Source organism: Tiliqua scincoides, chromosome 5 (genome assembly GCF_035046505.1).
Source record: "Tiliqua scincoides isolate rTilSci1 chromosome 5, rTilSci1.hap2, whole genome shotgun sequence".
Taxonomy (NCBI): Eukaryota; Metazoa; Chordata; class Lepidosauria; order Squamata; family Scincidae; genus Tiliqua; species Tiliqua scincoides.
Genome location: NC_089825.1, coordinates 127930469 through 127991416, shown reverse-complemented (window position 1 = coordinate 127991416; position 60948 = coordinate 127930469). Strand labels below are relative to the sequence as shown.

The following is a 60948-nucleotide window of genomic DNA, read 5'->3' as shown; positions in this document are numbered from 1 at the left end:
GACTGTTGGCCAAGTGTCTCTTCAAACTGGGAAAGGCCATGCTGCACAGCCTGCCTCCAAGCGGGCCGCTCAGAGGCCAGGGTTTCCCACCTGTTGAGGTCCACTCCTAAGGCCTTCAGATCCCTCTTGCAGATGTCCTTGTATCGTAGCTGTGGTCTACCTTTAGGGCACTTTCCTTGCACGAGTTCTCCATAGAGGAGATCCTTTGGGATCCGGCCATCATCCATTCTCACGACATGACCGAGCCAACGCAGGCCTCTAACAGTCTAGTTAGGACCAACCAAAATGAGGCAAAATCTTGAGCTGCCAGTATTTGAGTTCATCGGAACTTCATCTGGTTGGGTGACAAGAAAAGCAGAAAAGGGAAGGGCGGGGTAGGAGTTGATGCCCTCCCTCATTCTACATGTTAGAGAAAAATCCTAAGAGGGCGTCAGAAGGATTATGCAGACTCATGCTTCCTGATGGGGTACAAGGCATGATCTCAGCCTGCACCCCGGCCCTCTGGAGTGAACAAGCATTGATAATGGCTGGAGGCCCCTTTCTGAATATACAAAACAGTGGTCTGTTACCCTGCACATGCCTGATCTCGTCTGATCTCGGAATCTAAGCAGGGTCAGGCCTGGTTAGTACTTGGATGGGAGACCGCCTGGGAATACCGGGTGCTGTAGGCTTATACCATAGTCTTTTGAGACTGAAGGTTGCCAACCGGTTGACAGAAGAGAGACAGATGAACTTGTACAGTCATTGCCATTTTTGTCATGAATTGATAAAAAAAATCTATCAGTAGCCTCCTCTAATCCGTCTAAGGCTATTTTAATATTGCCGACCTGTTTTAATCAGTTTAATCAAGAGATCCGGCATAAGCCAGCATAATCTATACATCTGCCTGCTTTCATCTCCTCTAATCTCCTTGACTCTCTGGCTTAATGCTTCTGATCCCTTTTAGGCACCTCCAGCCTGGCTTAATCTCATTTGCGCATATGCATATATTTTAATCTGCCTTTTGTAGGATGCCAGTCTCGGCAGCAAACTCTGGTGGAATCAAGCGCCCTTGATCTTTGCTGGGCAGGAAATGGTGGGTCTCGTCCATGCGAGGCAAACCCTCCTGATCCTGCCCGCTAAGAGTTGGAAATAAAGACTTTCCCAGACAACCAACAGAGGCTGCAATACTGACACAATACTATGCAGTCAGATGAATTGATTTCAAACTTGGGATCGATTAAGAAAGTGCTTCCTGATGAGTTGGGCAGTGGCGTAGCCAGGGGGGGTGGCACAGTAAGTATTGCGGCACCGCAATGCGCCATGTAAGCGGTAAGTACTTCGGGCATCACAATGCACCGTGTAAGTGGCCCCCCCATATGCTGTCAGAGCCATTCCAGGCAGCCACAGCAACACCCAGGCAGTTGGACCCCTGCATGTTGCCATTGCTGCCCGTAATGGCTCTGACAGTGGGTGGGTGGGGGCCCTTAAACGGCATGTTGTGGCATCTGCAGCACTTACCACGCCACCCCACTCTAGCTACCCTACTGGAGCCAGGCAGCAGCTTTTTAGAATGAATTATTTCCGTGTTCTTCAACCTTGGGATCGGGCCCCCAATGGGGTGGCAAAGCCTCAGTGGTGGGGTCGTGGCAACTTATGGGAATGAAAAAGATTGAAGACCACTGGACTAGAGCACCACCAGGTAATGTTGTTTTTCCGCTAAATTCAGCAGTATCTGTAATCAGCAGTACTGGGGGAAAAAATGGAACAGAATGTACAGAATGCACAAGCAAATTCAGCCAAGGAGAAGCCTCATAAGAGCCGTCCTGCAGAATCAGGTCCACCTAGTGCAGCATCAGTTTCTCACCAGGGCCTGCTCTAGGAAGGCAGATGTTACTCCACTGTGGCTCCCCTGCGACTCACATGCAGAGAGACATTGCTCCTGAACTTGCTCCTGGTGGTAGTGCATACCCAACAGCGCTAGCATCCTCTCCCCCAACTCCAACCCCAACCTCCCACAAATGCTCAGTCCCACATTCATCTCAGCTTTGTTCTGAACTCATCCTCCAGCGAATCAAAAGATTCTCAAGATCTTGCATTCTCGGGAAAACACCAAGTGCCAGTAAACACTTGGCTTTAAGAAAAATCTCTCTCTTCATTTCAGTCGGTGAGATATGACATTACGTCAGGCCAAAGCCAGAAGATGGCAGGAGCTTTTCAGGAAGGAGTGCAGAAAAGTAGGACACAATGCCAGTTTGGAGTACCTGGTTCTGTTCCCCTGAACACTAACAAAGCCGGAGGGAGGGTGAGGGGAGGGGCCACTTGCACAGTTGTGTTGCAGTGCCTGCGATACTTACCCCCTCCCAGCTACTGCCCCTGAACTTGGTGGTTGGTTCTGAGTGGGAAAACCGGCCGTTCAACCTCCTGATTTTAGAAATGGGCTATATCAGAAGGCCAGATGCAAGGGAGGGCACCAGGATGCATGTCTCTTGTTATCTGGTGTGCTCCCTGGGGCATTTGGTGGGCCGCTGTGAAATACAGGAAGCTGGACTAGATGGGCCTTTGGCCTGATCCAGTGGGGCTGTTCTTATGTTCTTAAACTACAATTCCCAGGAGGCCTTGCAGGTCTCTTGTTATCTGGTGTGCTCCCTGGGGCATTTGTTGGGCTGCTGTGAGATACAGGAAGCTGGACTAGATGGGCCTTTGGCCTGATCCAGTGGGGCTGTTCTTATGTTCTTAAACTACAATTCCCAGGAGGCCTTGCAGGTCTCTTGTTACCTGGTGTGCTCCCTGGGGCATTTGGTGGGCTGCTGTGAGATACAGGAAGCTGGACTAGATGGGCCTGTGGCCTGATCCAGTGGGGCTGTTCTTATGTTCTTATGTTCTCAGCTGGGGTGCGGTCCTATGGGAGGAGAGCTGTACGCAGAGATTGGAAGTGCCCTGGGACAAATGGCTAGCCTCTTCTGCTTTGTCACATGCCATGCGCACTGTGGTGCTAGACTGACCAGCCACACCCACACCTGCCCACACACACACAAAGAACACACACACATACAAACAGCTGTTTGAACATTTTTATTCTACATTTGGGGGGTGGTGCCGATTTACAGAGTGAGGGAAAGTTCCACCAGTGCCCTTTGGGCATGGAGTTGGGAGTGTGCATGAGAAAAGCGAGGATGGGGTGTTTGATCTTGCAAGGAGTTACTCCTCGTTCAGACCTTTCTGCAGGGGAACGGAAAGAAAGAAAGAGAAAGGAGGAAGGAGTCAGTGGACGTAGACAAAGAGAGAGGAAGGAATTGAAAAGGCAGCTTGTCTGGATTTGGAGGGCAGCGCCTCAGTGGGCTCCCACCTTTGCCCCAATATCGCGGCTCTTGGCTCTCAGCTTGTTCACTTGGGACTCAGCAATGTCTGCCCGTTCTTCGGCCTCATCCAGCTCGTGCTGAACCTTCCGGAACTTCGCCAGGTTGCTGTTGGCCTGCTCCTCCTGGGGAAGAGAGAGTGGAAAGCAAACAAGGGGTGTCTCTTTCAGGCTGTAGGTGACTGTGTTTGTGGGCTGGGGTGACGGGTTTAGAGCTCAAGCCTGTGCATGCCTGCTCAGAAGTAAGTCCCATTATAGCCAACGGGGCTTACTCCCAGGTAAGCAGGGATAGGATTACAGCTGTGGAGACGTTCAGCTGCTATAGTTTTCTTGACAGAAGGAGGCCAATAGGAGGGGGTCCCTGTTTTGCTCAGAGAGTCTGAGACAAAGTGGACCACTGTTAATCCATGGAACTGCCTCCCCCTGGATTTCCAAATGGTGAAAATTTTGCTTCAGGTGAAAGGCCTTCAGGTGTTACTTCCCAGCCTGTGTCCATTTTACCTCCAGGAGTGTTGCCTCCCACATTAAGATCTCCAGATCAGGCTTTGTTCCCAGTCCCTTCTGTATCAGAAGCAAGGCCAGGGAGCAGGGACCTTCTGGCAAAAGCAACCCTACTGGCAATTCCAGCTCTGTCCTTGCTTTTAGAAAAGAAAAAGCTTTTTCTGCTTCCACAGGCATTTGAGGCAAGCGAAGGTTGATTGCAAGCCTGGCTGTTTCAAGACTGCTGTGGATGTGTAGGATGTGGGGGAATCCAGGTGGGTGGGATGTTGAGCAAGAAGGATACCCTGAGGATTTCTGCCAGGGAGGATGTGCTCATCCACACAGCCCCTCTCTACAAAGGGAATAGTTGAAGGAGGGTGGGAGACGAGAGAAGCAAGAAGGAGGCCCTGTCCAGGCCACCTGGGTCTCTAAGAGGGTCAAGCCTCAGTAAAGCTCAGACTCCAGGACCCTGTTTTGTGGCCCTAAACAGGCAGGGGTCAAGCTCCAGAGCACAATCAAGAATCAAAAGGGCCAGAGGCAGATTTGTAGCCAAAGCTCGGCTGGTCAATATCCAAGGGCAGCCGTCGGGGAAAGGGGGCTTAGACGGCACTCTTGTACTAGAGTCGAGAAGCTCGGACTTGCTCCCAGCTTGGCTCCCAAGCTCTGGGGCCAAATCATCCTAGGACCTGATGGTCATTTGGGGCCAGCTGATTAGATGCTCAGGCAGGCTGGTCCTGCAGCCTAGATGATGACCTTGAAGCACAGAGCTCAGTCTGCCAGGTTTGCAGTGGAAATAGAGTGCTGAGGGTGCAGGTGCAAAGGTTCTGGAGCCTGGTTTGAGCACCCCCCAGTCTTGCCACCTGCCCTCCTCAGCCCCTTCCAAAGATCCAGGCTATTGCAAGTCCCCGAAGAGACCACAGGGGCGGATGGAAGCTGCCAAGCACAGGAACCACTCACCGCTTCTTCGGCCTGCCTCTTGTAAGCTTTCACCTTCAGCTGGAGTTTATCCACCAGGTCTTGGAGGCGGACCAGGTTCTTCCGATCCTCCTCCGTCTAGGGCAAGAAAGGGAGAGAGAATGGGGAGAAAGGTTAACCAGGATCCACCTGAATGAAGTATAAAATGGGCTCACATAGCGCTGTGCTTCCAGCTCTCTCCACTCCCTGTCATAACTATGATTCTTTTTGAGCCATTCTGGACTGAAGAGATGGCAGAGATATTTTATAACACCTCCATGAGAACCGGGTCTGTGTGCTCTGGACACCTAACAGAGACTTCAATGTTTGTCTCTATCCAGGGTCATGCTGGATTCTTGCCCTCTCATCATTTCTTTCCTGGAGAATCTGCTCCAGACCCCAGTACCTACACCAGCAGTCTTCCATAAAGGCAGATATCAGTTTCCTGAAGCATTTGATGTATATAATAAGATACATTATTTATTACATTTTGGAATACTCTTTGAGGATCAATCAATCAGTTGGCATCTTTCAGTCTTGGAAGACTATAGTATCGTGCACTGAGTGGTGGTTCTGGAACAGAATCTAGTGTGACTGAAAAGGCCGATTCGGGAGTGACAATCCCTTCCACACTGGGAGCAAGTGCAGTCTGTCCCTGGTCTGTCTCCCTGGCTATGGGCCTTCCTTCTTTGCCTCTTAGCCTCAGACCGTTGGCCAAGTGTCTCTTCAAACTGGGAAAGGCCATGCTGCACAGCCTGCCTCCAAGCGGGCCGCTCAGAGGCCAGGGTTTCCCATCTGTTGAGGTCCATTCCCAAGGCCTTCAGATCCCTCTTGCAGATGTCCTTATAGCGCAGCTGTGGTCTACCTGTAGGGCGCTTTCCCTGCATGAGTTCTCCATAGAGGAGATCCTTTGGGATCCGGCCATTGCCCATTCTCACGACATGACCAAGCCAACGCAGGCGTCCTTGTTTCAGCAGTGCAAACATGCTAGGGATTCCAGCTCGTTCCAGGACTGTGTTGTTTGGAACTTTGTTCTGCCAGGTGACGCCAAGGATGCATCGGAGGCAGCGCATGTGGAAAGCGTTCAGTTTCCTCTCCTGTTGTGAGCCAAGAGTCCATGACTCGCTGCAGTACAGAAGTGTACTCAGGACGCAAGCTCTGTAGACCTGGATCTTGGTATGTTCCGTCAGCTTCTTGTTGGACCAGACTCTCTCTATCTCTTTGAGGATAAGAGAAACATATTTTTGCTCCCCATTTTCTGGGACAAACCAGTACCTGGATTCTTGAATGGTTGTAACGCGCCGTTATATTTCCAGATTATAAAGCATCCCTTTGAGTTTGGATCAGGCGATTTTATGATATCAGGTCAATTAAAGAATTATCTGTAATACAAGATCATGATTCTGAGTCTAGGTAATTCTAGATCAGAACTAGCATATCTCGAGCCCTTGTGCAGCAAATTAAGTGTGCACTGTCATCATGTTCTGGGCATGGATACAATTGGTCAAGAATGGAAATGTCTTGTGGTTAAATTGGATCGTGCTCGGACTAAACTGAGTCAGATAGATTCATATGTAATATGTAACATTACATGGCAGCAACTGTTACCCTGCACATGCCCGATCTCATCTGATCTCGGAAGCTAAGCAGGGTCAGGCCTGGTTAGTACTTGGATGGGAGACCACCTGGGAATACTGGGTGCTGTAGGCTTATACCATAGTCTTTCGAGACTGAAGGTTGCCAACCATTAACATTAGAGGCAAACACGATGCCTGTTAAAATGTGAAGTAGACAACAATCACAAGCAATTGTACATCAAGGTCTCAGTCTAGAAGCAGTACTTGTGCTACACAAAATAAGGGTCTCCAAGCCACTGCACCTGGTAGGTGAGCTCCTTGATGCGCCTCTCGCATTTGCGCATGCCCTTGACGTTCTCCGCATTGCGCTTCTGCTCCAGCTCCAGCTCATTCTCCAGCTCCCTCACTCGGGCCTCCAGCTTCTGGAGCTGCTTCTTACCGCCCTTCAGGGCCAGCTGCTCAGCCTCGTCCAGCCTCAGCTGCAGGTCCTTGATAGTCTGCTCCATGTTCTTCTTCATCCGCTCCAGGTGAGCGCTGGTGTCCTGCTCCTTCTTCAGCTCCTCTGCCATCATGGCTGCCTGCCCCATTCAGAGACACAACAGAGACACTCAGGTCAAGGTTTAGAGAGAATTAGTTCAGTCTGGTAAACTCATCAGAATGTAACCAAGGAAGGGCCCTCTTCATATCCCATTACCCCTCAGTCCATCCTATTGAGGCTGGCTACTTCCTCTCAATAAATCAAAGGAAAAGAGCATTCTGGGACACATGAAAGTAAACTTCACCGACTATGGTCCTCCTTGCGGGGGGGAAAAATAGGGGATTGTATTTCTGTAGTACTGCTTTAAGGCCTTTACTCCAAAATAACCCACTCAGGAGTCATGAATGCTTTTTGCCTTTGCTCAGGTGAACACAAAATCAGCCCATTTATCCTACCCCTGGATTAGAGCTGGTGCTTCTCTAATGTATCCCATTCTACTCACATCAGTGATGGCCTTTTTGGCCTTCTCCTCTGCATTCCTGCACTCCTGCACAGCCTCTTCGACCTCTGTCTGCAGCTGGGACAGGTCGGACTCCATCTTCTTTTTCTGGTTGATGAGGCTGGTATTCTGGATGACGCGAGAAAAAAAAAACAGGCAAAGGATTTTTATTCTGTGGTTCTGCGTTGAGTCCCAGGGAGGGCTGCGATTGCTCTGCAAAATCTGCGGCAGGCCTCTGGGATTTATAGCTCACCAAAATCTGACCTCACTGTTAGTTAGCATCCTCGCCCTGTGACAGTCAGTTCTAAATTCATACTCTAGACCACTCTGGGCAAACAGAAGAGTTCTGTTCAGAATAGTGTTCTGTACTACTGTAGAGGTGTGATAAAGGTATAGATCAGTGTTTCTCAAACTGTGGGTCGTCAGCCAATTTCCGGTGGGTCTGCATTCATTTCAATATTTTATTTTTAATACGTTGGACTTAATGCTACCATAGTATGCAACTGCCTTTGGGGAAATGTTACAGATCTGTACTTTTAACAGGCTGCTATGTGTATGCTTTTAACAGTGATAGTAAATGGGACATACTCCTGGGTAAGTGTGGGCAGGATTGCAGCCTAGGGTTGTTAAAACTCTTCCTGCTGATGATGTCACTTCCAGTCATGACATCACTTCCAGTGGGCCCTGACAGATTCTCCTTCTAAAAAATGAGTCCCGGTGCTAAAAGTTTGAGAACCACTGGTAGAGATAATCCCAGAAAAGAAAGCTTGAGGGTGGCATCTAATATTTCCAGGTTTCACACAATGTTCAAGCACGTAAGTGGTCTCACTCCGGAAGTGACTCTTACTTGGGAATGGAGGAGCTGGACCCTTTCGCTGGCCTCAATTAGTTCCTGCTCCGCCAGTTTCCGGGCCCGTTCCGTTTGCTCCACAACTGCCCGCAGCTCCTCCAGCTCTGCTTGCAACAGGTTGTTCCTCCGCTCCACAATGGCAATGTTCTCTTTCAGGTCCTCGTTGGCTCGGACCACATCATCCAGTTGGATCTGCGTGTCCTGGGAAGAAAGGGGAAAGCCAGGATGGAAACGGTAGACAAGATAAATGAAAAGTGGCACCAGAGTGCCATGTTGCAGGAGCAGGGAAGGCAAGAAAGGACCTCCAAACTGAACCCCCTGGAGGTACCTTCAGATAGCCCTGTAAAGTTTTGACTTGCTTCTGAGCCTCGGCTGCCATTCGGTTGGCATGACTCAGCTGGATCTCCATCTCGTTGAGGTCGCCCTCCATCTTCTTCTTGACCCTCAGCGCCTCGTTGCGGCTGCGGGTCTCAGCGTCCAGGGAGGTCTGAAGCGAGTCCACCATCCTCAGATGGTTCCGTTTGGCTTGCTCCATCTCCTCGTCCTTCTCCGCTAGCTTCCGCTCAATCTCAGCCTTGATCTGGTTGAACTCCAGCTGGGCCCGGAGGATCTTGCCTTCCTCATGCTCCAGGGAGGCCTGAAATGTGGCAGTAGCGTTAAGGAGAGGGAGGACAAAATGGAAGAGAAAGTGAACAATTAAATGAAGAAGGCGAGGGCATAATTATAGGCGCACAAGGAATTTTACTTGGGGAGTGTGTATGGGGAAACGTTTGTCCCCATGTTTGTACCCCTACTTCTTGGGAAGCTCTTAGTCACATTAAATTCACTTGGCTTTCTACAGAATAAAGTTACAGCAACTGCTGACAGCTTTTTAAATGGCTATTGGGCATTGGGGAGGTAGTGATGGAGCTTCCCCATATCTGACTTCATTGATTTATGGAAATAGCAAACGGGAGGGTTGGAGCCCACCTGCAAACTCCCCTTCTTGGTGGTGCCATGGCAGGGTCAAGGTTTGCGGCAGCCTGGGCGCTTCGTGCCACAAGGAAAATGGTGGGTGCGAGCTCCGGAGAGCTGTTGCTGGCTGGCTGGCTGCAGACACGTGCCTCTATGCCGCCCAGGTGCTTCATGCCTAGATTAAAATGGCGGCCGGCACGAGCAGGGAGAAACTCGGCCAGGAAGCTTCCTGTGGCCAATACTGCGCTGCCTGAGGAGCAGCTGGGGTCCTGCAGCCTACTGATTGCTTCTTAAAGGGACCCTGTGCAGCGAAGTCAATCTTCGGGCAAAAGCCCCTTGTAGCAAAAAAAGGTGGCTAAAGGAACCACAAGGAAGACTTTGACCTGTCTGCTATCGAGGCAAGGCCAGTCTGGAGGATGCTGGGAGCCCCTCTCTTCAGGAAGACTTGATCAATGTACCTGCCTACTTGAAAGGAGGAGCTACCTTCAGCCTAGAAAAGAGATGCCTGAGGGGGGACATGATTGAGACATACAAAATTATGCAGGGGATGGACAGAGTAGACAGGGAGATGCTCTTTACACTTTCACGTAACACCAGAACCAGGGGACATCTACTAAAACTGAGTGTTGGGAGAGTTAGAACAGACAAGAGAAAATATTTCTTTACTCAGCGTGTGGTTTGTCTGTGGAACTCCTTGCCACAGGATGTGGTGATGGCGCTTGGCCTGGATGCCTTTAAAAGGGGATTGGACAAGTTCCTGGAGGAAAAATCCATGACGGGGTACAAGCCATGATGTGTATGCGCAACCTCCTGATTTTAGAAATGGGCTATGTCAGAATGCCAGATGCAAGGGAGGGCACCAGGATGAGGTCTCTTGCTATCTGGTGTGCTCCCTGGGGCATTTGGTGGGCCGCTGTGAGATACAGGAAGCTGGACTAGATGGGCCTATGGCCTGATCCAGTGGGGCTGTTCTTATGTTCTTATGTACCCATCAACAAGGACTGACCCTGCCATGACACCACCAGAGAACATATTTTTAGAGACATTAACATCTACTTTTTGATTGTTCAGATGATGCCAGTGCTTATGGGGTCACTTGAGGGTAAGATAGTTTCCTATGTTCAAGTGGAGTGAAGATTTTGCTCACATGGGTGGGGTTTATATTGCCCCCCATCACCCTTAACATTTAGCTTAAAGTTGGGAGAGAAGGTGGGGGAATGCAAAGGAAGAAATAAATACATGAGAGGTAACAAAAGGAGAGAGGAAGAATGGAAAGAATGGGCAAATCGTAAATCAGGAGAAGCATTCAGCCAGGAAGCGCAGTGTTGCCCCCACAGCTATGGATTCAGCATCTGCAGACTTGACTCGCCATGGATGCTGTGGATACGGGGGAAAGCCACTTCCGATCTGCTCGCCAAACCAAAAGGTTTTCTGAGCCCTCCAGCAGGACTTCTGAAGCCCACAGAAGCCGCCACAGGCCTCTGTCGCCCTCAGATGGCCTTAAAAAGCCCAGTGTGCTCATCAAACCGGAATTGACCGGAATTTGTTTATCTGCAGATTCACGTATCCATGGGGGGTCCTGGAATGGATCCACTGTAGATAAAAAGGGCCAGCTGTATTGCAGGATCATGACTGAGAACACTTCTCACCTCAGCCTCCTCGAGAGCTGCCTGCAGCTCCATTTTCTCTGCCTCTAGCTGCTTCCGCACCTTCTCCAGCTCGTGGATGCTCTTGCCACTGGCTCCCAGCTGCTCAGTGAGATCTGAGATCTCCTCTAACGGGTGGAACAAAAGGAAAAGTGAGAAAATCAGCTCATATCTGAGCTAGTTGGGGTCTATCCTCAGCCTTTCATGGTGATGGAGGGGGGGGCAGGACTGAGGCCTCGGCCACCAAGGGAGGAAGGCTCACCCTGCAAGTTCTTGTTCTCCCTCTTGAACGTCTCCAGGTGTTCCAGCGACTCCTCGTAGGCGTTCTTAAGCTTGAAGAGTTCGGTGCTGAGTGAACGGGCTTCCTTCTGCGAGGACTCCAGCTCTGTCTGGGACTCCTCAAACTTCTGCTTCCACTCAGACAGAAGCTGGGGTGGTGAAGGAATGGGTTGAGAGAAGGATTGAGAAAGGCCAGTTCTGTGGGGCTCTGTTGTTTTCAAATTGGGCAGTGGGTGGCCCTAGACCAGGGGTGTTAAACATAAGGCCCATGGGCCGGATGTAGCCTGCTGAAGCTCTTTATCCAACCCTCGGGCTCTCCCAGCACCACCGTCAGCCACTCTCAGCTGCTGAGCTGTGCTGAGGTGTCACTGCTGAAAGGGCGGCCCATGTGATAATTGGGCTCTCCCATTGCTTGAAAATATTACACAAGATTTGCGTATTTTCTGTCATTTGCAGCTAATGAGTTCTTAAGTTGCATCTGGTCATGATCTGTTTAATGACATTGCTTCCTACTTAATTATATCACTTCCAGCCTCAGCAGTCGTCATGAATGCTATTCAGCCTGCTGCATGAAATGAGCTTGACGCCCCTGCCCTGGACGGTTGTTACAGGTGAGGCACAACCTGGTTTTCTATGTTCTGCCAGGGCTGGGAAATGGGACCGGTCACCTCCTTCCCTTCTGTAAGCCCATTTTCGACCTTCCCTTTTCCTGTTCCTGTGCGGGAACTAGAATGTGAGGAAAGTACAGACTGCATGGAATCTATTCTGGAGGAGAGACAACCTCTAGGACCTCAGCCTTTGCAGCCCTTCAGAACTGGGGAATGCGGGGACTGAACCAGAGTGGTCCCAAACAAAGCTATTTAGTGGAATTATCCACAATGGATGTGCTATCTCTTCCACTAGGCCACTGGTCTTCAACTAGTGAGTAAGGACCCACAAGAGGGTCACACTCTGGCTATGGTGGGTCAGACTAGTGGCCTCACCACCTGTTTTAAAAAAATGAAAGGAGAAGCAGAAAGACAGGAAATGGTCAGAAGCAAAGCAGGACAGAATTCCTTTGCCTATAATATTTATGTAGATCAGTGGTTCCCAACCTTTAGGAGCCCGCGGCCCACTGCGGCAAAAATTGGAATTGTCATGGACCATATGCAACCCCCTCCATCCCCACCACACACAAAAATACAATGCAGTTTGGTGGCCCCTGGGGGAGTGCTTGGCGAGACAATGGAAATGCCAGCTGTGCGGGGGGGGGAGTCCATTCTCCACTTTCTCTGGTGGTTAATGGGGAAGCATCTCACTGAGTGAACACTCCTCCACAGACTACCAGAAAGGGTGGAGAATGCACCCTCCTACAGCCCGCACCTCAGCAAGCACTGGACAACCAGAGTGGGCAAACGAACTACCTACAGTCACACTTTAGTAGTCTGTGGAGGAGCATTCACTTGGAAAGACACTGCAAGTGATCAAAGGTGATCGTCTTTTTTTTTTTCCTGAGACCTTGCGGACCACTTCTCAGGGTCTCCCTAGACCTCAGGTTGGGAACCACTGATGTAGATGGTAGCTGCAGCTTGTCACACACAGGTGGGAAAAGCAGCACCTGTCAAAATTCCCTCTTTGGCACAACTATTAAAGGTAAAGGAGCTGGTATAGCCTCTTTTGTATCTGGTCACCCTTGGAAAAAAATGGGGAAAGACGTACATCAAGGCAAAAAACTACATGGATCCCAAGTTGCAAGGCAGATCCTAGGTATGGAAAGATCAAAGCCTTCGGTAAGAAGCTACTTTGTCTTTGTTGTACTGGACAGGTCCAATTGTATCTCCCCGGCTTGAGAAAGGGCCACTGTGACTGAGTTTCAGAAATATTCAGTGTGGCCTGATTATCACCACTAGATGGGGCCAAAGTGTTTTCCACACGTGTATGCGATATCCTACTTTGTCAAAGTTCCTCTGTTTCTTGTCCAGGGCTGCCGCGGCCGCGTTTGAGCGCTCCACGTCCACCATGAGGTCCTCGATCTCATTCTGCAGGCGGTGCTTGGTCTTCTCCAGGGAGGAGCACTTGGCGTTCACTGCCTCCACGGCCTCCTCAGCATCCTGCAGCCGCTGTGCCAGCTTCTTCCTGGCACATGAGGGGGGGGAGCAAGAGTGAGTCGGCTGCCAGGGAAGGTGCCCAAGACCCACTGCTAGGACAAGAAAGCCACATTCAGGGGGAAAAAGAGGCTTTGTGGGCGAGCTCAAGCTTAGCCATAATTCCTGTGGCTTGTTGGGAAAAGGAGGTGTGGGAAGGATGTTGAAAGAACCAAGAAGGGGAAGGGGCGTAAAAGAATTGATGGAACGAAGAGGGAAGCATGAAACAGCAAGTGCTTGAGAGAGAAGGTGAGGGAGAAGCATAGCCTACAAAGGGAAAGAGTTGGGTTGGAGCAGAGGTGGCTACCAGTGTGCAGCTGGTCTGATTGTGAGGTGGAATGGCAATGGTGGAGGTCTCAGGCCCCCTCACTTACTTGGCCTCCTCCAGTTCCTCTGTCCGCTGGATGGCGTCAGTCTCATACTTGGTTCTCCACTGTGCCACCTCGGAGTTGGCCTTGGAGAGCAGGCGCTGGAGCTCCGCTTTCGCCTCCGTCTCCTCCTCGTACTGCTCCCTCAGCAGGTCGCAGTCATGGCGGGCGGACTGGAGCGCGTGGGCCAGAGCATTCTTGGCCTGTGGGAAGGGGAGGACACACACTCTCAGTGGCCCTCAATCCCAGCCTGACGGTAGCCAAACTTCCCTCTGAAGTTAAGCCAAGTTGAGTTTCCTTTTCACCACGCCCAGCCCAGAATCTCCAGGCATTCCTGACCTTTGCTTCTTCTTCCAGTTGCCTTTTCAGGTCTTCCAGCTGTTGGGTATACGACAGCTTTCCTCGAGTCAACTGATTTATCAAACCATCCTTCTCATCCAGTTGGCGGGACAGTTCCCCTGGAAAAAAAGAACAGTCAGTTGCTTTGTGGTAGAGCCCCCCGTTATCCCTGGAAGGATCCCATCACCCAGCTTTCCGTGGATCTCCTCCTAAGTTGGGAGTCATCATGAATCAACTCCAAAGGCATTCAGCCAGAACTTGAATGATTCAGTGATGTTGATTAGCAGTGCAATCAGGACCAGTAGTGTTGCTACACAGGGGGGGGGGCATGGAAAGTATTGCAGTAGCTATGCTACTGGTCAGGACTGGAAAAAGAAAGCCCACACAGTAGCAGCTTGCAGGATTTGCTTCCATGAGCTGTGGCGATGGCTCTCAGCTTGGAAGGCTTTAAAAGTGAATTAGACAAATTCACAGAGGAGCAGGAAAGATGCCTGATCAATGCTGTTAGCCAGAACGTCTACACAGAACCTTCACTTTCAAAGGCGGGAGGCCAAGAAGTGACCGCAGCTGAGGAACAACAGCAGGAGTGACCTACAAGCCCTGCATGTGGGCTTCCCTTTGGGGCACCTGGCTAGCCAGACCAGGAAGCAGGAGACTGGACCAGGCAGACCTGTGGTCTGACTCACTAGGACTCTCTTAACCTGTGCATGAGAGTAAGGATGAAAAAAGAATAAACCAAGTTGTGACAAAGGCAAGGACGTGCACAAGTTGGGAAGGGGTATGTTCCCTCATCCTCGTCCTCCAGAACTCACCATTCTCCGCCTGGAGCTTGGCTCGCTGCGTGGTGAGGTCATTGACCATGCGCTGGGTCTCTTCAGACTTGGCCCGGTGCTCGTTCATTTGGTCTTCAAAAGTCCGGCACATCTTCTCCAGGTTAGCCTGGAATCCAGCAAGGAGAGGTTGGGGGAGACGTTGGACGGGGAAGCAAGAGGATTTCAAGAAACGTAAAGGGATGGATGGACGTGTGGGTGGATAGTTAGACATTAGAAGAAAGAAAAGAGGGGAAATGGTGGGGGAAAGTTGAATAAGGAGGAGGTACAAAGTAGGAAGGCAAACTGGTGAGGATAGAGAAGCATTCAAGAGTGTGGAGACAGTGAAAGAGTTTAGGAAGCGTTAATGCTGGAATGAAAGGAGCTAGCTCCAAACTTTGCCCCCTTCCCAAACAGACTGTACCATGCAGGCTACCCCCTTCTCTAAAGGTCAAGCCTGCCCCATTAACAGCCCTGCCCTCAAATTTTGACATCACCATTTCCTCCGTCCATCTCCAGCCCAGCCCACCCTCTTCCCTCCCTTGTGTAGGACCTTGGCTTTAATCAGCTGCTCCATGTTGGAGGTGACGTCGTCCAGCTCCAGCTTGAACTCGCTCTTCTCCTTCTCCAGCTTCTGCTTGACCCGCTGCAGGTTGTCGATCTGCTCCCCCAGCTCCGCCACCGAGTCGGCGTGCTTCTTGCGCAAGGTGGCCGCCGTGGCTTCGTGTTGGAGCGTCGCCTCCTCCAGGTCACGCCGCATCTTCTGGAACTCGGCCTCCCGCTTCTTGTTCAGCTCGATCTGCACCGAGGTGGCTCCGCCCGCCTCCTCCAGGCGCTCGCTGATCTCCTCCAGCTCCCGCGAGAGGTCGGAGCGCTGCTTCTCCACTTTGGCCCGGGCCGTGCGCTCGGCCTCCAGCTCCTCTTCCAGCTCCTCAATCCGTGCCTGCACCAGAAAGTTGGAAGCCAGTAAGATCTACCAAAGCACAGTCTGAGATCATCTGAAAGCTCCTTCAAAAGAGCATTTGTGGATCTGGAACCTACAGCTACCATGGAGAGAGGCAGAAGAACACTAGTCTATCTGCAAGCAATAGGTGGTTTTAGGTAAGGCAGCAGAACCCTGATGGTCTGAAATGCAACGTCTATTACCAGCAGCTAGACTCTCCCCAGGAATGCTGAAATCTTAGACTGCAGTTCGTTCCAGAGTTTAGAAGCAACTTTTTCATTGAAAATCCTCCACCTTTTACCTGTAGTTCTTTGAGTTTCTTCTGTAGCTGGATGCTCAAGGCTTGTTCATCTTCAATTCTAGCATTCAGTGCATTGAGCTCAAAGTCTTTCCTGAGGGGGAAAAAAGAACCAGTTTGGATCCCAAAAGAGAGTGGAATGATATCTCATGCGTAACAGGGGTGGGCAGTTGGGCAGACACAAATAAGCACCCTACTTTTTCAGTTTCTCATCCAGCTGTTGCTTGTCATTCTCCAAATCCATGATGCTGTCTTGGGTCAGCTTCAAGTCCCCTTCGAGCTTCCTCTTTGCCCGTTCCAGGTCCATCCGGATCTTCTTCTCTTGCTCCAGGGAACCCTCCAACTGGTGACCGAAGAGAGTAAAACATCCAATCGAGAAGCTGAGCAAAGACATGGCTAAGACAAACAAGATCCCTTCACCAGCAGGTACAAGATCGATCCACTCCCCCATCTTAAACTAAAAGTCCAACCAACCCAACATTTCTGTGTCAAGACTGACGTACTTACATCATCCACCTGCTGTTCTAGCTTGACCTTGGCTTTAGTTAGGGTATTGACTTTGTCTTCCTCTGCTTGTAGGTCATCCAGGGCTTGCTGGTGGGCCTCCTGGAGGGCTTTCTTTTCCTTGGTCAGCTTGGCAATAATCTCATCCAGGCCAGCCATCTCTTCCGTAAGGTTTTTAACCTGTGATCATGTCATAGGTTATGGTATTAGTCAGATGATAGGCACAAAATTCTAGATGGATGTCTTAGGATGATCGTTTAACCCAGGCAAAACCAGCAATAGTTTTTTCAATGTCTTGGATAGCTGCCCCCACTATCCACTTTCTTTTTCCTATCATCCAAGGGGATGGATGGTAGGTGAGTATATGTCCCCTGGCCAGTTCTGGAACAAACCCTGAGTTTGAGAATCTGGAGAATTGCTTCCTGCCAGAGTGGACAGTACTAGGGTAGATAAACCAGAAGTCTGATTCAGTAGAGGGAAACTTTGCTGGAAAAGACCTTACGCTGGAGACCTTTGGGCACTGTTGCCAGTCAGAACTAGATGGACTGGAGCTTCAGATGTACTGGCTCCTGGTGCAAGGACCAGATGGTGCAACCCATCTAAATGGAAGGACCATCCTAAAGATCAGTTATCCCAACTTGTCTCCGAGTGAGAAGTCATTGAAACCCAACCTGTCTTGAAAACACACAACTTGACACAACCCACCCAATCCCAATGACTATCAATTCCATTCAACACCAAGACCATACAACCCACCCAAACCCAATAACCTGCAGGGACCCCTCATCCTCATCCTTCAAATGGGATTTAGAAAACTGTAACAGCATGAAATTCAACTCAGAAATCCTCAGGACCACATTGGACAGAACAGGCATTCAACCCAATTCCACCATACAACTCCTGAAGAACAGGTCAGGCCATCTTTAAGATCATGCATAGCCAACCTTCAACATCTAACTCAATAATTCAGTGGCCACAGACGACCCCTTGCCAAGTCTACCCCAAATGATGTGGGTTGTGAGATCATGTACACCATATAACTAAACCCAATGAACAATGGAGGTTTTCAAAACAAACTTTTTCACTCACAGTTTGCAACTCTAAGGACAACCCACCCAATCAATCCTCAGGCAACCCAACTGATATCTTCAATTAAGACAACTTCCATCTTGATTCAGATGTTGTCTTCCTTTCCCCATCCTCACCTTGTTCTCTGTTGCATGCTTCTCTTTCTCCACCTTAGCCAGCGTCAGCTCCAGGTCATCAATATCCTTCTTGAGCTCAGAGCATTCATCTTCCAGTTTCCGTTTCTTGGCTGTCAGCTCAGCATTCATTTCCTCTTCATCTTCTAGCCGCTCGGTCTGCTCCTTCACCTTGGCCTCCAGCTGGATCTTGCTCTTGATCAGCTGGTCACAGCGTTCCTCAGCATCAGCAAGATTGTCCTGCTCCTAAGGAGGAAGTAAAAGAAAGGGGGCATCAATACTCACAAGATTCTACCCCTCTATATTTGTTGTGCTTTTCGTTCTTTGTTTCTCACACTTAGAGAAGGTCAAACCATATTTTTCTTGCTTCAGGGAGCTCAACATAACCGGATGTCAACCCTGGTGTATCCTAAAGGATGTGGGGCTGCAAGGACACCCCACAACTTACTGCTTGAACTTGCAGTTGGAGATCGTTCTTTTCCTGCAGCAGGGAGACCATCTTCTCCTCCAGCTCTTTCCGACGAGACTCCGACTTCTCCAGAGCCTCCTTCAGCCTGCCAAACTCCTCCTTCATGGCCAACATCTCTTTCTCAGTCTCCGCACTCTTCAGCAGGGGCTTGATCTTGAAGTAGAGCTTCATCCAAGGCCAGTTCTTCACCCCCATGAAGGCCCGGATGTTGTACTGGATCACCAGCAGTGACTCCCTGCAAAAGAGTGGAGAATGGAAGAGCAGGTGAGTGTACAAAAATCCAGAAATGCCAACTCGAAGAAGTTGAACATCAAACTTCCGTAAGCAGAAGCTCTACCTCTTGAGTCCCTATAAGCAAGAGTGCATTGATTCTGCAGCTCTGCAACTGTGCTGTGCTGCTTGAACAATGGCAGGTGCAAACCAAGGTTTGTGGTTCTGTAAATGTGGGTTAACTTTTCTTTGTTGTCAAGTCCATGAATTCAGATGTGGATGGACTTCATCTCTACTTTCCCCATCTCTGGCTTCCTAGCAGGCACTTTCAAGCAGATAAATAGTTTTTCACGCCTTTCTGATTATTGTGGCCTCCTCAAGTGATGGAAAAGGGGAATGGGAGAAAAAGCTTAACGTATTAGAGGAATGAAATGTCCCTAGTGCCACCCCTCCCCACCAATATTTATCTATTTACAGAATTTTAAATATTTTTTGCAATAACTTCTCTGAGCAGTGTACACAGAACCCAGCAAAATCAATCAACACACATCCTGGCACTTCCACAAACATCAGACACTACACACAAAACCAACAAGATCCATAGGAATGGCCTTCCAAAGACACATCAAGCCAGCAGCGTGTCTACTTGTTTGTGAAATGACATCAATAAGAGGACCACAGGAACAGCCTGCAGAAGGGTGCATCAGAGCTTTGAGGCCACCCCTGAGAAGGCCCTGCTCCTTCTTAATACCAATCGGGCATCTAAATACGATGATAATTTGCAGCAGAGCCTTAGAGGAATTACACCTATAGATACTGGGGAATCCAATAGGGGACAACATACTTCCGTTCCATGATCTTCCTGAATTCTATCCTGGCGAGGACACCACGGGATTGGGCCTGAATGCGGGTGATGATGCGAGACAGGCGCTCGTCTCTCATCTCCTCCAGCAGTCCCAGGAGACCAGCCTTGAAGAACACCTGGCCAGAAAAAAAAGGCTGTTAAAGTAGCAGTGCCTCCCCACCCCCACCCCCACACACACTCCAAGCAGATGCCAGAAGAATCAGGGAAGTGCCGTAACATTGTCCTGTCCCTGTGGGAGAGGCTCATTCTGGCATCACCCTTCTCTCACCTTGGTGTGCCCAAATTTGTACTGGTTGTGGTCAATATCGAGGGAGCTCAACAGCTTCTCTGCCCCCTTCTTGCTGTCAATGAACTGACCCTCTGGGATGGCGGTTGGGTTCAGGATGCGGTACCTGAGGACAAGGAGAGGCAAGCAGGAGACCTCTCAGTTCCTTTCCCTTTCACTGTGCCTTCCCTCACAAAGCAGGCAGCTGCAGGGTTGCATGCATGTCAGGACTGCATTCTGCAAACACAGGACTTGGTATCTGGCACAAAACTCTTGATTTCTCTCTCCCTCTTTTGAAAAAGTCAAGTTTCTTGTCTTTATGGTAGTAATTCCCAAACATTTTCACCTAGCGGCCCCCTTGACCTACCGGGTCATTGGCTAAGGCTCCCCATTAAGGCTACAATCCTATACATTATATAGGGCAGCAGGTTTTTTCGTGAGGATTCTGTGGCTCCCCTGGAGGGTTTCCACAGTTCCCCGAGGAGCCAAAGTTTGGGACCCACTACTTTATGGCAATGAAGATAAGCTTGGAAAAACGTGCTCCATGCCTAATGAAATTCCAGCAGGCAGAAAAGGGCATTTAACAGGAACATCCAGGTGGACACTGAAAGAACTTCAGTGTTTTCTATTGCTCATTGACTATCAGAAGAATAAGCCAAAAAAGGGGGGGGCATGCAAATTTGAGCGCAGAATGCTATTGATTTCTGAGGACCTCTCTATGGTCAAGTGCCACCTCTTTAGCTGAGTCCCCTGAAACATAGCCACATTGCACTGTGGGCTGCCCCACGAGACAGGCCTTCCTCCCCCAAAGATAGCCTGAGTTTCCTCCAAGTGTCATCAGCAACACACGCATGATTCCCACCATTAGAGAGACCAGCCCACCTTTGCTTGAAGTCCCCGTAGAGGATTCGATTGGGGAATCCTTTCCGGCAGATCCGGATCCCCTCTAGGACCCCATTACAGCGCAACTGGTGCATGACCAAAGGGTTGTCCATCACACCTGAAGAGAGAAGCAAGAGAGGGTAGGCTTGAAAGAAAGGCAGTGATCTTCACCATGTAGAAGAATGAGGAAAGGAGCTGTCTAAGCTTCTGGCTTTATGCTGTGGCGAGCAAATAATTTCTGAAGTCTCAATCGGAAGGCTTTTCCAGAGGCCTGACTCCTGCCATCTTTTTGTCTAGAGGTGTTGGGTCCACCAGGCAGAGTTTCCCCTTCTCGCCTGTCCCAGTAGTATAGCTGGTGCAAACTATGGGGCCCCCAAAGCACATCCAGAGGGCAAGAACTGGGGTTTCACCTGGAGACTTGGTCTCATTGGGAATGATGCAGCGCACAAAGTGTGGGTGAGTGGAGCGCAGGTTGGTCATCAGCTTGTTGAGGTTCTCCTGAGAAAGAAAGAAAGAAAGAAAGAAAGAAAGAAAGAAAGAAAGAAAGAAAGAAAGAAAGAAAGAAAGAAAGAAAGAAAGAAAGAAAGAAAGAAAGAAAGAAAGAAAGAAAGAAAGAAAGAAAGAAAGAAAGAAAGAAAGAAAGGTTATGATGAAGGATAGATGGCGGAAGCAGGGAAGGTATTCAGAGATAGTTGGGCAAAACAGGGGCATGTAGACAGGAAACAAACATGATGGATGGGTGGGGTCTTTGACAGCACTGGCACAGCTTGGGGAGGTCGAGGGAGGCAAATGCCCTGGGGTGCCATGCCTGTGGGAGTGGTCGTGCCTTCCTTGCCCCACCTGGAGGCTTTTGGAAGGCTGGAGAGGCCATGTGTGGCCTCCGCAGACCTTCTGAGGCCTCTAGAGGGCCTTTCAAATGCACCCTTGGTTTTGACGTTTTAAGGCCCTTAGAGGGCATTTTGAGGGTGGGAGAGGCCCCTCCCTGGCTTTCAAAAGGCCTTAAGACGTCACTTCTGGTTTTCACCTGAAAACCCAAAGTGCATTTTAGAGGCCCTCCGGCAGGGACATGCAGTGGGTGAGGAGGCAAGTGAGGCAGGGCCTCCCCACCAAAGTCCTTCAAAAAGCACCACTGCCATGTGAGGTGTGCATGCACTAACAACCCAGGCGCACAGTGCATGGGTTGTGTGTGCTTGCACACCTCACAAGGCGGCAGTGATTTTCAAAGGGCTCCAGTGGGGAAACTCTGCCTCACCGGCCACCCCACCCACTGTATGACCCTGCCCTCCAGAGGCCTCAGAAGGCCCCTGGTGAGGGGTTGCATGGCCCCTGGCCCCAGGAGGCACAGGGGGCAGGATCGCCAGTGATGGACAGATGGACAGATAGGGAAGGAAGAAAGGCAGTTCACAGGGAAAAAGAGGAAAGATAATCCAATAGAATGAGAAAGGGATAAGACAAGTGGATGAAGGAGAAAAAGCAATGAAGGCAAGGAAGAGTGGAAGTCGAACAGCGATGTTGAGAACCAAAAGAAAGACAAGTGAGAGAAATAATGCAGCAAGTGAAGATGTTGAACCACTGCCTTCGTGTGGCCATGAAAACTTTCCGTTGCCTTCAGTCTTTACTGAAGTGTAACATGGAAAGTTGGGAGCAGCATCTATGCTTTCAGTGGAAAGCTTAGGTTGCAGCTTGCCCCACTGAAGACCTCTCCAGCTGTCCATTTCCACCCAGTTGGCCTGTGGTCTGGGTTAATGGGATGAGGAAAATGTCACAAAGAAATGAACGGAGGCCCGTCACTCCACACAAAGCCACCACTTCCTGGAGCCACGGCCCGTGCAGTGGTGTGAAACGAAGAGGCAGATCCCTCCGAAGGAAGTGAGGAACGCAGCAAGAGGACGGCCACGTCAACAGTGGTCAAGGGCAGTCACCGCCAAAGGGTTTTGGAGCCTCCCCGCTTGCATCCGGGCCTTAGAACCTCACCCTGTGCAAAGCAGACACGGTCTGGAATGATGACCCTTTCTTCTTCGTCCCTTTGCCCTTGCCGGTCTCAACAGCTGTTGGAGAGAAAGAGAAAAAGAGAGATGTGGAGTCCAGCGCTTGAGAAGTCATTGACTAAACCAAGTTGCTCACGGTGGCGTACATGATTTCCGCTTCCCTATTCGTCCTCACAGCAACCTTTTGAGGTCGGCTAGGCTGAAAAAGAGTGAAACTGTCCCAAGGTCTCCCAGGGAGCTTCATTATTGAAGGGGGATTTCGCCCCTGCTCAAGTCTACACCACACCATAGAATTATTTTTCATATTTTTATCCCTCCCTCCATCCAAGGAGCTCAGGGTGCCATACATGGTTCCATCCCTCCTTTTGTTCTCACAACAACCCTGCCCGGTAGGTAAGGCTGAGAGAGAGTGCCTGGACCAAGGTAACCCCGGAAGCTTCACGGCTGAGCAGGGATTTGAACCTAGATCTTCCAGATCTACATTCAACTCCCAGACCACTGCACCATCCTGGCCAGTGGTATTATAGTTATAAAGCTGCGGCTACTGGGGTTTAGCCCCACTCATGAAATGGAATGGGGTTTGTAGAACAAGAAATTGAAAGAGAAGCAAGATTCCGCCTGCTCCCACCATTCACTGCCTCTCTTACGTGCATCTGCTCCAGCATAATTGGCAAACAGGGTCGCCAGGAGCTTGAGGGCTGATTTCTGGTAGAGGCCCACCACAGTATCATTGAGTGGGTCCTTGTTCTTCTGCAGCCAGCCATTGATGTTGTAGTCGACGGTGCCGGCATAATGCATGAGGGCGAAGTGGGCCTCTGGCTTGCCCTTGATGTTCCGGGGCTTCCCAAAGTTGGCCGACTTGCCCAGGTGGTTGTCATACAGCTTGGCCTTGAAGGTCATATCAGTGGCTTTGGGGAACATGCATTCTTCCTCCAGGATGGACATGATGCCCATGGGCTGTGAAAGAGGAGAAGTCATCACCGACCGGAAGGAAACAGTCCTGAGCGCATCAGTAGTCATGGCGGATGATATTGGCTTGAAAAGGGGCCACTGGGATTGCACCAATTGCTTGGCAACCTTCAGTCTGGAAAGACTATGGTATAAGCCTACAGCACCCAGTATTCCCAGGCGGTCTCCCATCCAAGTACTAACCAGGCCTGACCCTGCTTAGCTTCCAAGATCAGACGAGATTGGGCATGTGCAGGGTAACAGTTCCACCAATTGCAGTTCATAAATCAGCACCTCCACATGGTCCTGGATGGATCATGAATGCACTGGCAGCAGCCCTGCACAGTCCAAGAGGCCATTACCTGAGGGCCACTAGCCCGCAAGCTAGGAATAAAGAAAGGGAATTCATTTTGTGACGCAGGAGCACATGAGTGAGGTGAGGTACCTTCTCAATGAGGTCAATGCAGGCCTGCAGGTCCATCCCAAAGTCGATGAACTCCCACTCGATGCCCTCCTTCTTGTACTCCTCCTGCTCCAGCACGAACATGTGGTGGTTGAAGAACTGCTGCAGCTTCTCGTTGGTGAAGTTGATGCAGAGCTGCTCAAAGCTGTTGAACTGGGGGCAGGTGGGGAAAAAATGAGGTCAAGACCCCGTGTGATGCAGCTTCCACAGCAGGGAGTGTCTCCCTGAGGCTGGCCAGCCCTCTGTGTAGAGAGCTTACAGCCCAAAGTGGCTCACCTCCACAAGGAGTGTTCCCTCCCAACAAGGAGCCCCCCTCGTACAGATCAGCTCCATCAGAAACCAGTACAAGATCTCTTTTGTTTAAATTAATGGATGGATCAATGGACTGATTGACAGGTAGAAGGCAAAAATTGGACAAGGTAGCCCTTTGGTCCATGATACCATTGTTGATTCAAGGAGATTCTAAAAGGAGAATCCCTCACATCAAAGATCTCAAAACCAGCGATGTCCAACACCCCAATGAAATACTGTCGTGGCAGCTTGGTTTCCAGCGTGCTGTTGATCCTGGTGACCATCCAGCTGAACATTTTCTCATACACGGACTTGGCGAGGGCCCCAGTAGCATACGACACCTGTTGGAAGAGGGGAAGTGTATCGGCAGTGTGGGTATGGGGCAGGAGAGATGTCCTTCATTACAAAATTAGATTTGCAAGCATCTAACCATTGCAAGATCTGGAATCAGGGATTATTTTTTAAGGGATCTTTTTATTGATATTTTGCAGAAATTACGTCAAAAAGAATAGAAGAAAATACAAACACATCAAGACAATAAGGAGACAAGTCTGGGGGCAGGTCGACAACAGAACAGAAGCACTTAAATCTGGACCAGAGAAGCACAAGGACTTTGTGAAGTCACTCCAAAAAACCAAAACGACTCGTGACAATGGGCCAGACCCTCATTGAGATATAAAAGGGAATAGCCAGCAGTTGATAAAGATTAGAATGTGCCAGGTTAAGACATAGATTTCCTTCATATTAGCACCTCCACAGCCTCCAGTCTCACTGGTTGATATCTGGGGGCGGTGGATTCTTCAAATGCAAAGAGTTTCCATCTCAGCTGCCTGCATGAAGAAGTCTTTGGAGCTACAGTCCATCCAGTCAAAGACCCCAACATGGGGTCAGGTTTCCCAGAAGTATGGAGCACAGTGTTTCAAGAATTTAGTACTGCGCCACAGAAGGCTTAACCCTGTAGGACTTTTGGGCCTTTTTAAAGTCTCTTTCAAAATCTGAAACACGAAATTTCAGACCTAAATTTAAAAAAATGGGTTCCAGCTCTCACAGTGAGAGCTTGGAAAGAGGAATCCAATTCCATCTCACCTGTCCCCAGGACAGGCTCTCACCTGTTGGACATTTTGCCCCTTGGTGACGTATTCATTCCCCACTTTAACTCTTGGGTGGCAGAGTCCCTTGAGCAGGTCAGCCGAGTTCAGGCCCATCAGATAGGCTGACTTGTCAGCTTCTGTAGATGCAGAGAAACAACGAGATTAAACCAGGTCAATAACGGCAAACAAGTTAGAACTTTCTAGCTTTTAAGGCTACAAAAGGAGGCTGGTAAGTATGTGGTGTCAAGCACAAGGGTGTCAAGCACAAGGCCTGCAGACTGAATGCAACCCCTGGAAGCCATTTATCCAGCCCCCATTATTGGGCTCTACCAGCTTGATAACTGGGCTGTCTCATATCTTGAAAATATGAACAAGATTTGCACGTTTTCTCTTCCGTCGTTTGCTGCTAATGAGTTCCTACACAAGGACAAAGCGCTTATTTCTGGCCATCATCTGCTTTGATGTCACTTCCTGCTGAATGATGTCACTTCCGACCCTCAGCAGGCACCATGAATGCTAACTTTGGCCCCCAGTATGAAACGAGTTTGACATCCCCGATGTAGGCAAAGTATACTGAAATCTCAGGAGTCAGCAGTCACAAGGTGATCTACCAGAAACTGACCAGTGGACCATCATCACTGATACATTATGATATCGTTTACCTGCTCCAGAATCTACCATCCACTGGGAACTTTCCTAACTTGTGATCCTTCATTTCTTCACCCCCCAATTATGTTGAAATAACCCCTCCCTGACTAATTTCACGATGGTATTGCCTACGCCTCCCTCGCACCTTCCGTGCCATCAGGTTCGGCCTGCTCTTCACGTTGCTTCTGCTTGAATTTCATGTTTCCGTAGTGCATGATGGCCCCAGTCAACTTGTATATGGAGTTTTTCTCCTCCTGGGTGAAGCCCAAGACGTCAAAGGCATTCTGCGGATGGAGGAAAGAATGAGGGATTTCCCCATAGTCTGGGCCGCAGCAGGGTTTGGATACTCGTGACTGACAGCCCGAATCTATGCATCGTCTACTTAGAAGTAAGTCCCATTATAGTCAGTGGGGCTTATTCCAAGGTAAGTGTGGATCAGACTGCAGCCTTAGAACATTTTGTCCACAGCACTCACATCAGTTGCTAACAGTTCCTCAGCATCGTCTATCGAAGGCACCGTGGTCTCTCCTTGGGAGATGAAGGCGTAGTCATAAGGGTTGTTGGTGACCAGCATCATGTCTGAAAGGAGGGGAATCAGAATGAGTCATGTGGGTAAATTACAAGAAGTTGCACATGGTTCTTCCATTTTTCAGACAAGAATTATGCTCTGGACGTAGCCCAGCAGATGACAAAATGGTCATCTGAACCAACAGCAACCTAAAAGAGATCTGGAAGGAAGGCTCAGTTCAACCATCCAAGGGGAGGTGATCCAATGTGTACGAATTCAGCTTGAAAGATCAACTCAGCCCAACAAGAGATGAACACAAAATAAGGAAGCCTTCTTAGAATCCCAGTCCCACAAAATGAAATCATCAACAATGCGAAGAAGTTTGAGGACAGCTGCATTTACTGGTATCCCAGTGACCAATGGCCTGTCCATTCTAAACGTCCAGCTACCACATCAGTGCCCAACTAAAAGTTCAGTAATCCCTCTGTTCCGCTAGAGGTGTTCTACTCAACCTGGCTTCTCAAGATGCAGTTCAACCAACTACTATTGCACGCTCATCCTTTTATTTGAGGAGCATCAGGCAACTTGAGAAGATCTTCTGACAAGTCAAGAATGACTTAACTCCTCAAGAAAGACCCACCTAAGAGCTCTGGTTTCTTGTTGGACAGGATCTGGTAGTAAATGTGGTAGTTCCTCTCAGACTTCAGCTGGAAGATGACCCGAGACTTTTCCAGGAGGTCTGAGAAAAGGAAAAGCAAGATGGAGTGGTTGAGGGGGAACTACTGTGGAAGAAAAGTTCAGCCTAATGCAAAAACAAAAAGGTAAATATGCAGCAGTAGCCAGCACTTACAAGTTTCTATGTCAGCAGACGCCAACTTCCCCGTCGCCCCAAAATGGATTCGGATGAATTTACCCTGAGGGGGAGATGAAAGATGAAGCCAGGGAGAAGGCAGCAGGAAGAGGGAGAGAAGTTGTCCAAAAGAGGACCTTGACATTTCAGAATGTGCCCCCCTCCCCCACAACACGGGCTCATATTCTCTTTTGCGTAACACTCACAAATCGGGACGAGTTGTCATTCCGCACAGTTTTGGCATTGCCAAAGGCTTCCAGAGCAGGGTTGGCCTGGATGATTTGATCTTCTAGGGTACCCTGTGGGTGAAGGGAGGGATTAGAACAAAGCTTCCTCTCCATTACAGAGGCCGAAGAGCAGTAGTGTAGCCAGGGGGGTGGCGCGGTAAGTATAGCAGATGCCACAAAGCACAGTGTAAGCGGCCCCTCCCACTCCACTGTTGGAGCCATTGGGGGAAAGAAGAGTGGAGAAGATAGGCCACCATGAAAATGATAGCAAGCAACAGTCAGCACCAGAAGGACACTAGACAGCAGGGTCTCCCCCCCCCCCCAGCACCTCTAGCTTTCTTTGCCTCTCTGTGGGGAGCTTTCAAACAGCCTCGGTCAGGCATGTCTTTCATGGGGTAAGTATAACAGGTAGCCTGGCCTCAGGCCTGACAGAGAGTTGGGTGAGGAGCTCACCTTGCCGGTGGCAGCAGCCTGTTCCTTTTTGCTACGGTCGCCAATGGCCGCGATCACAGCAAAGTACTGGATGACCCGCTTGGTGTTCACTGTCTTCCCTGCACCGGATTCTCCGCTGTGGGTAGAAGAGAGAGACTGCAGAGAACGCCTGCCTGATTCAGTCACATTCCATGGGGTTTACACCCAGGGATGGAGGGAAGGCAGGTCATCATCATGGTCGCCTTGCAAATAAGGCAACCAAAGCAATTGGCTCACATGGCCTGCTACTTTGTTACTGTGCTGGTCATTTGTGCTCTAAAACAGATTGCTGTTGCCCAGAGGGGATTCTGAATACCAAACCAGTGGCTTTTGACAAGGCTGAATTCATGTATCCCAGGGGTCTCCAAACTTTTCAGTACAAGGGCCACATCATATACTTTGCAAATTTTCGCAGACCAGAAAAAATTCTGCTTTATATGTGACAGAGGCAAGCGATGCATGGCGCACTAGCTCTGCTGATCCATTGTGGAAACCTGGTTTGTTCTGATTTGCTTTTGCTGATTTGCTTTTGCTGATTTGAGACATACAAAATTATGCAGGGGATGGACAGAGTGGATAGGGAGATGCTCTTTACACTCTCACATAACACCAGAACCGGGGGACATCCACTAAAACTGAGTGTTGGGAGAGTCAGGACAGACAAAATAAAATATTTCTTTACTCAGTGTGTGGTTGGTCTGTGGAACTCCTTGCCACAGGATGTGGTGATGGCATCTGGCCTGGACGCCTTTAAAAGGGGATTGGACAAGTTTCTGGAGGAAAAATCCATTACGGGGTACAAGCCATGATGTGTATGTGCAACCTCCTGATTTTAGAAATGGGTTATGTCAGAATGCCAGCTGCAAGGGAGGGCACCAGAATGAGGTCTCTTGTTATCTGGTGTGCTCCCTGGGGCATTTGGTGGGCCGCTGTGAGATACAGGAAGCTGGACTAGATGGGCCTATGGCCTGATCCGGCGGGGCTGTTCTTATGTTCTTATGTTCTTATGCTTACACATGTGCAAAAATAATGCTATTTCCACACTATGATCGTTTTATGGCATTGTTGAAAAACGTACATGCAGAAGCCCGATTTGTTTTATGAGTGAGGTTAACATTGAATAATTATGGTTTGAGGGCCTTAAGGCTTATGGCCCAGGTGACTAAAAATGGTGCACAGAACTGCGCATCTTAACTATCTAACTGCATGGTTGGGGAAAAAATGTTATGTTGTTGTGGGCCAGGTAAAATCTCGTGGTGGGCTCCCAGGTTGTAGTTTAGAGACCCCTGGTGTATCCCCTTGGGAGGCAGAACAGGAGAAGCCAGAGAAGGAAAGAGTGTGGGGAAGGGGTTTGGAATGGAGCCAGTGGGTTTCAATGAAGACTTCAGCTGGGGGTGTCTAAAGTCCATGGATTGGTAGACCAAGAGGTAGGTAGGCTGAAGACTTAAGACTTTGTAAAGACAGCCAGAAGGAGATAGCAGAACTTACGTGATGAGGATGGACTGGTTCTCCCGATCTAAAGAGGGGACGGAAGAAGAAAAGGAGAAAAATGCAAAGAAGAAGGGAAAGAAATAAAAGAGAGGAAGAAAGAAGAAAATTAAACCCCGAATGGAGAAGGGAAACATAGCAAGACTGCACAAAAATGAAAACTGCACAAACGTTCTTTGTTTCTCCCCCACAAAACTGCAACTCCCCCTCTTCCTCCCACCCAACTGGGAGTGTGGATTCCCCCCCCCCTTTTACCTGTCAGCATATACTGATAGGCATTGTCAGAGATGGAGAAGATGTGGGGCGGGGCTTCACTTCGCTTCTTGCCCCGATAGGCAGCCACCACTTCTGCATTGTAGACAGGCAGCCACTTGTAGGGGTTGACGGTCACACAGAAGAGCCCAGAGTAGGTCTAGAGAAAGATGATGAAGGAGAGAAGGAAGCCGAAGAATTACCTTCCAGGTGGAAAGGATGGCTGTGGAGAACCTCAGAGTCTTCAGAGCTAGAAACTTATTTATAACCTGCTGGTGGGCTACCCAGAGGCGTCTGGCTGTCTGAAGCATGATGGTGGGCTAGACGGATCTTTGGTCTGATATGGCAAGGCTCTCCTTTCCTGCTTATTTATCTAGCAACATCACATGTACACAATGGCACATATCAGCAAATTCTGCCCTCCAAAACCGAGATCATGAAACGGATCGACACAGAGTCCCTCGCCTATCGTCCCTGGGCGATTCTCTGATTCCTAGAAGGCAAGGATGGGGATAACCCCAGCAGCTACACGGAGCGAGTCCCTGGCTTACATAGATCATCCAGGATGCGTAACGGTCCTTCAGGTTGTAGAGGACCGCAGGTTCGTGCAGGAAGGTCAGCATGGCCATGTCCTCGATCTTGTCGAACTTGGGCGGGTTCTGCTGCATGATCTGGTCTTCTTTCACTGTCACCGTCTGCCAAGAGTCAGCAATGAAGTCTCAGAGCAGGACTACTCTTCTCACAAGGGTGGGGAGCTGCTCCTCTTCCTCCCCACACCTCCCCAGCATGTAACCAATTAAGGGTAGTTGGGGAAATGGGAATTGGTTGAAGGAAGCTGATGGGAAACTCCCTATTGAACAGAACAACGCAATGAGGGCATCGCCATTTACACTTAGCGGCTTGCGGATGGGTGGGATAGGAGAGGACTCATTGGAAGGATTGAGGGGATAACATGGAGTATCATGTGGGGCAGAAAAGAGGGCAACAGGGGTTGGGAGACACTATAAAGCATGCCCCTAGAGGGCACTGTTAGGAAGAAGACTCCAAGAAGTTCTAGGAGGTTCCATAGGATTTGGAGGACAACTTGCTTGTGTCCAAGTGTGAGTGTGTGCCGGGGGGATATCATGGTGGGGAGCACCCTATTAAAGGTGTGTTTTGGTGGGGACACTGGAAGATCCCATGTGGACGTGTCCCCTAGGGGAGGCCTCGGGATGCTTCAGATGGTTCACAATGGAAAGACATTGGCTGGGGATGGGAAGGGAGCGGGTGGACAGAATACCTTGCCATTCTCGGTCTCTGCAGTGACTTTGCCACCTTCCCTGGAAGAGATCTTGGCCTTGACAAACTCCTCCTTGACGTCCGGCACAAACACGTCCTTCTTCAAGTCAAAAGGCCGAGTCTGCGATTCAATCCTTTGCTTTTCTGACTGACGCAGGTAAGGGGCAGCGGCGCCAAACTCTGCCATATCCATGGCTTGAAGCTGGAACAAAAAACTGAGAGTAATATGCACACACACACACACACACACACAGGCAGGCAGGCAGGCACTCACATGTACACTTGAGCCCAAATGCGTGGCAAATCTAACTGGAGGGCATGGTGACTGGGGAATGCGTCATGCATGCTCCAGTTAATTACTATAGGATCTCCACTCACATGCACTACATCAGTGGTGGGCAACACATGGCCCACGTGTAGCCCATCAGGCATTTATATGTGGCCCACAAGACACCTTGTTTACCTTTGCCCACATGTAGAGCTGCCAGATTCCCCCCCCCCCCCCCCCGTATTCATGTGGTCATGGTTATTGCACATACCCAATTTCAACATTGTGGCCGGCTGAGACAAAGGAGGGCCACTCCTGTGGCCATTCACTAGTCCAGTTTGCCCATCACTACATTATGCTATGTAGACGGCCAAGTGCAGCTGGCAGGGGGCGGGGGCACTCCCCACTACCCAGAATCTCTCCGGAGGGAAGCAAGGGGAACAGAGGTGCTGCCTCTGTATGGAGAATGAGAGGACTGTGCCTTGCTTGATACAGCAGCTCCTAAGCCAGTTTTCAGCACTTTTCTGGGCATTAGGGAGAGAGAATCCAGCTATGCCTCAGCTTAAAAGACGCTGCCTTTGGACAACCGATAAAAAGTGCCCTATACTGTATAAAGAGCTGACCCCACAGGTGCCCACACCCAAGACAACATCCCTCCATATTTACCTGTTCTTTTCCTAGGATCTTACAAGAGAACTGTGATTGGGGGACACCTCAGGCTGGGCTCCTGTTGGAAGGAGGCACAGTATCAATACAAAATGCCCAGATACGCTCCCCTCCCTGAATTTCTACCATCATATTTCCTATTACGCGGTAATGAGCAAGTGACATGGCAGGTGTTGGTGGGTGGGAACACCCAGTGCTATTTGTCATCACCTTGACTGACCATTTATTTAGCACCATGTTCATAGCACTTTAGAAAGCGCTTGAGGACAAGTCCCCACCCTCCAAGAAGCTTACAATCACTGGCATTGATAGGGGGGTGTGGGCCACAGCGGATGATGCCATGGAGGTGTGTGTGTGTGTGACACCACTACTCACCCAAATTTTTAAAATCTTGGTATTTTCAAATCATACCATCATGCTGTACATCTATCGATTTGTAATTTCGTGCAGAACGCAATGAAACAAACTGCGTTGAAATATCTCTATTCGATCAAAAGTTATAGCCAAAAAACCAGCAGGGGTGGGGAGATGGTATATCACCATGCCCACAACCCAGGGCATTGCCCTGCCCACTGCATGGGGGGAAGTCCATACTAGGGGGGTGACATGCTGGCCTCCCGCACAAGGTGACACAAGCCCTAGTGACACCACTGCTTACAATCTAAAATAATGACAGAGGAAGGGGAGGGAATGAGCGTGTGTACTTCAGGTTACAGCAGGGTACAGGAACTAGAGAGTTGTGCCAAAGGCTTCATGGAAAAGGTGGAGCGGAGCAGGGTTTAAAGGAAGGTGCTATCACACAGGTGTTGTGGGAGATGGTTCTAGGCTTAAGGGACAGCAAGGGAGAAACAAGGAGCTGTCCGGGGGTGTGAGAGACCTCCAGGTGGCTGACAGAGGTAGAGCTTGAGAATCAGCTGCTCTATACACACACCAACAAACTCAGATGTGCGCATTTGAAGCCACAAAGCGAGAATCTCGATCCATTTAATCCAGCATCGCCCTCTCTGACTGGTAGCCACTCTCCAGGGCAGCCATTTTCAATCTTTTCCATCTCGCGGCACACTGACAAGGCACTAAAATGGTCAAGGCACACCGTCAATTTTTTTGACCGTTGACGAGGCACACCATGCTGCTGGTGGGGGGCTCACATACCCGTTGGCGCTACTAAAATATGACTGTCCCCCAAACTTCTGCGTCACGCCTGCAGACTAGTCGCGGCGCACCAGTGGGCCGCGGCACAGTGGTTGAAAATGGCTGCTCCAGGGTCTCGGCAGAGGTCCTTTTCCTGTCACCAACTATCTGATCATTTAAACTGGAGCTGCCAGGCAGTAGAGTAGCCAGAGGTGGGGCATCGTAAGTACTACAGGTACTGCAACGTGTTGTATAAGCAACCCCTCCCACTCACCATTGGCTGCCTGGAATGGCTCCGACGGTGAGTGGGAAGGGCTGCTTGCGTGGCACATTGGGGCACCTGCAGTATTTATTGCATGCGCCCCCTCTGACTACACTACTGCTGCCAGGGACCGAACCCTGAGCCTCCTTCATGCAAATGAGGTGCTCTGCCACCGAGCTATACGACATGATCCACACAGGAACCGTCCCTCACTTCTAAGATGAATCCTGGTCACAACACGTATATGCAGCTTCACCCATATTTGCACCGCATCAGAACCTTACACAAAGCACACCTCCCACAACATCGTTGGCATACATTTACACAGCTTCGCATGGAAAAGCTCTGCTTGCGGCTGTATTTTGTATTGTATTTTGTATTGGCAACCTTCAGTCTCGAAAGACTCTGGTATCGCGCTCTGAAAGGTGGTTCTGCCACAGCGTCTAGTGTGGCTGAAAAGGCCAATCCGGGAGTGACAATCCCTTCCACACCGGGAGCAAGTGCAGTCTGTCCCTGGTCTGTCTCCCGGCTACACATCTGCAAACAACATCAGACTAACGTACACTGGAGTGGCGACACAGGTAGTCAAAGGTACCCACTGTGGCACACCCCATGGGACGCCAGCCTGGAGACTGTTTGATTGTCTGAGCAATTTGCCCTAAGTCTGTACACCCCCCACTCAAGTGGTTCTCATGATTCTTGTTTGAGAGACAACAGGCCACACAGCCAGCTCTCCGCAATCACATTCTTACTGCAGACAAAAAATAAGCATTCTCCAGCAGGTCCCACAGCAGGCTCAGGAATCACACCAATTATCAGTTATAATTAGAACCGACTTCCAGAATTCTCACCCTTGCAGCACATTTGTCATTAAACCCCAAGCAAATCTCGGAGGAAAATTCTGCAGTTTTCAAACGACAACTGTGAAAATTCTCACTCAGATTCTCAAATTTGCATGTTGTCAGCAGGAAACCCAAAGATTTCAACACTGAATTTCAAGCTCATTCAAGGGCACCTTCCCATTTCTAGGGAAAATTCAAGTTTGGGAGATCCAGTGAGATTCATCATCCTGCAGCCAACTTGGACAAAAAGAGAAAACCCAGATATTCAGGCACAAAATGTCTTTGCCCTTTTAAGCACCCCCCTTTTTGAGGATGTTGCTGCATTTTTCAGAACTTTCAGATAAGGAAAAGAGAGATGTCAAAGGTTGGTATGAGACTGGTGAAATATCTGAATGCTCGAACCGCTAAAATAAATTTTGTAGGGGGAATTCTCACTCCAATTTCACATTTGCAAAATTAGCTTAAAACACACACAGAGTGTCCTGGGGGGAGAGTAGATGGCTAGGAACACCCCTGCCACATACCCACTCACCAGAACATACATTAACTTACATGCCTAGGCATACCCAAGTCAGTGGAGGGCAGACTTTTAGCTTACGGAACCTACTTTGCTTTTAACTCAAAGCCCTGAGGTCCAGCAGTCTGCACTGAGTGGAAAACAGTGCCCTGGGGGTGGACATAAACTTAGAATGAAGGACCAGAGTGTCTCTGAGCACAAGCTCAAACCAGGAATGTGCTTCCAGTTCCAGAACTGAGCTCACACTCCCCGCACACAAACATCTTCTCCGGGCTTCCTTCATTTCAACAGCCTAATTTAGAAGGGGAAAATATATTGTTATTGTTAAATATTTAGGAGTCAGAAACTTTGGCCTGATCTACTGCAAACCACCTGGAGATCTTCTAGTAGACCCCACTGATCTAACTTCTGCCCTATAAGGCACGCACAAACCCCAAGATGGAGCATGTGCACACTTAAGCATTCTTACCTCCAGTGTGCATCTCTCCTCCAAACCCGAGTCTTACTTACATGTGAACGCCCAAACCCCATACTTGCATAAAGGTACCAGCACATGCATACAGGCATAGGCGCACTCTCAAGCTTCATCACATACATGTCAAGATTTTACTCTCACAGCTGCTCATCTTCTATACCAGACCTGCCCTAAGCACACATGGATGCTCTTTTCCCTTCCCACTATATGTAAGTAGTCATGTATTGAAACAAGCCAGCATCTCTAGCACACTCACCATTTATCCACACAACTCCTTCTGTATACAATGCACCTTGCAGGCACACAACCCCTGAGCATTACATTATATACATGAAAATATAACCCTGATTTCCATATACACAAAGTCACAAATCTCAGCAGTGAGAAATTCCCTACCCGGAATCATACCCATTCACAATTTCCTCCATTCCACCCCCCTGTCCCAAACTGCTGGCCCAGGATTTGGAGAGGGAGCTGTGGATAGACAGCTTTGGTTGGGCCTTACCTGAGACCAGCACAGATGGGGGGTTCTAAGCAAGGTGCTTGGCCAGGACCCTCATTATAAACCCCCAATCCCCCCCGCCCCCTCTCTCTGGCCAGCCTCATATGGACACACAGATACATTCCTTCCCCACCCCCCCATCCCTTGGTGCTCGCCCCGGGAACAATTGGAAGCTCTCGTCATTGTTGTGGCATGAAGAAGAATACGAACAGGTTCAGGGCGAGGGGGGGTTGAGAAGGGGGCATCAAAATATCTTGGAACAAGAGGTCTGAGATTCCATTGGGGGGAGGAGAAGGGGTCTCCTGGGACAGGAGAGAAACAGTCCACATTTTATGCAAGCCAGGAATGCTACAATGTCCCAACACTCCTTCCTCCCAAATCCTGACCACAGTCTCCTGTGTCCATCCCTCCCAAGGACACACTGGGCACAATCCAGAGAAAGTTAATGGCAAACAAGTTCAGTTAATTTTGGAGGCAGCTCTAAGGTTTGTAGGACTCTGTTTTAGGATGCAGGTTTTAAGCTGTAACTGAGCTAACCCCAAAGCCTCTCATTATCCAGGGGCTCTTTGAGTTTTAAACTCACCTGAACTTCTTCCTTTGATCCAGTAATCACAATTAAGAAACGAAGAGGCAAATTAACTCTTGACAGCCTAGAAAAGAGGCGCCTGAGGGGGGGACACATGATTGAGACATACAAAATTATGCAGGGGATGGACAGAGTGGCTAGAGAGATGCTCTTTACACTCTCACATAACACCAGAACCAGGGGACACCCACTAAAATTGAGTGTTGGGAGAGTTAGGACAGACAAAAGAAAGTATTTCTTTACTCAGCATGTGGTTGGTCTGTGGAACTCCTTGCCACAGGATGTGGTGATGGCATCTGGCCTGGACGCCTGTAAAAGGGGATTGGACAAGTTTCTGGAGGAAAAATCCATTATGGGTTACAAGCCGTGATGTGTATGTGCTAACTCCTGATTTTAGAAATGGGCTATGTCAGAATGCCAGATGCAAGGGAGGGCACCAGGATGAGGTCTCTTGTTATCTGGTGTGCTCCCTGGGGCATTTGGTGGGCCGCTGTGAGATACAGGAAGCTGGACTAGATGGGCCTATGGCCTGATCCAGTGGGGCTGTTCTTATGTAAGGCCATCTTTTGTAGTTTCTCTTTTCTGCTGCTGCTTAATTGAGAGTCTACATAAGCTCCCCGTGTGAATAAACCAGAATGTCCATTCTCCCTGCTACCTTAAAGCAAAAGAACAATCAAAAGAGCAGACCTGATCGTAATCACTGACATCATGCACCATGTTTTCTTTTGGGCCCTTACTTTCATAGGTTTGCCATTACTATTCTCTTTTTACAGCTGGAAACTGGGGCTAAGAGACAATGACTTACCTGAGACCACACAATAAATCCATAGCATAGTCTGAGCTGACAAAACGGTTGACAAAGCTGGAAACTGAGCCTTGAACACAGATTCCCAGACAGAAGCCACCCAAACAAGGCCATGCTTATCTTCTTTATCTTCCCATTCAAAATCCTACTGCAAATAGATGTGAACCTTCAGAAACACATGAATGTTTCAAGCAGTAAAAAAAATCCTGATAATCGCAAAGCGTCAATGTGGAGAAAACAAAATCTGGATTCCAAACTTTGGATTCAGAGTTTCAGCAGGATCTTCCTGTCTTGGGAAAGGCAAACTTCTCCTGGCTTGACTACACAATCCATTTTTAATACCAGCACTCACGTATGAGAAAATATATTTCTCAGCACACGCCAAATGCTTTCCTTTTACCATTTTGTAACCATACATACCCAAACACAAGAAGAGGTCCCTGGTGGATCAGGCCAAAGGGAGCCCATCTGGACCAGCATCCAGCTTATCTCCATGACCCCCCAGCTTCCTCTAGAAAGCCCACAGGCAGGGGATAAAAGTGCCCTCTTCTTCCACCATTGCGCCCGTGTAACTGACTTTCAGAGGGACACTGCCCCTGACCAGTGGCGTAGCTAGAGGGGGTGCAAAGCACCAAGTTTGCAGGGAGCCTCAGAGCGGTGTGCAAGCAGCCTCTCCTCCTCCCCTTTGGAACCTTTCCAGGTGAGGGCAGCAAAATGGAGGTGTACGTGAATGGCTCTGAAGGGGAGGGGCTGCTTGCATGCTACAATGAGGCTCCCTGCAAAACTTACTGCTTTGCACCCCCTCTAGCTACACACTGCCCCAACTGGAGGTCGCATACAGCCATCATAACGAATAACCATGGAGAGGGCAGTCCTCCCTGACAGTAGCATAGCCGGGAGGGGTGGCGTGGTAAGTGCAGGAGGCACCGCAACTCAGGCTGTGAAAGCAGCCTCTCCTGTTTGTCATTGGAGCCATTCAGGTGACACACATATTTTTACTGCCTGCCTATTGCCATCGGAGGGGCTGCTTGTACGGCACATTGCGGCACCTGCTGTATTATCACATAACCCCCCCCCCGGCTATGCTACAGCTTCCTGAATTTGTCCAATCCTCTTTCAAAAGCATCTCGGCCAAAGGCCGTCACCACATCTGAGATGACCAGTAAGGGCTACCCAGCAGATCGGAGCCTTGGAGTCATTTTTTCCTTTGAAAATATTAATTATGATGAGATGTTTCAAAACACAACCCCCCCATACAAATTCCATTGCCAGAATGGCCTTGTTTGCACCCAAGTTGTTGCCCCCCCTCCCCCATTGGCCTGAGTCTGGTTCTCTCCCCAGCACTGAGAAGGGCACGTGGCCAAGTACAGAAGGCTCCATTGGCCCTTTCCCTAACTTGAGAAGGACACACTGGGAGGTAGAACTCCGGGGGTCCTTCTATTCCAGGCTCTCTGGAGGGCTTGCAGCTATAATAAGGAGCCTTCATGGAGCATGGCGGTTGCTATATAAGGCCAAGAGTGAGCCGCGAAGGTCAGGCTGCCTCAACGCTGCTCTTGCCTTTTGTTCTGGCCCAAGGTCTATTGTTCACGTCACGGCAAGATCGAGTGACAGCAACCAGACGGGTGGCGGGGTGGGGGAGGCAAGGAGCTGACATTTGGGGCAGGAAACCGATCTCATTGTGGAAGACAAGAAAAGAAGCCGAGATGACAGGAAAGCAGGGGCAGGGAGACAAAGCAAGACCCGAATGAAGAGTGTGGACAATGGGGCCAGGGAAGGGGGGGAGAATAGACTGAGCAGCCACTAGTGCTCTGGCCTGGCCTGGATGGGGTTAACAGCTTGGAGGTTGGCAGCCCCTGGCACAGTGCCTGGCCTGGCTCAGCGCCCTACCCTGGCTTATGATTTGGCTCTGCCCCTCACACCTGCTCCTTTGTCTTTCGGGTGGCCCCTCACCCTCTGCTCTCATGTGGCCACTGCCTGTCTAAATGTGCTCAACTGCTGCACTGTTTGAGAGAGACCCGTGTGCCCCCCCCGACCTGGATACCCTCCCATCATGTCCTGACCCATGCCTGAAACCATGCTGGCATCAGAACCGGCCCTGCCCCTTGCTCTGAACCTGCTTCCTGAACTGTGAGGACTGACACCCCCCCCCCCAAAAAAAAACCTGTGTGGGAGTGCTTGGAAACATGACAGGGAGATGTGGGAGTTGGGGGCAAATGGGATGTGGGTAGGTAAGAAGAAAGAAGAGGTGCAATGTGGTTTTCTGAGGAAGAGGCTTGGCAAAAGAACTCTTTCCCTTCCCGGCTGTAACCACACTGCTCTCCAGTCATCCTGTCCAACCAGAGCTGAACTAGAATCCCAGAAGTCTTCACATTCTCCTTGTTCTAACCACTAGGCATGCTACCCAGCTGTCCTGTCTCCTGCAGGCTCTGTTCTGCTCAGAGAGCTGGGGACAAGCCCCAGGAGGCCTGGCTCCATTCCCTTCCAACTCATTTGAACCTCCTACATTCTGTCAGGCAGAACCCAGAGATCTTTGCTTCCAGTATTTCCCATCCCACTTCAACTACTAGACTTCTCTCCCCCTCAATCCAAGTGTTGAGCTCAGCAGCCTGTTATGCCCCCCTCCCACCATATACCACGGAGCCCACCTCGGACTTCCTCAAACCAACCATTTTCCTCTCTGCCTGGTGGGCACTGATGAGTTTTCAGTGCCAGAATTCCAGCTGAGAGGATAATAATAAGGTAGTTCAGGAAGCCCAGCTGGGAATGTAATTGGCACAGAATCCATAAAAACGAACCAGCTTAAGGGAGTCCCTGGCTTAGGGGAGGGGAGCAGCCCTGGCCTTCAAAACAATAGGCAGGTGAGCTCCAGGCTCCCAGAATGGAAACTGGAAGCTGGGCAAGGGACAATGGGATTCCATGCAGTCCTTGGCTTGCCCATCAGACCGTGCCTGGCTATTGTTCCAGAAACGGGGTGGGTAGCTAAACAGAGCAGGAAAGGATCAGGGGGTGGAGGATGTTTTACAATTGCAAGGCTGGTTCATACGCCTGCAAACCCAGATATGCAAGATACCAAAAAGAGACCATTTAGTCCAACTTCCTGTTTCTCATGGTGGCCAGCTGGACTCTGGGAAGCCCATTAACAGGAGTTGAAGGCATCAGTATCTCCCTAACAACTGGCATGGAGAGGGAGACCGCCTCTTAAAATGGAAGCTCCATGTAGCCACCATGACTAGCCATTGATGTACGTACCTCGTACCTCTCCTCCTTCCATCAGTGTGTCTAATCCTCCTTTTAAAATCATTTAAGCTCATGGCCAGCCAAAAGTTTAATTGCTACAGCCTGTCCTGGCTGGTTGGTACCCATGATGTTTGCATGCACTTTTTGATATACAAGTAAAAATCTCAGATGTTCCTCTAAGAACCATATTGCTTGAAGTGGTCCACCAGGCTGGTTAGGAAGACATTCCACAGCCACGCAGTCCACCCCCCTACCACATGGCAGACGACTGTTCACACACAGTGTGAGCTTGGAAAAGAAGGAACATGCCAATATTTGGAGTCCTTTTTTGAGGAGAAGGTATGGAGGATTGAGACTAAGCGGTCTGACTCAGGTGGGGCATTGGAGGTCACAAAACTAGGGTCACTGCTTTACTTGGGGTTGATGGATGCTGAGGCTGCTTCTCCAACCTAGGACCCACCTGATCATTATTTCCCCATGCCAACAGATTTAAATGCCTTGCATCACAGGATGAATTCACCAAAAGAAGAGAGCCAAACTGTTGGGGGGAGGGGATGGCTTAAGTGTGTTGGCAACCTTCAGTCTCGAAAGACTATGGTATTGCGGTCTGAAAGGTGTTTCTGGAACAGCGTCTAGTGTGGCTGAAAAGGCCAATTCGGGAGTGACAATCCCTTCCACACTGGGAGCAGGTGCAGCCTGTCTCTGGTCTGTCTCCCTGGCTATGGGCCTTCCTTCTTTGCCTCTTTGCCTCAGTCTGTTGGCCAAGTGTCTCTTCAAGCTGGGAGAGGCCATGCTGCACAGCCTGCCTCCAAGCAGGCCGCTCAGAGGCCAGGGTTTCCCACCTGTTGAGGTCCACTCCTAAGGCCTTCAGATCCCTCTTGCAGATGTCCTTGTATCGCAGCTGTGGTTTACCTGTAGGGCGCTTTCCTTGCACTAGTTCTCCATAGAGGAGATCCTTTGGGATCAGGCCATCATCCATTCTCACGACATGACCGAGGCAACGCAGGCGTCTCTGTTTCAGCAGTGCATACATGCTAGGGATTCCAGCTCGTTCCAGGACTGTGTTGTTTGGAACTTTGTCCTGCCAGGTGATGCCAAGAATCCGCCGGAGGCATTGCATGTGGAAAGCGTTCAGTTTCCTCTCCTGTTGTGAGCGAAGAGTCCATGACTCGCTGCAGTACAGAAGTGTACTCAGGACGCAAGCTCTGTAGACCTGGATCTTGGTATGTTCCGTCAGCTTCTTGTTGGACCAGACTCTCTTCCGTCTAAAACCAGTCATAAGGACCATGTAGATGTGGAGATGGAGTCAGAGAGGGGAGGAACTCTAGTGACTGGGAACACTGACACAATGGGAGAGAACAACTGGGTGGAGAGAGGGGGGCAGTGGGATTCCTGGAACAAAAGCTATCCAGATTCCTGGGATGGGGGGAGTCATTTGCATTCTTGGGGGGGGGGGGGTTACATCACTTGCCTATTGTCCCAAAGGAGATACTGCCAGAGCCTGGGGATGCCCCACCCACCAAGGACTTTCTGCCAAGCACATTCTCAGCTGGTCCTTCCAGTTCTACCTGCTCATTGTCTTCTCTGTTGGAGGCCTGATATTGAACAGACAGCCTTGTAGAAGTGTTGCCAGAGTTCCAATTAACCACCATTCTCATTGCAGAAAGTGTGCCCCCCTCTCTTTTCAAGGATATTTGACAGTACTGTATACTCAGATTGTGGAGGAAAAAGGAGGGGGCCCTTCATGAAATCTACAAGCTCCACCTAGCCCATTTTCAGCTAATTCATGCTGAATTAGCAGGCTGCTGCTCCTGCAATCTGAGCCCTGATTGTAGAAGATTCTATATAATATAGTGCTACAGTATACCACGGTACATGTATCAGCAGGCTGATGACCGTTTTTCCAGTAAGGAATAAAATTACTATCATTACAGAGCAATCCTACTCATATCTTTTCAGAAGCACCATTGAGTCCAGAGGAACATACTCCTAAGTAAATGTGTATACCAGTCGTTCTCAAACCTTTTAGCATTGGGAATCACTTTCCAGAATGACAATCTGTCAGGACCCACCAGAAGCGATGCCATTAACCTAGAAGTGATGTCATGGCCAGAAGTGACATCATCAGTCAGGAAAATTTTTAACATTCCCCCTATGACAAAATCAAATCAATTAACTAACTTTAAAAGTTTACAATAAGTTTATGTTTAAAAAATTTTTTTTAAAATACACACAAACCTCCTAACCCTCTGAAGTTATTGCTGATCTCTTTGGAAAAAAAATAAATCTCTAAGGCTGCAATCCTATGCACACTTTCCTGGGAGTAAGCCCCACTGAACTCAATGGGACTTACTTCTGAGTAGACATGCCTAGGATGGGGCTCTAAGGCTGCAATCCTATGCACACTTGCCTGGGAGTAAGCCCCACTGAACTCAATGGGACTTCTGAGTAGACATGCAAAGGAGTGTGCTGTAAGGCTCCAATCCTATGCACACTTGCCTGGGAGTAAGCCCCACTGAACTCAATGGGACTTACTTCTGAGTAGACATGCAAAGGAGTGTGCTGTAAGGCTCCAATCCTATGCACACTTGCCTGGGAGTAAGCCCCACTGAACTCAATGGGACTTACTTCTGCGTAGGCATGTGTAGGCTTGGGCTGTAAGAACCCAAGGCTGTAAAAACCCAAGGCTGTTGAAAAGGTCAACAGGCATGTGGATGCGGGAGAACCCATGGACATTATATATCTGGACTTTCAGAAGGCGTTTGACACGGTCCCTCACCAAAGGCTACTGAAAAAACTCCACAGTCAGGGAATTAGAGGACAGGTCCTCTCGTGGATTGAGAACTGGTTGGAGGCCAGGAAGCAGAGAGTGGGTGTCAATGGGCAATTTTCACAATGGAGAGAGGTGAAAAGCGGTGTGCCCCAAGGATCTGTCCTGGGACCGGTGCTTTTCAACCTCTTCATAAATGACCTGGAGACAGGGTTGAGCAGTGAAGTGGCTAAGTTTGCAGACGACACCAAACTTTTCCGAGTGGTAAAGACCAGAAGTGATTGTGAGGAGCTCCAGAAGGATCTCTCCAGACTGGCAGAATGGGCAGCAAAATGGCAGATGCGCTTCAATGTCAGTAAGTATAAAGTCATGCACATTGGGGCAAAAAATCAAAACTTTAGATATAGGCTGATGGGTTCTGAGCTGTCTGAGACAGATCAGGAGAGAGATGTTGGGGTGATGGTGGACAGGTTGATGTAAGTGTCGACACAATGTGCGGCGGCAGTGAAGAAGGCCAATTTTATGCTTGGGATCATTAGGAAGGGTATTGAGAACAAAATGGCTAGTATTATAATGCCGTTGTACAAATCTATGGTAAGGCCACACCTGGAGTTTTGTGTCCAGTTCTGGTCGCCGCATCTCAAAAAAGACATAGTGGAAATGGAAAAGGTGCAAAAGAGAGCGACTAAGATGATTACGGGGCTGGGGCACCTTCCTTATGAGGAAAGGCTACGGCGTTTGGGCCTCTTCAGCCTAGAAAAGAGACGCTTGAGGGGGGACATGATTGAGACATACAAAATTATGCAGGGGATGGACAGAGTGGATAGGGAGATGCTCTTTACACTCTCACATAATACCAGAACCAGGGGACATCCACTAAAATTGAGTGTTGGGCGGGTTAGAACAGACAGAAGAAAATATTTCTTTACTCAGCGTGTGGTCGGTCTGCGGAACTCCTTGCCACAGGATGTGGTGCTGGCGTCTAGCCTAGACGCCTTTAAAAGGGGATTGGACAAGTTTCTGGAGGAAAAATCCATTATGGGGTACAAGCCATGATGTGTATGCGCAACCTCCTGGTTTTAGAAATGGGTTATTTCAGAATGCCAGATGCAAGGGAGGGCACCAGGATGAGGTCTCTTGTTATCTGGTGTGCTCCCTGGGGCATTTGGTGGGCCGCTGTGAGATCCAGGAAGCTGGACTAGATGGGCCTATGGCCTGATCCACTGGGGCTGTTCTTATGTTCTTAACCCTCAGGTGTGTCCTGCTGGCTACTCAGGAAAGAGTCTCTCCGTTTCAGGACTGGGAATCTGCAGCTACTAAAGTTTTCCAACCATCCTCCAAGCCCCAATTTATGAATGGGAGTTGCTACAGCCTTGGAGAGTGGCAGGGACTGCCTTCTGCTGATTGGCTGAAGCCCTTTCCTCCTGGCTCCTATTGGCTCCAGGATGCAGTGAGAGGCGGGCGTTTCAACAAGGCCCGCCCTGTAGAGTCTTTAGGACACTGTAGCATCCTCTCTCTTTCTAATTGGCCAAACACCATCCGCAGGAGGCGGGATTTAACTGCGATTGGTTACTTCCTGCATGAGTGCCACGCCTCCTTTTAAAGGGACAGGAGATCTTTTCCTGCTCGTCTTGCCCTGGGTCAGTGATTGGCGGAAGCGGCTTCAACGACGCCAATGGTTAAGCAGGTTCCGCTTCCGAAGAGGCGCTCGCATTTGATTGGCCGAATCTTTTGCAAGGGGCGTGGTCTTTATCCTGCAGCTGGTCGAGTCTGTTCCCCTGCCACGTGGGGGTAGCTACTGTGGCCATGGCGGAGAGACAGCAGCAGGAGCAGCAACCTGGCCCTGCGGACTACCAGGTGGGGGGGGGGGGGAAGAGCAAGGGGTTCTTGAGCATGTGCAGAGTGCAATTTTTTTTGGGGGGGGAGCCATTGATGGAAATTGGGCTATGCTGTGAATGAAGCAGCTGAAATGTCACCAGAATGTTGCAGCTGCTGCACTGATTGGAAGCTCTTTGGGCGGGGGGGGGGTAGGATTGAACTCGGTTTAATGTGTTTTTCTGGTTGTCTCTCTCAATAGCCCCCCCTCCCCTCCCCTCCATGTTCCTATATGGACTTCCCTGCTTCTTTGAGATGTACCCAGCATGTCATCAGTCTGTGGAACTCCTTGCCACAGGATGCAGTGAGGGATACAGTGGATAGAAGGATGTTGTTTTCTCTCACACAACACCAGATGCAACGGAGGGCACCAGGATGCAGGTCTCTTGTTGTCTTGTGTGCTCCCAGAGGCATCTGGTGGACCACTGTGAGATACAGGAAGCTGGACTAGAGGGGCCTTTGGCCTGATTCAGTGGGGTTCTCCTTATGTACATCCTGTGGCAAGGAGTTCTACCGATCAATTGCACCTATCACACCTATCACTCTGCAAGAGAGGGCACCAGGATGCAGGTCTCTTGCCCCAAGTGCTCCCTGGGGCATTTGGTGGACTGCTGTGAGATACAGGAAGCTGGACTAGATAATAACAATAACAACAACTAGGTATTTATATACCGCCTTTCTGGTCATTGGATTACTCCTCTGACTTTATTCAAGGCGGTTTACTTAGGCAGGCATTCCTAAATCCCTCAAGGGGATTTTTACAAACATAGAGGTTCTCTCTTTCAAGAACCAACAACATTTCAGAATGGATCTTCCTGGTTTGGTCTCACTTCTGGCCTCCAGTTCTCCCAGGCAGGCTGGCAAGCAGCTCCATCTTTCACATGGAGGGCAGCCAAGACGCTTCTTGCTCACACCAAGAGCAGGTGGAATCACTCAGCTTGGCTTGTCAGCTGCTTCAAGGTCTCGCCATTCTCAGCTGTTCAAGGAGCTGCTGGTGTCCTCGAACTGGTGATCTTCTGATGTTATCTTTGGGCTAACAGAGGCTCTACCCTCTAGACCAGACCTCCTGCCCCATAGATGGGCCTATGGCTTGATCCAGTGGGGCTCTTCTTATGTTCTTAACACCAGAACCAGGGGCAGCCACTCAAATTGAGTGGTGGGAGTGTTGGAACAGACAAATGAAAATTTTCCTTTACCTAGCATGGAATTAGTCTGTGGAGAGCTCCTTTCCACAGGATGCAGTGATGGCGTATGGCCTAGATGCCTTTAAAAGGGGACGGGACAGATTGATGGAGGGAAACTCCATCACAGGTTACGAGCCATGATGGGCATGTACATTCTGATTTGCTGATCGATCATCATGAGGACCAGGTAGGAATTTATTTTCAAGGCAGACTCATTTGGGCCCCTTGAGCTCTGAATTTCTAGCCAAGGGCATGCAGGTATGGGCAGCTCTTCTGCATCCTCTTGAAGACAGCCCCATCTTCTTCTTCAGGATTGGCCAGCCAGATGTCACTTGGAGGCTCCCAGTTCAGTCATCCCTTGTCATTTTTTCTGAGTCTGGAAAACTGCTTAAAGGGCTGTTAGGAAGATCCTTTACTTCTGCCACCTCCAGCTGGAGTTTGTGCCAAGAGCCTAGTTCAGCCCTTTTCATGGGAGATGGCAGGCCTGAACCAGTCATTGGACATCCACTAAAACTGAAAGGCAGGAGAGTTAGAACAGACAAAAGAAAAATATTTCTTTACCCAGTGTGTAATTAATCTATGGACCTCCTTACCACAGGATGTGGTGATGGCGTCTGGCCTGGATACCTTTAAAACGGGGTTAGACAGATTTTTGGAGGAAAAGTCCTTCACAGGTTACAAACTATAATGGGCATGTGCAACCTCCTGATTTTAGAAGTAGGCTACCTGAGAATGCCAGGTGCAAGGGAGGGCACCAGGAAGCATGTCTCCTTTTGTCATATGTGCTCTCAGAGGCACCTGGTGGGTCTCTGTGAGATACAGAAAGCTAGACTAGATGGGCCTTTGGCCTGATCCAGCAGGGCTCTTCTGTTCTTTGATTGTCTAATGTTTCTGTTTATGGAGGTTGGAATAGTGGTTAAATGGGTAAAAGGATAGTAAACTCCCTCCCCCCAAACCCCCAGTTTTTTTTTAAATGTACAGAGATCTCTTCAAAGATTTGAAATGACAAGAACTGTCTTGAAAAGGTGAATGGAGAAATGTAAATATGAATTTTAAAAAATTCCTAAAAACTAGTTTTGATTTATTTTTTGTCAAATACTGTATGTACAGTATTAAAATTTAATTTTAAAACAAACCCCACTCAGTTCTGGATTGTGGGGGGGGGGGGTTAGAAAGATAAACACCAGGCAGGGTTGAATTTGAGGGGAGAGGTAGGTGTGTACAGAAGATGGAACTGGGAAAACCTAGAGAAGGTACAGGCAGTGGGGTGAGAAAAAAGGTTAGGGACATTTAGAGGCATGAAGAAGTTTGGGGTGTGGAAGAGTAGAGGAGATCTGCAAGGTTTCATGGAAATGAAAAAGATTTGCATGGGCTAAGAGGTGAAGATGAAGATGGGCTGGAGGTGAGATGCAAATTTAGGAAGGCAGAGAATGAGGGGGCTCCCTTTAAGCTGGCAGGAAAACAAAAGGGCAGCTTTAGGGAAGAAGTGGTGGAAGGGAGAGTGACCAGGAAGAGAACAGAAGGGGTGAAAAGCTTTCAGCTGGGATGAGGCAAGGGAAAAGGAGTTTGGGATGAAGTGCAAGCAAAGAGATGCTGGAGTGGAAAAGGGTGAGTTTGCGGAAATTTTGCACCAGTAACAGGGAGAGGAGGAAGTCCTTATAAAGGATGTTCATTGTTGTGGGGCTGCTTTTCGGCCATTTTCACAGCTGCTGGAATTTGAGAAGTCGTATAAATTCATGGGGGTTGAATGAGGTTGGAAGTTTGGTTAGGAAACGCTGTCTCTTCCTTGGGGGGAGGCAGGTCTGAAAGACAGAAGCAAAAATCTTGTTCTTTTTCCATAAAGGAGAGGATAGAGGCAGATCTCCCAGCTGCACTGAACCTGTTGAAGTCCCTCCAAGAGCAGGTGAGATGCTTGCTGTCTGCACGCCATTTGGGAGCAGGTTGTGGTTGGCACCCCTCAGCCAGTCCCCTTTAAATATAATTTTCTCTCTCATTGGAGTAGGTGGTTGCAGTGACCCATCATGTACAGAGTCTGGCAGAGAAGGTGCGGGCAGGAGCCTACCCCACAGAAAAGGTGAGTGGCTTTAGAAGGAGTGGGATGTGGCAGGAGGGTTTGCGAGACAGAGCCAGAATCTGAGCCAGATTCCAGTTTTCTGTGAGAAGGCTCAATAGCCTCTTGGTATTGTAATATAAAAATGAAAAGAAGCACATAGCCCCGAGCACTTTGCGGATTTCTTTGCAGAGCTGGGATACACGCTGTGAGTGTAGGGGGTGTGCTGTACTCTTCTGGCCCACCCCAACCCATTCCCCATAGATCCAGGAGGAGGGACGGGGGGTTAGCAAGTACACAATTCTGTGTAGTCATCCTCTTCTGGACCCTTTTTGGGAGAGCCTCCTGTCCTTCTAGACGCTTTTTCAAGCTGTAACTGTTTCCAGTTTCTGCCCCCATTTTCCTACTTGTGACCTTTTCCCCTCAGCAGCCTATATTTGCTGCCCCTGGCTGAGAGATCGTTTGAGCCCTTGATGCCAGTAGCCTTGTGCTTTCCTTCACTGTTCACCCATATCGCCCCTCACCTCCTTTGCCATCTTCCCCTATCATGGACTTCTGGTCTTGATGCAGTAGGTTTTCATGCTGCAGGAACATGGGTTTCAGAATTCAGCCACCTTAGACCATTTTCTCCTTTCCTTCATCTTCCAAGCTCCCTGGCTCTTCCTTGCTTCCCCACTTTGCTTTGTAATCTCTTGCATTTCAATGCCCATCTTCTCCTTCTCAGCTCACTTCTTTTTCCCTCCTGTAGGGCCTCAGTTTTCTAGAAGTGAAGGACCAGCTTCTCCTCCACTACCTTCAAGACCTCTCTCACCTGGTCCTGGAGAAGACATTAGGGCATCCCGTGGCTGACCATCCTGCCTTGATGCGCTTGGTGGAAACTCGGACGGTATGAGTATGATGAGAACTGGGGTGGGACGTTTTTTGCAGGGTGGTGCAAATGAAACCTGTTGCCCTTCCGACTGACATAGCGATTGTAGGGTTTGTCACTCAGTGGTGGCTCATGTTGTTTGCTGGTAGGATTAAGGGTAGGATTAGAACCTTGACACATCCAGTTAAAGGGTCTTGGATAGCAGAGTTGGGACAGAGTTGTGTGTGAGACCTTGGAGTGGATCAGCCATAAGGTAGTCCCTCATAAGCATGTTCTTCCCTCCCCACCTCACCCATCCACAGGTCTTGGAGAAGATGCGTCCCATCGATCAGAAGCTGAAGTATCAGGTGGACAAGCTGGTCAAGGCAGCTGTGACAGGGGCCCTTGGTGAGACTTAGAGGCATTGACTGGGGTGAGAGGGATTGAGAGGCATCCACAAGTTGGAAATCATCAACGTTTCTTGGTTGGCACTCTCGTTTCAGGTGAAAACGACCCATTGAGATTCAAGCCGAATCCCCACAACCTGATGAGCAAGGTGAAAAAGATGGGCCGAGAGGGTGATTTGCTCTGCAGGGCATGGCCCAATCCTGAACTCCCTGGATAGCGGGATATAAACCTGATGAACCCAGAAGTGTGGTCCGATTATCTCCATCAGTGTTTTCCACACTTGAACCACAGCTTGCAGACCAAACCATTAACCTGCATTTACTGCCCCATACTCTCTTCCTTACTTCAGCTCACCTGTGGCCTAAACACAGATTTGGGGTGGGGCGGGGCACGTCGCATCCTTCCTTCCCTGTCATCCGGGGGCAATGCTTTATGTCAGTGGTTCCCAAACCTTTTCGACTGGTGGCTCACTTGACCTACTGGGCCATTGGCTTTGGCTCCCCATTAGGGCTTGACTTGGCAACCTTCAGTCTCGAAAGACTCTGGTATCGCGGTCTGAAAGGTGGTTCTGGAACAGCGTCTAGTGTGGCTGAAAAGGCCAATTCGGGAGTGACAATCCCTTCCACACCGGGAGTAAGTGCAGTCTGTCCCTGGTCTGTCTCCCTGGCTATGGGCCTTCCTTCTTTGCCTCTTAGCCTCAGACTGTTGGCCAAATATCTCTTCAGACTGGGAAAGGCCATATTAGGGCTACAATCCTATACATTGTATAGGGTGGCAGGCTTTTCGCAAGGATTCCACAGCTACCTGGCCGGTTTCCATGGCTCTTCATGAAGCCACAAATCACAGTTTGGGAACCACTGCTTTTGGGGCATGAGGAGAGCCGACTAGAAATGCTTTCTTGCATTTGCCCTTTGGGGACATTGTCTTTTCACCAAGGAACCCATATATTTTGGCTGTAGCCAGCAATAATATGCAGTTGCCAGAACTCTGCTGCTCAGTGTGATTGAGATCCCCAGGCGCCTCTAAAATAGGACACAATTGTGGGAAGGGTACCATGCCTCTTCTCCAGCTCCAAAGTAAAGAGGAAGGCTGAGATTTGTCATGCTCACCCGAGGGAGTAGGGACCCCTGTTTAGATGAAAGATCTGGAGTCTGAGCAAGAAATAGTGAGTGCCAGGAGATTTCACTGTTGTACATGTAGTACTGTGTATCCTTAGCTATGGTTGGAAGGAACTGGAGTACTGCAAAGGGGGATGGTGGAAAAATGGTGTTTGATGCCTCTGATGGTCTCCCCCCATCCTAGCTCAGTGACTCAGAGGAGGGAGAAGATGAAGATGCCGCTGATGGCACACAGACTTCTGGAAAGAAAACGTCTAAAGGAGGGATCAGAAAATATGTCCCACCCCGCTTGGTTCCTGTACATTATGGTATGCAGGAGGCTTGAAGAGGGAATGGAAAACCTGGCATGCTTATGGGAGCCGTGGCATCCCACGGTCAAAGGGGCTTCTCTGTGCTGAGCCAGTTGGCCCCACCCCAGAGGCTGTTGAACCTTTGAATTCCCAGAGGCTTCCCTTGACAGTCACTTCTCTGCTACTTCTCTAAGATGAAACTGCAACTGAGAGGGAGAAGAAGATGCTTGAACAGGCCAAGAGGAGAGCCCTCAGCAGCTCAGTCATCCGGGAACTGAAAGAGCAGTACTCGGATGCTCCAGAAGAGGTCCGGGAGGGGCGCTACGCTCACTCAAACAGGCAGAGCAGGGAGGATGAACATCGGTGAGTAGCAGAGGAAGTTCTTCCCAAGGTGCATAGGGGCAGAAGCTTCTGTCTTATAAAGCAGAGGTTGTCAAGTGTTGTGGCTTTTTTGGAGGAAGGAATCTGGTGCAGGGGATTTTGGGAGCTGGCACTGCTGTGAGATCTGGGAAGATGGTAGGCTGTATTGCAAAATCTGGGGAGCTTGAGTGCCTGTGTTCTTTCTCATCACTGTGAACTGGGAAGACTGGGCTCTGTAGGGCGAACAGGATGGTTGGAGGGCCAAGCTTTGGTAAGTTGTGGTATGTTATAGGATAGCAAGAAGAGTTGGCATCACTGCAGCTCGTTCCTTCTCAAGGAAAAGGAATCCAGTATAAACCATATTGGTACTGATGGCCATGTTTATTCTGTGGAGCCTCCATATTCAGAGGCAGTGTACCTCTGAATCTCAATTGCAGGGGTGCAATGGCAAGAGAGGTATGCTTTCATCACTTGCTTGTGGACTTTATGGGGTAGTTGGGGGGGCCATTATTGGAGACGGGAGCTTGGACTATATAGATCTTTAGTATAGTTTGGTGGGGAAGTTATGAAAGATTAAAGGTCTAGAATGGGAGCTTTGAGTTAGACTTCATAGGTCTAACCTTTAATTGAGAGGCCTATGGGCAGGATGTGGCCCCCAGAAGCTCTCTATCTGGCCCTTGAGCTCTCCCAGCACTGCCATATGCTCTTGGCTGCTGAGCAAGGTGTCACTTCTGTAAAACGTCTCACATGATATGTGGGCTCTCCCATATCTTAAAAATTTAATCAAGATTTGTGTTTTTTCTCTTCTGTCATATGCTGCTAATGAGCACCTAAGTGGGAAAAGTGCTTATTTCCAGTTATTACCTGCTTTATGACGTCACTTCTAGCCCTCAGCAGGCACCATGAATGCTGTTTGGCCCACTGTGTGAAAGGAGTTTGTCACCCCTGCTTTAATTCTTGAAGTTTTCAGTAAAAACCACAAATGCAATTCCCATCTAACTATATCAGAATTAAAATGATCCAATACACAGGATAGATCTTGTGTTTTCTGGTAATAGATTTTTACCTCTGTGGCTTCCTTATGTAGGACCAACTATGAGGAGAGCATGATGGTTCGGCTGAATGTGTCCCGGAAGGAGAAGGCCCGTCGGAGGCAAGTGGGTTCCCAGCTCAGCTCCCTCACCCACTTTGGGGATATCAGTGCGTTGACCGGGGCAGTGGCTCCATTGGGAGAGGTGAGTCTTTTTGTTTGTGTGAGTTCTTGGCCAGCCAGGAAAGGCTGTTGAGGGTGGGTTGGGTGGTGCAATGAGTCTACAGTCCTCATTAACTCTTTGCATTTGCTGCTCTCACTGTGGCAGAAAGCAGGAGACCGTTTTCTCAAGGAGAGGGAAGTGAGGCCTCTGCATTGGAACCCTTTGGTAGCTCTTGTCAGCTTCCGTCCTTTCCTGTCTCCCCCTCTTGATTCCAGGTCGTCCCCTGGCATCTCCTTCATGTTCCCTGTTACTGTCTCTTTCCCCCTCCCCTGACAGAAGTGCCAGACACTCTGGCCCGGTGGCAGAAGATGTGTCAAGCTGAGAGGGCAGGGGGAGGATTGCACCTGCAGCTGCTCTGACAGGTGTTTCACTCTGCTTGCCAGGTCCCTTGCTCTCAGCAGGCAGGTTGACCCCCTTGCAGCTGTGGCACGAGCCACAAGCTACAGGCATTTCATTTATGTTGGCCCCTCCTTGGAGGATGGGTAAGTCCACAGTCTGAGTCAGCAGTGAGTGAATAGGAAAGGAGTCTTGAGGCCGGGCGGAGAGCACTGTGAAAATGCCAGCTCTGTGCCTGACACCTGTCAAAAGGCAGATTCCATGCTGGGGTTGTTAGGTGGAGACTGGCAATAAGATGGCCAAGATCATAGCATCCTCTAAGCCTGGTGCAGCCCCACTTGGAGTTTGCACATCTGTGTGGATGTGAACTACCTCGAGCCAGGCAAGCAAGTCAGAAAACAGCTTCCAAGGGATTCTGGACATGTTCCAGGATGCATGTGTAGAACACAGGCCAGACCTCCTTACTGCTGTCCTAGGGGAGCACCCTGAAAATACTCCCAGTGTGCTGTCCTGCAGTTGTACGTTGTCTGGAATGTTTAGCATTGGGATGTGGAATGCTTTCCCCCTAGAAAGAATCCTTGAAAACAAAATTAAAAACCTTATGTACGTCCAGGATAAAAGCTGTAGCCCAGCCCGCTGCTCCGCAAGTTTTTGGAACGTGCCATTTCACTGGTACCAAGCAGGTGTGTTGTAAGGCCTTTGTTCTTTAGTTTTCCAGTGCAGTTGACCTGGCCTGGCTTTTGGTCAGTGAACCTAAAGGCTGCTCAGTTGAAATGGTGACTAAACAAGAATCCTGTGCCGTACACTAAGCAACATTCCGAAAAACGCCTACCTTCAGTTTCTCCAAGGTCTCTTTTTCCCCCCCTTGTGCCTCTTTCCCATCTTGCTCTCTTCCCACCTTCTAGGATTTAAACCCTCCAAAGAAGAAGCGGAAGAAGATTGGCACAAAACATGGAAAGAAGAAAGGTAAGTGCTGTTGATGGTCGCCCTGCCTTCTCCACCCACCCTTTTAGCCCACTCCAAATTGACAGCTCTGCTTCTGTAGACCAGGGGTGCCCAAACCCCGGCCCCGGGGCCACTTGCGGCCCTCGAGGCCTCTCAATGCGGCCCTCAGGGAGGCCCCAGTCTTCAATGAGCCTCTGGCCCTCCAGAGATTTGTTGGAGCCCACGCTGGCCAGATGCAACTGCTCTCAGCATGATGGCCAACTGTTCGACCTTTTGCATGAGCTGTGGGACGAGGGCTCCCTCCATTGCTTGCTGTTTCACATCTGTGATGCAGCAGTAGCAGCAAAGGAAAGGCCAGCCTTGCTTTGTGCAAGGCCTTTTATAGGCCTTGAGCTATTGCAAGACCTTCATTCATTCATATGAGTTCATCTTTAATATATTCATTTATGTAAACTTAAGTAAATTTATTCAAATTTTAAATGTGAATTAGTTCTTTTTTTCTCCCCTGGCCCCCCGGCACAGTGTCAGAGAGACAATGTGGCCCTCCTGCCAAAAACTTTGGACACCCCTGCCGTAGACCACACAGGCAGTAGCAATGCTTTTTTGGGCGGTTCTGTTTCAGACTGCTGGTGTTGGGGTAGGGATCTCGTGGTCAAATGCTTTCCCATAGAGAGCAAATTCTCTGTGCAGACGGAAGCGGTATATCTGGGGGAAGGACTGACCTGTGGAATCCTCCTTTTAAGAATCTATGGTTCTGTGTGCAGGGAGCACTTTTGTACAATCATTAGATCTTTCCCCCCTCCCCAAAGTAGTAAGCAATTGTGTTTACCTTCGTCTGCCTTTTGTATGAGTTGGGCCCTAGCCCCAATGCCCACCCTCACTTGAAGATCCTTGCAGGAAGCAGTTCTGTAGCAATTCCAAGAGGTTCCTCCATCCTTATTCATACCAGGTCCTCAGAGATGTCCAGTTGCAGGAGATGATCTATACACCTTCTCTCATCTGTCTTGGCTTCTGATCATTCCCTCTCTCTTTTTCTCTCCCCTCCCCAATTCTTTCAGGTTTCTACAAGAGGAGGTGACCCCTCCCCCAGTACTCTGAACTGGTCTCTGCCAAACCCAAGTACCTTGGATTTACAAACCATTACCATGTATGGGGTGGTGGGGAGGGGAGATTTTAACAATAAAATGCAAATGGTCTTTTCCTGTCTAAAATTTTTGTTGAGTGTTTTTGTGCTGTTAGCATGAGTGTGGGCTTAATCAGTTTGTAGGTGCTATTTGTCCTTCTCATAGACTCCTAACTCCACCTTCCAAGGGAGAACAGTTCAGAGAGAGACTATCTTTTAATGGAGATCCAACATAAGCCCTATTCATAGGGCCATATAGGTGTGAATGGAAGGGGAACAGGGTCGGACCCCACAGGATATCCTCCCCCTGTTAGCCAGGCACATATGTCACACAAATGTGCAATATAGGTTCTCTCTGCACCATGGTGAGCACTGTGTTGTCCAGGATTCCTGATTTTGTGTACAGGGCCTATGCAATTCCTTACGGCATAGAGTTCACCAAGGTGCAAAGAGAACCTGCATTGTATTTGTTCTATACTGTATTGTGTATTTCAAATTGTATTGTAAGAACATGCACATGTATGCTCACATATGCAGTAATGGAAAGATTTGGTTGTGCCCCCTGGTTGCGCCCCCTTTCTTTGGCATCCCTGTTGCCAAAATAAGGGCTATATCCCTTTCGCGCTCTTTTTAGCAGAGAGGTGTGAGCTTGCATTCATTTTTTTTCCCCCCCTGGAAGAAGGAAACCTCTCTTAATATGGGAATCCCCGTGTCTTTCTCACTGAGTGCGTATGTGTGCTTTTTCGCCGTCTGGTTTAGAGCTACTGGCAGAATCAATATCATCGACCTGGTTTTGGGGGGGCCGAAGCAGGGGAGGGAATCCTCAGCTGCTTTAAACCCTGATCGGGCTAAGTGGAATCCGATAAACACGAGGAGGAAATCAATCGCCCCACACGCTCAAGGAATTGGGGGGGGAGGAGAGGGAGGGCTGGCTTGCCTGTGAGTGCAGTAGAGGATGCCAAAACATGGAGGGGAGGCAGCAAGGCCTTGTACTGCTGGGAGGTGGGAGAATTACTGTGCTATTGTGATCTTGTCACTGCTCTTCCTCTTCCTGGCCTTCCAGGGCAAAATCTTGGACAAAATGAGGCCCCCAACCCAACCTCTTCCCTCCACCCTGCCTTACATCTCAAATCTCCCTGCCTCAGCTTTGGTTCCCTGAGTCAGCAGGAACTGCCATGACCTTTAGAAGAGTGCAAAGGAGAAACAGATTAATTCATTAGCACATTTAGAGCGAGGGGATGAAGAGGGGGCGTGAACTTGGGGGAGGGGGAGGAAAGAGGTGAGGGATAGCAGGCATAAAGGCTGAACAGCAGGAGCCATAGATCTAGAAGGTCTGAGCCTTGAAGTCGGTGGCATAGCTGGAGGGGGGCAGAGCACCCAGTCTGTCAGGGAGCCTCAGCGCGGTGGGCAAGCGGCCTCTCCCTTTGGAGCCATTCCCGGCGTGGGAAGCAAAACGGAACCATACGGAGTATGGGAATGGCTCCGAAGGGGGGGGCCGCTTGCCCGCCGCGCTGCCAGACTGGGTGCTCCGCCCCCCTCCAGCTATGCCACCTCTTGAAGTTTAAATATGGGGTGGAGGATGGAGAATGGCCCAGGAGTGAGAGTCAAGCTCTGCAAGATTTGTATTGAAAGATGGTGGTAGAGCAGGCAAGAGAGGGCAAGAAGAGAGGGCTTTTGGCCACAGGCTGCAGGTCACAGGGGCCCTCATCTCAAGGAGTTGGGATCATGGGCTGGCCTGCCAGCGCTTTTATAGGCCGGTGGGGGGGGGGGCAAGGGTTGGGGTTGGCCATTCATATGAATGTTGGTGACGTGTTGTACACGGCAGATTGGACACACACACCCTTGCCACCTCTCAACTCAGACTGCTTTTACTGGGAGATCCCTTTCTTCCTCCCCACCTGTAGCACTTCCTCGGCTCTGCCTCCAGGTGGCGCTGCTGTTGGGCCTCCATCCCAGCTCCTTTCCTCCTTCCTGTGTGAGCTCCCCCCCCCCCCGTCGCCCACCTAATTTTCATTCCATTCACGCAGCCTCTATCTCCCGTTCTGAAATTAATTTGGTGCTGTGTATCGCTGCAGTGTCTTTGACTGCATCCCCTCCCCACCCGTGTCTCTCTGTCTTTCGGCCTGCCTCGCTCCGTCTGTCTGTTCCTTCCCTTCCTCTGTATGTTCTCATCTCTGTTGCAGTTTTTTCGTATCCATCTAGCTTTTTCTTTCTGTTCTGCCTGTGAAATTCCCCAGCTCAAGAAGCACTGGCAAGATGGGATGGGGGGGGGAGCGGATGTAAGAGGTGGAGGAGGGCAGCATGACAATGTCATGTTATAATTTATCAACCAGTCCAGTGCAAAGCCACATAGCCTGTCCTTAACTACCAAAGGATTTGTTTTAATTGGCAAACAAATGGGTCATGTGTTCACCCCAAATCTCTGTTTTCATCCCCTCCAGTGCTCCCAAATGCCATTACTTCTTGGTGCCTGTATGACTTGGTCTACCCACCAGAATTTCTTCTGCCTTGTGGCCAGCATCCAGGCTTGGGACAATGGATGCAGCCATCCATGGCTTGGGGCTGATGAACTTCCATCAGCATCTGTGATTTTTTTCCAAGCTGTGCTCTGGGGGATCTTGGCATTTGCACAGAAGCATATTGGGGGCTTCTCACCACAGTCAGTTAACAGTGGGTGAGATGGGGCTGTATGGCAGCTTGCTGTGTGGCAGCAAGAGAGGGTTAGCTGTGCTCAGGGATGCAGTGTTGGTTCATATACGGCAGCAATAAGATGCTGCAGGCCTGGAACGTGACTGTGCCTCTAAACTATTTCCCAGAATCCTTTCTGTTATGCAAAGGTTCCACAGCGAGCGCACAGGGGTTTGTCACCAAGCGAGTCAACGTAGCAATGCTTCCATGGAAGTAGGCAGGCAGAAAGTCCCTGTTGTGTGTCTATGATTCTGCCCTTCCTCTAAGGAACTCAGAACTGTAGATGGGAATGAGGCAGGTATCTGTAGGGTCTCCCAAGTACTGGCCAGGACGTGCATAGCTTCAGAAATGGAGGAATATTTGTTGCACACTACAGGAGTCCTTGCTGCCGGGTGCGGTACATGCTTCTTGCACAGACTCTCACGCAATTCATTAAATGCTTTCTCATGTTAGGTGTAGCAGGAAACCTGGAAATCCATTGACCAACCTGAGCTAGACAGGGATGTGCGGTGGGTGGGGAGACAGGTGAGGCAGAGTCTCCCCACCACAGTCCTTTGCAAAGCGCCACCGCCATGTGAGGTTGTGAGTGCTTGCACACCTCGCACTGCGGCTGCGCTTTTCAAAGGACTCCAGTGGGGAGGCTCTGCCTCGCCTGCCTTCCCACCCACTGTACGTCACTGTCTAGCATGAACAGGGACGGCTGCTTATAGGATGGTTGTGTGCTGAGGTCTATAGCCAGCCACACGATAACCTCTGCCCGTGTTGCGTGGCCATGTTTGACCCTCTTTGTAAGCTGGTTCCTCTTGGTGACTGAAGGTTGTTGCAAGTTGCAACAGCATAATCGTGAAAGAAGACTAGTGGAGGAGTTGAAAGGAAGATGTGAATAGCCTGTCGGACTCTTTTTTTTAAAAAGAATTGTAACGCCAGTTTTGATTTCCACATGTGCAAGAACGACCACCAGACCTTCTGGTCTGGTGATACCAAAGGGACTGCTGGACGCTGCAGTGTAAGATAATAGCAGCAGCTGTGCACAGCCGAAGGCCACCGCTATGAGCTCACCTCCCATATTAGCTTGGGTGAGGGAGGTTGGCCACGATGTGGATTGTCAGCACTGACATTGCCATTTCTGCTGTTGAAGTCTCTCTGCCTTTAACAGCCTGGCCTGCCTTCTTGAGAATCCTTAAAAAGGAAACCACATTCTGTGACCCGTGCAAATGAAGTGACTGGGCAGGGCTTCTCTGATTTTCCTGACTCTTTCTCCTGCAGTTCTGCTCCTTCTGCGTAAATGGTGGGGGGAAAGGGGCTGCCGGTGGCACTGAAGCCCTCTCTCTCTGACCTCTGAGAATCTTCCTCAGCAGCGCATCTCATCTGGGCCAGTTGTGAGAGTCGGAGGGTCCTTGCACTATGGACTCCCTTCCGCTAGGAGAGGTGGGGCATGAGACCAGAAATGTTTGCATGCTCTCTGCTGCCGATGTGCTTTACGTACAATTTTGCAGTTGCAGCAGTGTGGAGAACGGCACTGAGCGGGGGTGCCTTTCTTGGGGGGGGGGGAGCTGACAAATGCCCCAGTTTGCCACACTCTCTGGAGTGGATCCTGCCTCTGCTGGAGGAGATGCACCTGGCACTAGCCGTCTATTCTTACCCTGCACCTACGAGGACAAGAATCTGGCTCTGTGCGTGTGACTTTTGTCGGCAAGCTTGCTGCCTTGATGAAGCCTTCTCCCCTCCCCCATAGGTTTATGAGACTTTGCTAGACTTAAAAGCCTGAGGCTAATGCCTGCATTTATGCTCTGAAGTAGTTGCTTGCTTTGTTTAATTATTTAATGCAAAATTTTTGGCATGCCCAATTCTTTGGCTAGAGCACAGAGTGCAGGCAGATCTGTCTGTGCTTCCTTTCTCTGCTGAGCTGAACCATAACTGTTGCCTGTCAGTATTCCATGGACATCTTTCGTTTGCTGTTCTCCTCTGACTTCTGCTTCTGCCTCATCTCTTGTGAAACGGCAAATCATGACTCCCAGGGCATTAGGAAACTCTCAGGGTCCATCTAGTTTTATTTATTTTTTTCAATTTTTATACTGCCCTTCTTCTCAGGGTAGTGCACGTGATCTAACTCCCAAGCTAGTACACCGTCCTGGCTCTCAAACAAGCCACAATTCATCTCATGTGCCATTCAAGAAGCAAAGCACACCTAAGGTCTTAGCTTTTCATTACTACCTGAGTACGCCTCTATGGATCTCCTCTATGGAGAACTCATGCAAGGAAAGCGCCCTACAGGTAGACCACAGCTGCAATACAAGGACATCTGCAAGAGGGATCTGAAGGCCTTAGGAGTGGACCTCAACAAGTGGGAAACCCTGGCCTCTGAGCGGCCCGCTTGGAGGCAGGCTGTGCAGCATGGCCTTTCCCAGTTTGAAAAGACACTTGGCCAACAGTCTGAGGCTAAGAGGCAAAGAAGGAAGGCCCATAGCCAGGCAGACAGACCAGGGACAGACTGCACTTGCTCCCAGTGTGGAAGGGATTGTCACTCCCGGATTGGCCTTTTTAGCCACACTAGACGCTGTGCCAGAACCACCTTTCAGAGCGCAATACCATAGTCTTTTGAGACTGAAGGTTGCCAACAACGTACGCCTAGAGGGTATTTGAACTTGGAGCCTTTGCCTCTGGAGTCAGTCACTTTCACACTCCAGGTGCCGCCCACAAAGAGACTCACCTTTTGTACCCCAGCAACTTGCATCCAGTGTTAGACTGCCTCTGCCCATGGAAGGTCTGATTTGACTGTGACGCCTAAGAGCTCTTGATATATCTGTACTGGGCTACCAGACATGATAGTGAAATAAAACCTCCGAATTCTGTGGCTGTGGGGGGAAAAAATAAAACAAAGTGCTTGATTTTATTAGATCAAATAAATCTCTATAGCTTTTTCATGCATAGTATACAGAACACGCACGTACTACAGCAGCCCAGGCTGAGTTGAGACAATTATTACAAAGCATGTTGAAGAGAAAAAAGGGGGAAGAGTTAAAACAGTAGAGAAGGAATAGCTATCGTGGTGCAAAAATCTAGAAAGGTTCCAAATGTTCTCCTAATTGCATACTTGCCTTGGTTAATTATTTAAAATACTGCTGGGCTATCAAGATGCATAAATCGATTCCTTCGAGGTTTAGTTTGCCTGGACTGTGGTCAAAATTTGGGGTTCAGGGGTGTGGAAAGCTGTGTTTTAAGGCCAGAGAAATTTTGAGGGCTCACAAGATTTAAACCTCCCCCTTCCATTCCGAAAGTAGTCATCAATCCTCAGGCTTAAATAAAGTGATGGTAAAGAACTGGGTGCTTTGGCTGGTTTTCTATAGCTCTGAACTACAGAAAGGGCAGTTGGCTTGAGTGTGATTTTGGGCATCGGAGAAGGCCCTTTTACAGGTGCCATTGCCTATGGAGGTGGGAGGAGTGGCAGCAAGGAATAGGGCCTTCTTAGTAGTGGCACCAACTTTCCTCCCTCTCAGCTTATGAACTGCTCCCTCCGTACAGGTTTTCTAGCAGGGCTGAAAGATGTTATTTAGATCAGCCTTCTGAGTGCAGGTC

General features: G+C 49.6%; 2 protein-coding genes and 3 pseudogenes across 2 annotated transcripts; 3 read left to right on the top strand and 2 right to left on the bottom strand.

Annotated features, from left to right (window-relative positions):
* The first annotated feature begins 553 nt into the window (after positions 1–553).
* LOC136654972 (5S ribosomal RNA) lies at positions 554–671 on the top strand (annotated as a pseudogene).
* Positions 672–3180: 2509 nt separating this feature from the next.
* On the bottom strand, positions 3181–31027 carry LOC136651048 (myosin-7). Its single transcript, XM_066627118.1, has 38 exons — positions 30836–31027; positions 30108–30251; positions 29560–29716; positions 29305–29332; positions 27799–27913; positions 27325–27417; positions 27119–27182; positions 26909–27007; positions 26236–26339; positions 25906–26044; positions 25131–25249; positions 24213–24362; positions 23713–23883; positions 22955–23276; positions 22306–22379; positions 20742–20829; positions 20332–20449; positions 19453–19576; positions 19164–19300; positions 18089–18344; positions 17644–17886; positions 16442–16618; positions 16132–16277; positions 15938–16028; positions 15247–15636; positions 14697–14823; positions 13885–14003; positions 13552–13748; positions 12986–13169; positions 11038–11203; positions 10779–10903; positions 8504–8812; positions 8173–8376; positions 7329–7454; positions 6651–6926; positions 4775–4870; positions 3329–3463; positions 3181–3201 (listed from the first exon to the last, which is right to left on the bottom strand). Exons 1-38 carry the CDS (start codon positions 31025–31027, stop codon positions 3181–3183), a joined length of 5826 nt encoding a protein of 1941 aa, XP_066483215.1.
* Positions 6365–6481, top strand: LOC136654691 (5S ribosomal RNA; annotated as a pseudogene).
* LOC136655064 (5S ribosomal RNA) lies at positions 23423–23541 on the bottom strand (annotated as a pseudogene).
* Positions 31028–44645: 13618 nt separating the features above from the next.
* NGDN (neuroguidin) lies at positions 44646–54772 on the top strand. Its single transcript, XM_066628661.1, has 11 exons — positions 44646–44752; positions 47798–47857; positions 47957–48028; positions 48753–48890; positions 49175–49259; positions 49355–49407; positions 50562–50685; positions 50862–51030; positions 52115–52262; positions 53522–53582; positions 54620–54772. Exons 1-11 carry the CDS (start codon positions 44702–44704, stop codon positions 54637–54639), a joined length of 981 nt encoding a protein of 326 aa, XP_066484758.1. The 5' UTR covers positions 44646–44701; the 3' UTR covers positions 54640–54772.
* The last annotated feature ends 6176 nt before the right edge of the window (positions 54773–60948 follow it).

What these genes read in the sequence shown, in the direction of transcription:
- LOC136651048 (XM_066627118.1), bottom strand. Translation starts at nt 31,027, where the DNA reads ATGGATATGGCAGAGTTTGGCGCCGCTGCCCCTTACCTGCGTCAGTCA. An exon ending in CAGCTCTCGAGGAGGCTGAG is followed by an intron (nt 8,813 to 10,778) that starts GTGAGAAGTGTT and finishes GCCACATTTCAG; the next exon opens with GCCTCCCTGGAGCATGAGGA. An exon ending in AGAGGCAGGCCGAAGAAGCG is followed by an intron (nt 3,464 to 4,774) that starts GTGAGTGGTTCC and finishes TCTCTTCCCCAG; the next exon opens with GAGGAGCAGGCCAACAGCAA.
- NGDN (XM_066628661.1), top strand. Translation starts at nt 44,702, where the DNA reads ATGGCGGAGAGACAGCAGCAGGAGCAGCAACCTGGCCCTGCGGACTAC. An exon ending in AGCTGTGACAGGGGCCCTTG is followed by an intron (nt 49,260 to 49,354) that starts GTGAGACTTAGA and finishes CTCTCGTTTCAG; the next exon opens with GTGAAAACGACCCATTGAGA. An exon ending in AAAACATGGAAAGAAGAAAG is followed by an intron (nt 53,583 to 54,619) that starts GTAAGTGCTGTT and finishes CAATTCTTTCAG; the next exon opens with GTTTCTACAAGAGGAGGTGA.